General features: G+C 37.0%; 1 protein-coding gene across 3 annotated transcripts; it reads left to right on the top strand.

Moving 5' to 3' along the window:
- Positions 1-30,231: 30,231 nt before the first annotated feature.
- On the top strand, positions 30,232-71,337 carry LOC131079120 (FACT complex subunit SPT16). Of its 3 annotated transcripts, none has more exons than XM_058017001.2 (3): positions 30,232-30,410; positions 67,756-68,072; positions 68,240-71,337. In XM_058017001.2, exon 3 carries the CDS (start codon positions 68,240-68,242, stop codon positions 71,021-71,023), a length of 2,784 nt encoding a protein of 927 aa, XP_057872984.2. In that variant the 5' UTR covers positions 30,232-30,410; positions 67,756-68,072; the 3' UTR covers positions 71,024-71,337. The 3 variants fall into 3 exon arrangements, with proteins under 3 accessions (XP_057872984.2, XP_059069023.1, XP_057872983.2); XM_059213040.1 differs by adding an exon at positions 67,408-67,564 and having other exon boundaries at positions 67,756-71,337; XM_058017000.2 differs by having other exon boundaries at positions 67,756-71,337.
- The last annotated feature ends 752 nt before the right edge of the window (positions 71,338-72,089 follow it).

The raw sequence follows: 72,089 nt of genomic DNA, 5'->3' as shown, positions 1-72,089 counted from the left end.
ATTGGATGTCGACACAAATCACCATAGCAGCAATGTTCATTAATGGGGAGGCTTCCATGCCCAACACTTGTGCAATACAGTAATAGGCGAACTTAAAGTAGGGAGAAAAAAGGTTAACATCAAATGGGGCTTTGTCAGTATCTGCAAACAAAGTTACAACTCCTTCGGTCTTCGGTATGTGTGGTGGGAATCTCCCTTGTTTATACGTTCTCTCCATGTTTAAATACTCATCCACTAGCTTTTTGCCATCAACTTCATCCTCATGCCCCCATTCCAGACCGAAAACTTTCTCAATGTACTCTTTAGTAATCAGTAATAGGGGGTTCCCTTTATAGTCGCAGATGGTTTGTGTTTGTGGGTCATATCTATCTACCAACATTGTTATCAGCTCTACATTCACAAAGATGTTGGGAATGACAAGTCTCCCTAGATTCAGCTTCCAAATATTACACACTGGATCTACTGCAAACCCTCTAACATAGCTGAAAATGAATAATTCATGCCCTCGAACCTCTGTCCAAATGTCCCCTAAGTTTTCATATCTATCTTCCAATCCCTCATCATAGTTCTTAATCTTTCTAGACCGGTGACTTGAGAGAGGGAATTGGTCCATTAGGTCCTGGTCTAAGGGTCGACCTTCCTTTTTTTTGTTGTTTTGGATTTTCTTCTTTGGTTTCAGGAGGGTGAGTCTCTTTGTTCTTCTTTGTTCTAGCTTTCCTAGATGACAAAGCTTCCATCTTTATGTTCAATTCAAAAGAAGACAAGAAATTATGAGAAGCACTTACAGTTTTTACTTCTTTCTGTGAAGAATTTTGTGAACCCTGCTGCACCAGTTCCTTCTTTCCTTGACGAATTTATCCGCTTGAACAATTCTGGTATCTGAGTAGTTTGATTACTTCTGGTACTGCAACGATCATTAAGAAATGTGTTTTGAATTTATGATGATGTGACTTGTTTGGATTCGTGTAATATTTCCTGATGGATTTATTGTGATTTTTTTGTTGATTTCGACCTTTCGATGTATGAGTGTGCTACATTTCCCGAAGGCAACTCTTATTTCGATGAAACATACCCCTTCAATGACTTTCTTTTCATGTTCTTCGACACCCTAGTTTCATCAATGCCCATCTTCAGTATAGACCCAATGCTATTTATTTTGTTTTGATGAAACTTTGTCTTCGCTCAAGTGTTTTCACCTTTTATCGATATGTATTTTCTATCGACAACCATATTTCGATGAGTTTTCATTGAATTCATCGATATTGGATTTTCGATGAAAGGTCATGTTTCCCCATGCACTCTAATGCTTTAATCGATAGCTTATTTTCATCGAAACCACTTTTACTTCGATGAGATCTCATTCCATTTCATCGATCTGTGACTCCGGCCATAGGGCCACACTTCATATCCACTTCGATGAGTCTCGTGCTTTGGTAGATGCTTTTGGGATTTCATCGACATGTCCTTTTCATCGATGAGACCATCTCTATGAGACCGTGCCCATTTTCATTGAACCAGATACTTCGATGGAACTCGGTCTTTCGATAGATACTTTGAGGGCCAAGCTGATGTGCTTGTATCACTTTCTATTTGTTTTGATGGAACATGTTGCTTCGATAAGTTGTTTATCCCATTCATCGAAACCCTTGTTTTATCGACGAGTTCCTTTTGCTAAATTTGGCATGATTCCATCGCAATACATATTTTCGATGAAACTTTGCCTTCGCCAAGAGTTCATTTGATTCTTCTGACATCATCCTTTCATCGAAAAAGTTTTCTTCGACAAGACCATTGTTCTTTTCATCGATGTTGGGTTTTCGATGAAACTTTAGTATCGCTAGGTGCCTTTTTTATTTCCTCGATATCTCTCTTTCACCGAAAGGATTTTTTGGTTACATTTTAATGCCTCTCGAGTTACCCTAATGAGGGTTTTGACAACCTTCCACTAAAATGTGAATATCTCAGCCAATACTTGATTGAATCAGGTGATTCGAAAGCCAAAATGAAGTGGATTCACGCCTCCATCCAACCCAATAGGTTTCAGAACCTAGCACTAAGTCTATGACACAAAATAATGTCTGTAATCAGATTGTTATGCAGAATAATATAAGAAAATGTGTGCAGAAAACTACTTTTACTAACACTGCAGTATTTCTTATAATTGTATGACTATTATAGTGAATTCATAACTTCGGTCTGCTAGATGTCTTTTTTTTCAGCTGTAGAATCATTGCAATTTTTTTGAAATTTTCTTTTTGTAGTTAATTTTAACACACTTAGTATTAAATTAATGGTTGTTTTATTATGCAAATAAGGGTAATCATTACATATGTATTAATATAACGTGTTATTTTTTATTTTTGTAGAAACGTACTGATAAATTCAATGAAGGTGATAAAGTTAGGTTGTTGGATTCATTTGATAATGTTGTTGTTAGCATTGGGAGGATTCACTCCCTATCTATTCTACATAGAGTAAACTTAAAAGGAACAGGTGACGCAAATGTGAATATTTTAACGGTCACAAGTAACATACCTCTTCCTTATGAAGAGAAAATAGATGGAGCCGTCCATCTAAAAGAGAAAGAGGGAACCTTCACAAGGTGGCCATTAAAATATTTGTAGAAAATGATATAGTTGAATATGTTTATCATGTTTCTTATTGTTTGATGGAGTACTTTGAATATTTTGAAAGAGTTGGAAACTCTTAGACAACTTTGACATTTTTTATTATATTTATATATATACCCTTAGACAAATTTGACGTCTTATAACTTGATTTATATATACATATTTGCATTATATTTTTTTATTGCAGATTACCTTGTTTGTCATGATGTTCAATCAATCTTTTAATTTTAACATGTAGCTTATTCGTATATGTAATATTTTTATTTGCTTTTATGATCTAGTTTGAGTTTAATGTTATATTATTTTTGCATTATAAAATGATTAAATATACTACCAATAAATAAAAATGATTAAATATACTACCAATGGATGTAAATATATGACTAAAATAAGGACTAAATATATGACTAAAATAATGACTATGATGACTAAATAAATGACCATTTAACAACAATCAACGATTAAATTAATGACTCAATATATAACTAAATTAATGACTAAATAAATCACTAATATGACTAAATAAATGACCACAGAACAACAATCAATGACTAAATTAATGATTAAATATATGACTAAATTAGGGACTAAATATACGACTAAATTAGTGACTATCATGAATAAATAAATGACTAGATAACAATAATCAATGACTAAATTAATGAGTAAATATATGACTAAATTAGTGACTAAATATATGACTAAATTAGTGACTGTCGTGACTAAATAAATGACCAGATAACAATAATCAATGACTAAATTAGTGATTAAATATGTGACTAAATTAGTGACTAAATATATGACTAAATTAGTGACTAAATAAATGACCAAATCGATGACCACATCGATGACCAAATTGATCAATCAAAACAACCAGTGGTCACGTGACCAAATTGATTTATGACTGGCAATAAACTACCAGTGGTCACGTGATTAAATTTAGTCATTTACCTACAATTTTTGGTAGTTTTTTTAGTCATATATTGTTGTTTTGTACTAGTGAGAACACTATACAAATAATTAAACATGCATACATAGTCGGTTCAATCCAAAATCTAATGCATATGTAGACCAAAAAAAATTATCCACACGCTTCCCAAGTGTCAGCTAAACATCCCCGATCACAAAACAATCACCAAAATTACTTCATCAATTCCGCACAATGATCAACTATCCAAGTCGTCCATACCACACTGTTCAACTCAAAAACTTGTACACTGAATCTTCTAACTTACAAGACAATCACCAATGGAGGCTAAGATTATGGAATAATGTACTCCATACATATAACTATCTTCCTCTAGCTCTGCAACACAAAATATTCAACAAAAATGAAATGCCAACCAAAATACTACACTTTGTCGAATGCTCTGCTCTATCTCGTCGGACTTAACCAGATCTTCATTCTGACTTCCGGTAAGATCAGATCACACATTAAGGATGGAACAACTAACTTGGGTTGCCATCAATGACAACACCGAATGACTTGTGTAGTGTCTCTTTCCAACAGTTTCCCTCTCAATCTCACACCACCCACCCATCACCCAAAGGGTTGGGGTTATCTTTTGAAGAACCATCAAAATTAATTTTAATCCACCCTTCTGGTGGTCTAGACCATTCCACCTTCCTCTCCTTCTCCATTCTAGGAATAACTCAAGCAGACCCATTAACAGGCTGATACTTAATTCCTGGCCACTCTTGTTGAATATGATAATCCTCCTTTATAAAAGGAGTATTCCACTCACATTAAGAGACTAGAACATTAACCACCTCGCATTTTGACCTATCTATCTTTCACACAAATTTTGAATTGATTCACTCTTCTCTCGAAAAATCCTCCTATTTCTTTCTTTTCATATCTCCCATAATGTTGTCGAAGGACAAACTTGCCAAATACTGGAAAAAGTCAATTCCTGCTTTCTTTAAACCATCCTTGAAAAAACTACTTCACAGTCTTTGGGAAAGGACCCTGGCAGTCCAATTTCTATGTCACCCATCTCCAACACTAATTTTTAGCTTCATAATGGAGTAAGATGTGATCTACACTTTTCTCTTGCTAATCAGACATAACGCATTTACAAGGGCCATTAAAACCAATTTTTTAGTCGTTCTCCTATCAAGATTCTCCCTCTGATTGCCAACCAAGCAAAGGGTCCCACTTTTGGAAGACACTCCTTACCCCAACATAGACGACATGGCCAATCATCCATTGCCACTATCGAATCCATAAGCTAGTATCCCAACTTTACTAAATAATTACCATCCTTTTCTCCACACTAGATGACTCTATCATCCTCCCCTGTAAGCAATATTTTCATTTTCTTGAAAATTTTGTTCATTGCTACTTTTTATTCCTTATTTAAACCATATCCATATGTGGATTTCCACCTCCATATTGTTCTCTCCTCTATGATCTCTTTCTACACATAATCAGTGACTCTTTAGCCCCATCTTTCTTTCGTTAGCTTTTTTAGATCCTCCACTCTGCCATCTTCCCCCAACATTTCAAATCCTTCCTATGAGGCCTCCCAAAACTTTGTAGATTGACCATCACCCAATTGCCATGTTAAATGATCAGTAATTATTGGCCTACAAGAAACCATAAACATCCAAATCGTCGATCCCTTTGGTGGATTTTGAGTAGTAAAAATCCTTTCATTTATACTATTGTCCAAATATTTTAACTTCGAGATTTTAACCCATAATTGGTTTGTGTTTGAATACTCCATATTAATTTGGTTCCCATTACTTTATTCATTATTTGTCAATTTCGTAGCCCAGCCCCCCAACCTTCTTTTGTTCACAATTTTTTCCCCGTGCTAGAAGAGGGATTTTATCTTGGTCCCTTTCTCCATTCCAAAAGAATTTTATCATCTTTTCTTTAACTACTTTTATTAATTTTTGAGGAATCTTGAGACACATAATAGAATAAATGGGAATGGTTGAAATCACTATTTTAAGCATTAAAATTCTACCTGCATAAGAAAGCCATTTACCTTTCCACCCATCCATACGTTTTAGGTAGGTGTCCACAAGATCTTTCCATAATTTTTCTTTGCTTTCTCCACCAAAAAGAGGAATCCCAAGATATTTCCCTTGAAGAGATATTGAATTCATTTCAAGAATCTTTGAGATCTCCCTCTACTTTTTAACTATAGTGTGAAAAAAGAAAATTTCAGACTTTCTCCCATTGTTGCACTGTCTTGACAACCTATTGTACCTATCTAATGTTGCCTTCATCACCCATACTTCCTAAAGTGTAGATTCCCCCATAAGGAGAGTATCATCCACAAATTGAAGGTGAGATATCAGGTTCAGCCCCTGAACCACTTCGATACTTTTTCACATTCCATCCATTCTCTTTCTAGAAATAAACCTCTCTAAAATCTTTGCCATAATGATGAACAAGAAAGGAGATAGAGGGTCTCCCTATATTAAACTCTTGGATAACTCAAAAAAACCTTGTTGACTACCATTGGCAAGGACCAAAAACTTTGGGTTCCAAATGCAACTTTTGATCAAACCCACCCATTCTAAACAAAAACCAAACTTCTCCAAAACCTTGAATAGGAAATTCCTATTTACTTCATCATATGCCTTCTTGATGTCAAGATTGACCAACATATGATCAGTTCCTACCAAATGCACTGAATAAATGGACTCATGGGAAATAATAATACCTTCCACTATGAACCTCCCAAGAGAAAAACCACCTTGTTCTTCTGAAATCACTAATTTAAGGGTCCTTTTTAACCTATTGGCAATCACTTTAGAAATGATTTTGTAAATTGTGTTGCACAATGAAATTGGCCTAAAGTCATCAAAGGAGACCACTTCATCCTTTTTCAAAACCAAATTTGTAAAGGTTATATCCATATTTTTCAAGACAAAACACACACTTCTAGATTCTTCCACTACTCTCCATATGTCATTTCCAAAAATCTCCCAGAATTTAAAAAAAAATTGTTGGAAAGCAATCAGGCCTCAAAGCTTTTTCTCTAACCAAAGATAAAAAAGCCATCTTTACCTCTTCCAACTTGCTTGGTTCCATTAGCATTTTGTTTTGGTCATCAGAGATGCAATTCAAAAAAACTTGTCACACCTCGTTCTCAAACTTGTTATCCTCTATACCCCCATTCAACAAATTGGAAAAGAACCTCATAACCTCATTGTTTATGTTCTCATGCTCTCTAAATTCTTGACCTACACCATTTTTTATTAAAAATTTTAGATTGTTAGATCTCCTTGCCTTCATTGAGTTGTGAAGAAACTTTGTGTTGTGATCTCCCTCTTTTAACCAAGTATCCCTAGATTTTTGTCGTCGATAAATCTCCTCCGGCAAGAATCTTAGAGTATTCTTGGTTCAACTTTTTCTCTTCCTCAAAGTCAAACTCCTCCATTCCCTCTTGGATCACCTTTGAATGCACTCTCCAGTTTCTTTTCTAAATAGACTTTCTTAGAAAAAATAATTCTTTTTGATATTGTATTTTTTTGAAAAATATAGATGCCATATTACCATATCTAACTAGTGTCTGGTTCCATCATATTGCAACTTAGCTTGCATCCGTATTTTTTCAAATTTGAAAGGGCACCTAGCGGGTGAAAAGTCTTCATGGATTATCAAACTAACAGGATAATGATCTAAGCCTGTAATCAAAAGAATCTTAGCCTCAAAAACCCATTGCACATCAGCCCAATTGCTCACAACAAAGAAATGATCAAGTTTTTTCTACAATATTCAAAAAACCTTGTCTCGGATTGGTCCAAGTGAAGTCCTCCTACTTTAAATTTGATCTCCATCAACCCATTCTCATTGAAGAAGCCATTAAAATCTTTCTAAGTAGATCCAAGCCAATTAATTCCACCCTTTTTGACTAAAGGAATAAGGGTAGCATTCAAATCCCCACCAAGAATATATATTGCTTCTACATATACCTGTAACATTTCAAAAAGCTTCTTCCATAAGGCTTTTTTACTAGCAGTTCTTGTAGCCCCATAAACATTCAAGAGAGAAAAGACCTTGTTAAGTGGTTTCAAAAACACTCTAAACATCTTGAAATTTTTGTCTTGCTTCACCATTTAAGAAATAACAATTGATTTATTCCACATCATCCCCAAGCTACTTGAGGCACCCTCGGCCTCCACAAAAAAGCATTTCCACATACTCATCTTTCTCTTAAAGGTCTCAATGTCAATCACTTTTATTTTAGTTTCCTACATCATCACTATATCTGGACACATCTAATCAAGACTCATTTTGATCAATCACCTCTTGTCAAGGAAATTGTAGCCCCTGACATTCCATGAAAGGACCTTCATTGGTCCTAGGATGATCTCAATTTGCTTTCACCTTTTGCACTACCTGCCATTTCTAGTCTTAGTTTGATTTTCTTTAGTCCTTTCCTTCTTTTTTTTCCTATTTTAATTTTGTCCACCTTAATTTTTGATTGGCCCAAAGTGCACTTATCCAAAATGCCTTTGTTTGCCTGAAGACCCAATGGATCTTCCTCTTGGTATTCTTCTAAAAAATCAAGGTCATCCACACCTCCATTTAAAGGTGAACCATCATCCCTTTCTTCCTCCAAGGAATATTCCAAGTTTCAGATGGGAGAGATTTGAATATCTTTGAAATGAATGTCACTCGTTTCTACATTATAATCCGAAGAAGCTTCCCCATTGAACCCACAATATCCCCTCCCCCTAAACTAGTGTTGCATCTTTGGAGGGATTCAAACTTTTATTGACTAATATCCATTACAATATGATCCTTTTCTCCTTCAATACCTGGTGAAGCCCCTCAATCCTCTTGCATATTTGAGACACATCCCACAAAGGGGAAATCATTTAGATCTCTCTACTGATTGACAACCCAACTCAGAGCAAAACATTGTTGTACAAAAGGGGAACACATATTTTGGACATTGTGTTGCGTTTCCACCATTTCCTCTTGTTGATCAGGTTGAAAGCACTAGAATATTGAGAGGGGGGGGGGTGTGAATCGCTATTCCTTCTCAATTAAAACAATAAACCTTTTTACCAATTGAAGCTGTCCTCAAAATATAAAAAATACTTGACTGAAGTAAAACCGTTAATGCAAAATAAACAAGAAGAACACAACCACAAGATTAACATCGAAGTTTGTATGTGGAAAAACCACAAAGAGTGTTAACTCTCGGGAAAATATAACTAGTTATAGTTGTGTTTACTGTATGTAAGAAATTAGGAAAACACATCAAAAGCATAAACGTTAGGCAACCACAAACCTAATTGCTAATGAAATCCAATCCTAATACAGTTAATATATAGAAACATGAAGACAAGATTCAGAACAAATCAAATGCAAACCATAACACAATCTTCTCCATGTGATTCCATTGTTATTCTCTTGCCTCCAAATTATGCGGGTTTCACCTACAAGTGCAAAGCATGATTGAAAGAAAGGTTGCAAAATGAAAGTGACAGCATGAGGGTACTTGAATTGTGGTTGAGATTGATTGAAAAGAGAAGTCAATTCATATACAAATTATCTCCAAAATTGATGAGCATTGGAAAAGGGCAACAAATTGGAATTTTAGCATGATTATGACAAAATCATGACAAATTGTATGACCAATTTCATGAAAAGTTTCTATGTGAAAATATGACAAATTGAGAGCAATTTGTGCTCATCAATTATGACATGATTGAGAGAGAAAATAACCACTTGATTTATGACAAATTACCCACGAAAAATAGCTTATTGATTGAATGACAAATTACCCATGAAAATAACTCATTGATTGAATGACAAATTTGAGAGGAAATAGCCTCATTAATTATGACATGATTGAGCACAAAAAGGGGAGAAATTAGTGGGAAAAGTTAGGAGGAAATAATTAAAAGAAATTTAAAATTCAAAAATTACCAAATTAGGTGGAAAATGGGGAATTAGAAAGTAGCAAATAAGAAAATGAAGAAATTAGGTGAAATTAATTAACAAACATTCATTCATTAATTAATTCACAAAGAGGACATAATTAGCCAATTAAATGAAACATTCAATTGCGACAAGAGGGACCTAGAATATATGGAATTAATCCATTTAACCTAAAGAGACAAGTTAGAAGGATTAAATCATTAAATCATTAAGCACTAAAAGAAAGATTGGAAATGAAAAGACAACAATTAGGTCATGACAAAAAAGCAATTGATGTAAGGTTGATTCAATCATGATTAAATGACGGGGACTGATAATTGATAAAGTGTCGATGTCAATTGACAGAGATTGATGATCAATTGATTGATAATTAACAAAAGGACAAAATTGATAGATGACAAAAGACAAAAGATCAATGACTAATCGATCCAAAAATTGACAAAGATTAGATGATTGATTGAGACCGATGACAAAACAATCAAAGATTGATAAAAGATCGAGTAGATAAAAGGTCGAATAACATGATGCCGAGATTGATGAAGATTGATGGCAAATCGATTGCAAATTGACAAGATTGACTGACAACTGACAATTGAAAAGAGGATCCAGAATAATGACAATTGATTAAAGATTGATAAAATGGTAGACTGGATGAAGGTCGCATGAAAAAAGACCAATGAAAAATCAGTCGCAAATTGATGAGGAATTGATAAATTGATGACATAAAATGATCCATAATGACAATGGTTGATCAAAGATTGTTTGAAATTGACAAAGACCAAGGACAAAACCCTGATTTGACAATCGAGAAAGGTTGACAATGCCAAATTGACAAGATCGGATTGACAATGATAAAGATTGAGGACAAAACCCTAATTCGACATCGAGAAGCATTGATGATGCCCAATTGACAAGACCGGATTGACAATGATAAAGATTGAGGACAAAACCCTAATTCGACATCGAGAAGGGTTGATGATGTCCAATTGACAAGACAAAATGATTGATAACGACCAAAGATTGAAAGTCATGATGATATCGACAAGACCTAATTGAAAATGTGACAAACACAATCGAAAGAGAAAGAAATATAGAGGAATGACAAAATATCAACAAATGATAAAAATTAAGTGCACGACATAGAAGAAATGTCAATAGGATGCGAAAACCCTAAAATAAGGTCACGTGGACATGTTAAAGTATGGTGTTACAAGTGTTGACCATTTTTAGATGCCTACATTTTGCCCCTCTTTGAGACAATGTGATTATGAGCGTTGTTTCAAATAATAATAAAGACATATGCCCCAAATGACAATTAGGATATATGTATGACCCCTTGAGGAATTGGTCGAAAAAATCCAAACAAGAGGCCAATTGATCAACAATGACAACAAAAAACCAACGGTTCAAACAGATTGAAAATCAGAGATCAGATACAGAAGATACAAGCATCGCAAGGCATAAAAGACCACAACCAACACAACATGAGGAAGGTGCATGTCCATCTAGACACTTGGAAGAGCTATAAAAGAGGTGGGAAAGGTGAAAATGACTAATTTGCACTCGCGAGCATAGGAAATTTTGTGCTCTGGACAAAGGACCTTGCAGAGAGATGGAAAACATTCTAGTGGTGGATCACCTCGAGGAACATCTATGCAGCTTCAAATGACCAACCGACGCGGGAGCATCGATAAGTGGCTAAAAAACCCATGTTTTTGTTTTGGTCAATTGCACGTAGATCTAGGACATTGCGGAGGGTTTTGGGAACCCGACAATAAAATTGCGCCTATGTGGGCGGGTTCTACGCCTGTGTGGGTGGGTGCTACGCCTGTGTGAGGAAGTTTTGTGCTTGTGTGACCTGCACAAGTGCAGAACTAGCTTACACAAGCGCAACTTTACCTTGCACAAGTGCAAGAGTTTCTAGGTGGCAGTTTCGAGTACTGAAAAGCATGCCAGTGAAGCCAAAATGGGAGATAGGACTTAGGTAGGACTTAGGGGACTTAAAAGGAGTGGAATAGGGCATAAATGCACCAATGTGACACAAAATTGAAATGTAGACATTAGGATGAAACCCTAAAAACTGACAAAATGGTGCCCCATTGTGAAAATAGGTACGACGACTACCATTGATCACACAAGAGAACAAATCTGATTGCTTTGAGTTGCACCACAGATTAAGGACAAGAGACCGAGACATGCTAGAGGCACTAGGGTTATAGTATATCATGTTCATGCCTGAGATTAGGGCAAACACAAACTGTTGACCGCGTTGGCAGAGCAGTGGCACTCAGAGACATTGTCATTTCATCTCCCAACAGGTGAGGCGATAGTCACACTAGAGGATGTATGGCGCATCCTACAGATTTCTATTCAAGGGGAGAGGGTTATCTATGACCCATCGACAATGATGGATGCATTGTGCGGACTATTTGAGTGCGATGTAGATGACATAGAGGTCTCAAGAGTGAGAAATTCATTGGGAGGCGATGGCGGCACAGTTTGATAGACGATACGTGGTGATTGGGGTAGTGATAACATGTTTGTTAGTGCTAGACATACGAGGACACGGATTCCCTATAGGATGGGGCAGAGTGCTTGAGCGGATGTGTATAGAGAGTGTGACATACGCATGGGGGACCTTGCATGCTTGCCATGTTATACTTCCAGCTCCACTATATTGCTTACTAGGGCATTCAAACACTTAGCTAGTGGGGTGACATTACTGCAGGTATGGGCATTTAAGAACATAGCAGTGTTCAGACCGATTGCAGAGAGGTAGGTTATAGCACATAGGCCATACACATACTGGTACAGTGGTGCATTGAGTTGGGCACCATATGGGTACACATTATATTGGCGACTTGAGCTGGATAGACTAAGATAGTTCACATGGAGACCATATAGAGGGTTCCCCAGATGGCCAGAGGATGATGAGCATCTTTCTTACTGCCAACAGGAGAGGTACTTGATAGGACGGTCAGTGAATCGTCAGAGAGTTATAGAGATGTATATGCTCGAGAGGGTGAGACGACAGTTCAAGGAGCAACAGGATGTACTGACAGGGAGCACATACTTTGCTTGATCATCTAGAGAGACTAAAGAGTTGGGAAGGATGATACAGCCCCACATTGCTTACATCGATGTCATGTAGCTATAGCCCAAATAGTGGGATTGGGGGTCAGATGTGGGTGATACAAGGACTACTGATAGTTATGCCATATGGTTTGCACAACATCACCTGATACCATTGACAGATCCAGATATCCCAATTCCTAGGAGACAGGGAGACTTCCCAAAAGAGGAGGATGAGGATGAGGATGATGAGGATTATGAGGTAGAGGAGGAGGAGGAGGAGGAGGAGGAGGAGGAGGATGGTGAGGAGGACAGAAAGGAGGGAGGGAGCCCTATACAGGTAGATCAGGTGGAGGACGATCCATTATAGGACATACCCATTGGGGATGACATAGCCCAGATGGAGGAGATTCTGACACAGAGGGAGACTCTAAGCAATTAGCGGGATTATATTGCATAGCTAGAGAGGCAGATTGCTGAGCTTCGGCTAGAGAGGGATCAATTAGCATCCGAGAGGAGACAGTGGATTGGTGAGAGAGAACAGTGGGCAATTGAGAGAGATGGTTATATAGTAGAGATAGCCAGTATGATAGCTACTTGAGACACATCGATATTCCAGGCTCAGAGATCAGAGGAGGCTTTGCAAAGATACATCAACTCGATTAGAGATGCTAGTGTATGATAAATGGCATAGATGCTAGTCGATTCAGGAGATGAGATATGACATTGGAGAGTGCTATATGAGAGTGTTGTACCACCAGATCAGAGGGCACCATCATATCAGGGATGGTCACGATCGAGAACAAAGATTCGATCACGCTCTGGGAGGACACATAGTAGCATGAGAGTGATTGGGCCAAGGAGGCCTCTACACTAGGACTAGGGATAGGAGGAGCTTCATCCTCGAGACAAGACATAGACGACGAGGACAAAGGGAGCACACAGTGACTTGGGCACACTTTCTCATTATGCTTTAGACATCTTTTTCTCTTATGTAGTTAGCTCTCAGGCCATACTTGGGATAAACAGTCCGATTTTGTACTCACACGCTTCTAATATATATATATATATATATATGATGTGATATGTAGCTATGCATTTGTGCTTATTTCTATACGATGCTATCTATGGATGCTTGATGTAGATGTTATATGATGCAATGAATGAAATATGTGCTTATGTGTTGTTCTATTTCTGATACTTAATAAAATGCAATGAATAATGATGTTATGCAAAATGCTTTTATTTTTTAGTTTTATGATGCAAAATGGTAATGATGTGCATATGCTTTGTTTTTGTCATTTTTGATGAAATGAATGATTATGATGTGCAAATGCGCTAACCAATGAATGAAGGATGCAAATTTTTTTGATGTATCGAAGCACTAGACTGAACTAACTACGAGGATTGACGAAAGAAATGTTAGTAAGAAGAAATTAAACGAAGAAGAGTTAGTGATGAAGAAAATCTTGCTTGCACCAATGCACAAAAAGTAGATGAAAACCTTTAATTTGATATTGCAAAACAGATGTAGCACACCGTGGCAATGAAGGCCAGGGCGATAACGCAATCCCTTTGTGTAAAGCAGACATATTGCAGACAAAGAATGAGTCAAAATACCCTAAGACATAATGTGTGTCAAGGGTCTAGGTATGTGCAACGTTCACAAAGTGAACGTACTTATCACAGACACCAAAGACATACATGCCCCAGAATGCTACGAAAATATTCCACAAACAGAAAACAAAAACCAAAAAACGACCATGAACCATCTTGTCCACTCTAAGTCACTCAGTGACATCATCGAGCAATATAAGAACATGATCAAAGACAAATCAACGAAAGATAAGACTCACCAATTCAAACAAGTCAAACAAACATCCTGGTCTCCATTGCCAAAGTGAGTGTTGTGTTGATAGGACTATCATGTTGTCTGGTTTCAAGAATGCAGTACCTCGTCTAAGATAGGACATAGTATGGTTTTGAGTATACCACACCCTGTATAAGACCCATGATAATGTTGACAAGGACCAATGATAATGTTGATGTTGTTGATTGATAAGACAAGTTTGATCAGTTTGAATGCTTGCTCAGATGAACAGTTCATCTGTTGATACGTGATTTTGTTTAAGTGCAATGTTTATAGTGTTTTCGTTTGAAGTCTACTCAAATGTCTGTCTATGTGCAAAAGGGACAGTTTATTGGTGAAATGAAATGAAAATGATTGTTTTTGGATTTTTTATGTTTTTCAATTTTTAGGGTTTTTGACATTTTTTTTTTTTTGCTTTTTTTCAAGACATTTTATATATTTTTTTAATTTTTTAAAGACTTTATTTGACTTTTTCAAGACTTTTTGCAAATTTTTATGGATTATTTTTGGGATTATTTCAGGAATTTATTTGATTTTTTTAGGGATTTTTCAGGACATTATTTGATTTTTTGGGGATTATTTCATGATATTTTTTTTTATTTTTTTTGCATTATTTTAGGACTTTATTTGATTTTTTTAGGGATTTTTCAGGACAATAAAGGTTATGTACATGTCGCAGCTTCCAAGCTATTCATGATGATAACTTTTTCTTTTGATCATGACATAGGATTTTGCCCCCAATCAATGTCCAATATGTACAAATGACCTAGATATAACACATGTATACAAGGGGAGGCAATGGTCAAAACAAAGACATTGATGCTGACCAATCATAGGCCTAGACTGCAACACTTGGTCAAATTGGAATGAATAGGAGTGAAAAAACTTTATGCTATGTATAAAAGGAATCATGATAGACAGTGGAGCAACGACCTTGATACACGTGGCGCGTGTTTGCCAGGTTTTCACCAGAGGGTGAATGATTTCTCTTTACTATTTTTCTTTTCTTTTTCCATTTTTTTCACTCTCTTTTTTTTTTCACATAAGGCGCCTGTTTACCATATTTTCACCAAGGTGATGGTTTTTTCCTTTTTTCAATTTTTTTTTTGACTTTTTTAATTTTTTTTTGCATTTTTGCATTTTTCAATTTTTTTGATTGCTTTTTTAACTTTTCCAATTATTTTTTTTGCATTTTTTCATAATCATAGAGAAAGACTACTGAAATAACATTATGTATAATACTTCTGGAGGTGCATGCTATTCATAGGTTCTGATAATTATTCACCCTCCGGGGAGGTAAGCTGATATGCACCTCAGCCATATGTTGTAGTGACAATGAAAGGCCCAACCCAATTAGGTTCAAATTTTCCTTTGACCATCTCAGGTGAATTCTTAGGGTTAGATTTCAGGACCAAGTCTCCCACTTTGAAGTGTCACCCTTTGACTTTCTTGTTATAGGTGTGATGGAGACGGTTTTGATATGCTTGCAAATGTGTCAGAGTTGTTTGACATCTTTCATCTAACATCTCAAGCTGATGCAACCTAGAAACTTTGTATGCTTTATCATCTATCAGGTGTTGTAAAGAGCCTCACAATGATGGAATCTCAACCTCCAAAGGTAAAATAGCTTCCGCACCATACACCAAGGAGTAAGTTGTTGCGCCAGTAGGGGTGCAGATTGAGGTATGATAGGCCCATAGAGCTAGATTCAACTGCACATGCCAATCTTGACCAATGTCATTAACAACCTTTTTGAGTATATTGATGATTGTTTTATTGGATGCTTCATCTTGGCCATTACTCTATGGATAATATGGAGTTGAGAAGCGGTGTTGAATGTCAAACTTCTCACAGAGTTCCCTGACATCTTTATTCTTGAATGGACAACCATTGTCTATGACTATGGCAAGAGGGACTCCATACCGATAGATGATATAATTTAAGATGAACTTAGAAATCTGTGTGCCAGTGATATAAGTCATAGGGATAGCCTCGATCCACTTAGTGAAGTGTGGCCATTATGATGATTTTATGTCCATTTGTTGATGTTGGGTGGATCTTCCCAAGGAGATCCAATCCCCACTGCGAAAAGGGGCATGGAGATATGACAAGTTGAAGTTCTTGTGTTGGCGCGCGAATATAGTCTCCATGCAGTTGGAATTTGTAACATTTCTTGGCAAAATCATGAGCCTCTTGTTCCATTGTCGGCCAATAATAACCAACTTGGATCAACTTTTTAGCCAAGCTAAGACCATTGAAATGGCCCCCAAATATACCATCATGAACTTCATGTAAAGTCATTTGTGCTTCATCAGAATCCAAACACCTGAGGAGGGTATGGTCAAAAGAGCAGTGGTAAAGGGTATCACCAATGATGACGTATTTGGCAGCTTGTCGTATGAAGGATTGACGTTGGTTGGAGGAAAGGTTTGGCAGTATAATTTGGGATTTTAGATATTCATAGATATCATGATACCATGGGGAATTAGAACTAATGAGGACACACACCAAATCTGACTATGGGATCTCAAATGAAGGTATCATCAGCTGTTCTATGAGAAACTCACATCTGTCCATATTTTAAGGCATATCCAACATAGAAGCAATGGTCACCATAGCATCAACGGATTTGTTTTGAAGTTGAGGGACTTGATGAAATTTAATTACAACAAACATTGTTTTGAAGTACTCTACCATGTGCTTGTAGGGGAGAAGATTTTCATATTTTTTTTCATAGTCATCATTCACTTGACAGATGACTAGCTGAGAATCTCCATAGACTTGCAGATGCGTAATATGTCAATGAATTGCTATTCTTAGTCCAGTAACTAGGGCTTCATATTCTGCTATGTTATTAGTGCAATCAAAAGTTATTTTGTAGGACTTTGGAATAGCATCACTTTGAGGGGTTACAAACAAGATTCTTGCCCCTGAGCCAAATATTGTGTGAGATCCATCAAAATACAATTGTCATTCATTACTAGATGTAACAATAAACACTGACTCCTTTGGAAAATCAGTCAACATGGGGTGATCATCTAGAATAGGTGCATCTACGAGTTGATCAGGTATAACTTGTCCTTTTATTGCCTTTCTTTCAATATACTCAATATCAAACTCGCTTAAAATCATGACCCACTTTGATAGGCGACCTGTGAGAGCTGCTTTGCTAAGCAAATATTTCAAAGGGTCAATTTTGGCTACCAACAATGTCTTATGATTGAGCATATAATGTCGAAGCTTCTAAGCTGCAAATATGACTGCTTGGCATGCTCGTTCAATGGTAGAGTAATTCAATTCATAGCCTACTATCGTTCGACTAATATAATAAATAGCCTGCTCTTTGCCACGCTCATCTTGTTGTGCCAAAAGGGCTCTAATTTTGTTTCTATTGCATAAATGTACAAAATGAATGGCTTTCCTTCTATAGGAGGTATTAATACAGTTGGGGACAAAAGATAATCTTTGAGAGCTTGAAACGCTTGTTGACACTGCTCAATCCATTTGAACATTACCCCTTTGTGAAGTAGATGTTGGAAGGGGTGACACTTATCTGCTAACTAAGCTATGAACCATCAGATTGATTGCAATTTTCCTTGAAGACTTCTTAGTTGACGAAGATTAGTAGGAGGAGGCATTTCTATTATTGCCTTGACCTTGTTGGGATCCACTTCGATGCCTCTTTGAGAAATAATATATCCTAACAGTTTTCCAGCTGTTACCCCAAAGACACACTTCTTCGGGTTGAGTCTAAGCTTATATTCCTCCATGCGGTCAAAAATTGGGCCCAAAATGGCCAGATGACTGTCCCTTGTTATTGATTTGCATAGCAAGTCATCAACATAATCTTCCATCAGTGTATGCATGAAACCATGAAAGATTGTTGTCATGGCTCTTTGATATGTCACTCCGACATTTTTGAGGCCAAAGGGCATCGCATTCCAGCAGTAAGTTCCCCAGGCACATGTAAATGCAGTCTTATGTTGGTCTTTAGGGGAAATTCAGATCTGGTTATAGCTTGAAAAGCCATCCATTGATGATAACATTTTATACCCTACAATCATGTCCACTATAATGTCTATATTTGGCAAAGGAAAATCATTTTTGATGTATGCTTTGTTTAAGTCCCGAAAGTCAGTGCAAATTCGGATGCCCCCAGTTGCTTTGTTGATTGGTACTAGTTTGTAAATCCATTGTGTAATCAATTGGCCTTATGAAGCCCACATCTAGTAATTTCTTAAGCTCTACTTTGACTAATAGGGCCACGTGCAGATGCATCTTTCAGAGTTTTTGCTTGACATGCTTGACACTTGGCTTCAAGGGAAAATGATGAAGGACTAATTCTAGATCAAGGTCGAGCATGTCTACATAAGATGATGCAAAATTCATTTGATTCTCTAGGAAAAAGTTGACAAAATCTATTTTCTCTTGTTCTGATAAGGAAGCAGCAAAATGAATGACCTCAGGGTTCTCAAGTGTACCCATATTTATTTATTTAGTCATTTCTACTATAAATGTTGATTTATCCTGACTTGATGGGAATACATCCAATCTTCCACCTTTGGGCGCCTCGGAGAGGTTTTCACCCTCAGGTACGTCCTTTATTTTTACTTTTTCTTGGTCAGAGGGTGCCTTGCGATTTTCACCCAAAGACCCATTTTTTTGATTTTTTGTTTTCTATTTCACTTTTGTGACTAGAAGATGGATTCAATTCCCAAAATATGTTGTTGCATCTAGATCAATAGAAAATTTGGCCTTATGATCTCCTTGCGGTATTCCTTCTCTAAGTTCAAGAAATTTTGCTATTGCCTCATTGTTCTGAAAACAATCTAGTCTAAATGGTCCTCATTGGTCCCACTGGATAAGCTGGGGATATACAAGGGGCATGTCATCATCAGTTTCAAGGAGGGTTCAGGTTGAGATAGTGAAGATATGTATGTCAGTGGTATCACTATTTGAATTGCTCATGTCAAATTCAATGCTTGGATCCCAAAATGACTCTATCCAAGCTTTTGAACATGTTTTGGTAAGGGGAGGGATTTCATGTTTATCTTTCATAGGCAAAGAATCAGGGTCAAGGAACATTTTTTCAAGGGCATAGGAGCTAGAGGAATAATAATCCCACTCCCATTCATTGGAATCGGTTTCAGGATGGGTATCCTCAGGCGTTGTTTCATCATTAGAATCACACCCTTTTCCACATGCAGTCACTTTGGTAGATGAAGTTCCAATTCTCAATGGTACAAAGCCTAGGCCCAAAGTTCTATGTCGAATCTTAGGGATAATAGGATCCAATCTCCCTTTCTTATCTGGTCCCAAACTGCTACATCCATCATATCCTTTCTTCTGCAATATAATGAAACCTTTTCCATATTGTTCTACTGGTAGTTTGACAAGTGGAATGTCTGCTTCATCTTTATAAAGCCACCCTGATACATCATCCTCTAAATTCTCCTTGTTTAACTCACCCCACTTTGTGAATATGGTGGGAGGTTGATATTGGATGATCGTCTTGGGTTCCCTTTTCAACAATTGTGTCTTCTCGTGGGATTTAGGAGAGATGGGCAGTTTGCCTATGAGAAATGTTTGGGACATGGAGTATTCACCACAACCTTGATCTTGTATTTTTAGTTTTCCTTTGATTGATTCAAGCAGTATATTGGGATCCACATAGTTAGGTGAAGATGCCTCTCCGTTGATTGGCACCTACTGTTATGGAGTATCTTTTAAGTTGGCACAAAACTAAAAGAGATCAGGATCTCCTGGGATCGTTATTTCAGTTCCATTGTATGAATATTTCAGACATTGATGATATGTAGAAGGAACTACTTTCATAGCATGATTCTAGGGACAACCAAGGATTATGTTATAGGGAAGGTCTAAGTCCAACACTTGCAACATGGTTATTTCCGTTAATGGGCCCACTCTGATAGGCAAGAAAATGACTCCTTTAGACGGGCGTTCTCCATCATAATAAACTTTTATTGTTATCTTCTTTGAAGGATCTATATCCGTTTTAATATAACAGAGGGCACGAATAATCCTCAAAGTGCAAATATTTAGGCTTGCTCCACCATCTATCAAAACTCGTCTAATCTTACAATTGTGGACAAACACTTCAAGGTGCAACGAGTCATTATGATGGGTATTACCATAGGGTATATCTTTGTCTGAAAAGGCCACATGTCGGAAAGTAGCAAGGTGTCCTATCCTAGCTTGAAATTGGTCAACATCAATATCAGTTGGCACTGTACACTCAGTCAAAGCTTTATCCAAGACATCATGATGCACAGGGGACATTTTTAACAACTTGAGGATTGACTTCTGCGCAGGTGTTTTCCCCAAATGATCGAGGAGATTATACTGACTGGTTAAGGCTGGTTTGGGTGGATTAGAAGGAGCACCTTTAAATGCTATCTTGGACCGGTGGGTAGTGATTACACATAAGGAATCTTGTTCTTTTATCCTTATGGTTGACACATAGTCATCTGATGCCCAAAAACAATTAATAACATTGTTAGGACCCAAATTTGCATAATTCAAATTGCCTTTTTGACTTGAATTTGAGGAAGAGGGTTTTCCCTTGTCATGAACAAGCAAAAGAGTCTTGAAAATTGTATGATTAACATTAGAAGTTGCAGTGGATGGATCTACTTCAATCACACCTTGGTCCAACAAGTCTTGGATAATATGTTTCAATTGAAAGCATGACACGGTCTTGTGTCCTTTAGATCGATGGTATTCACAGTATGCATTGTCATTCCACTAATGTGGTTTTACTAATGGCTCCTCTTTGACATTTGGCATTGTGATAAAATTCCCTTGAATAAGTTGTCTCATTACCGATTCAATAGGCTCGCCCAATGGCGTAAATTGGCGAGGAGGCCCATCTCTTGACCTGAAAGGCCTATGTTGTTGGCCTTGCTGCTGCTGATTGTGTTGTTGGTTTTTTTATTGTTGAATGACGTTACTCATTTGATTTGGAATCTTCTGAATAGGTTGAGAAGATGGTGCATTAGGAGCACTCATTCTTTTGATAACAAACTTTGGTTGATTTACATTTACCGTCCTTGCATCAACTACACCATCATTAGTGACATTCTTGTTTCTAGACCAAAATTTGTTCTTGTCACTTGAATTACTTGAATTATTGTTCCCTTTTTGATGAGTTTATTAATTGAACTTGGACCCTATAATTTTAACTCGTACATCATTTTTGGTACGAGGTTATGTATGAACAAATTGACTTGTTGTTCTTCAGGTATGTCGAGAGAACATCGACTAACTAGACTTCACCATCTTTATAAGAATGCCATTATTGATTCACTTGGTTTTTGCTTTGTGTTGCATAAATCTAACATTGTTATCTCATTGTCAATGTTGAATGTGAAATGACAAATAATGTTCTCAACCAGCTCATTCGAAGATTTTATAATTTCTAGCAAATGCGCATACCAATCCATAGCTTGTCCTGTGAGACTACGCAGGAAAAAAGACACATCAAATATGTTTCATCATAAGATACTTTAGTGCATGCTGCATTAAAGGATGGAATGTGATCTTTCGGATTACCTCTTCCCTTATATTTGTCAGAATTTGGAGCCTCAAAATGCCTAGGGAAGGGAGACATGTATAAACTCTTATCAAACGGATTGGGATATAAGTCCTAACTTATGTACAATTTCTTTGTGCTTTTGTTTTCCAATGCCTCGATTTTTTGTCACATCACCTTAAGTTGTTGCATTAACAAGTCTGATTGCAAAGTCTTTGGAGGTTCATTATTCTTCTCTGAATATCCTCTTTACTAATATATAGTACCTCCAAATGGTTGTTGTTGTTCATAAATTACTGTCTTTGGTGTCTCTGGCACATATGTGTTATTATATTGTTCTTATTGTTGAGGAAATATCATGTTTTATTCTGCCACTTGAGATGGAAATTCCCTTTGAACTTGGGGTTGATATTGCACTTTTGGTTGTTGAACTTGCATTTGTGGTTGGTAATGCATATCCATTAGATGTTGCTACAACACATATTGAATTGTTTGCCCCTGTTGTACACATTGATGAATGTATTGTTACTGGTATTGATGCTGCTCATTATGAATTGAAGCTTGTTGACTTTTTTCTTTTTGTTGTTGCCTCGATGTTAATCCAAGTAACTGCAAGAAACTTTATTTATGTGGCTTTGGTTGTTTGAATTTTACATGCAACATGGCATTTGCATTAACTTGTTGTGAAGTTTGTCCGAGTGATTGTTGTTGTTGCAAGTTTGTACTTGTTTGCAATGGCGTAGAAGACATCATCATTTGTTGTTGAGGACAGTGTTGTTGTTGTGCATTGCTTGCTTGCACATTTACTGATGTTCGTTGTATCATTTTAATTGTTGTAACACTTGTTGAGGTTGTACACTACTACTTGTTCTTTGTGTTGCCATGATAGAAGGTCCTGATGACAAACTTTGTGTCACTTATGTATTCATATTTGTCACATGTGTATCACTTGGGTGCTCATAAGCCTTTTGTTGTACCATTGAATTGATTGGCACATCAGTAAAATTTGACATGCTCCTCATAAAGTGCTCTTGTGTTTTTAATTGCAATTCACTTTGAGAGGTTTGAGATGTCTTTGGGTATGTTGCATTTGCCATCGTTTTCATCATTACCATTTGATCTTGGGGAAATGGTGTAGCATTGTATAATGGATTACTTACTTCCTCAAACGTTGAATTTGGTGGAACACTTATCGTCAACAATTTTGAAAGACACTTCTCATATAATGTCATTGGAACCCCTTGCTGTGCATTAATTTCATTTGGATGAGGTTCAAAACTCAACAAGTTTTCAACTTCATGCCGTGGTCATACATTTGTTTGATATTTTGAAGTTGTGAAAACGTCGATCATATCTTTAAACTTGCTAGGAAACAATTTATGTTGCTTACTCAAAAGTTTGCTCATTTTCGTTTCCAACTTTGGGTTTTTGATGAATGTTTCAATATCATCTGAATCATCAAAATCTGACGAAGAACTTAGTGCATCTTTGGGATCAATTTCTTATTGGAGATCTTGATTTGATCCAAATCCTTGTAATAAGTTTTGGTCTTCATGTGCCATTGAAGTTTGAATATCATGTTGTAATATATCTTGCTGCAATATTTGGGGTTGTTTGTCGTGTTGTTGGTTTATTTGAGTAAAATCAAATGGTGCACTTCCTGATGGTGTTTGCGGAACACTAACACATCCTGGTCTCGTTGGCATAAATATGGGCTCATAATATGGTGGTGGTCCCAATTGTATTGTCCCATATTGTGGTGTTACACTGCTTGACGGTCCCACATTTCAATTAGGTGCTTGGTTTTGGTGTTGTTGCATTTGAATGTTTTGCATATTATCCATTGGAAATGACATAGCTTGATATGTTGGTTCGTGCGACTTCTTGGATTTTGATCTTGTTTCAACATGCATGTCACTATACAATGCAATATTTTTGGGATTTTGATATTAGGATTGATGTATGCAACTAATGCAACCTAAACGAATGACAATGCAACCTATGTTTTGGGTTTTTGAAAATGCAACTTTGAGGGATGCAAATGTGACCGTGGACAAGAATGCAACCTAAGTTTTTGTTGTTTTTTAAAGGTTTGGACAAACTCTTGGAATGCAAACCTAAAGATGTGACACTTAGGAAGCTGAAATGAAGTCTAGACCTTAAAAGGACAAGAAGACCAAATGACGACAGGACAAATTACAATGTCGCACCTATACGCTTGGATACTAAGCTAAGGTTTGACAAAATGATAGTGACAAAAGGAAATTTTTGGACAAGGTCAAGTTCCCCTAACAACAACTTAGGGTTTAATCTAGAGATTTGATTTTTCAAGTTTGGGAAAACCTAATTTTGGGCCTCTTATGCAAAAGGACAATGACTATTGTCAAGGACCTAGGGTATGGACCCAAGATAATGATATGAATATGACCTAAGAAGATGAAATGAAATGACCTAAGGGTATGAAATGACTCAAGGCTGTTATGCAATGATATGAGCTTAAGGTATGAATAAAAATATTGACAAAAATTGGAATATGATATGACCTAAAGTTTTGGACTATGCAATGGTATGATCTAATGCAAGAAAGAGGGATGCAAGGAAATAATATGACCTAAGTGAATATCTAGATATGGCATGATAATGCAATGAAGAGCTAGGGGAATGATTTTTAAACCTAAGTGCAAAATGAGGATGTTTGCAATGTAATGGACTAAAATGAAGGAAGATGACAAAATGTCCTAAGACCTAAGTTGGACTATGCAAAACCTAGCCCTAAGTGACATGAATGTTGAAACAAGGGTACACCAAATCTTTTGACAAGCCATGTTGATAATTTTTTTGCAACTTGTTGGATGAATACTTTGAAATTCTTTGGACCAAGTTTGACTTTTCTTGAAGTTTGTTTGGACAAATGTTTGTGTTTGATGATCAAAGTTGATTATGACTACTTTTGGAAAAAATATTTTTGCCAATGTTTGCAAGGTTGATTATGTCCTTTTTTTATGATTCACTTTTAACAAGCACGAAAGACAAGATGTTTGTTTGACTTTGACAAAAGACACTCATGCACATTCAACGACACAATCCTAAGGCTGGCAAGGACAATACTCTTTGAATCCCCTTAACCAAAATACCTCATTCAACCGGATAGTTAGAAGGCTCCCCTCCATGACACTCAGTTCTACGGGCATACCAAGCTTCAAATTCAAGGGGCATCACTTCCCAAGAATTTACTATCTCGAATTGAAGGGCACATGAGGGGTTTCTTCGGCATGTGTGTATCACAATGCCTAAGTCAACAAGTAGAAGGTTTTTGGTCTCTAAGCACAAAGGTTTTTAGTCAGGGCATCCATTCGGGTGGGCATAGATCCGACGAATTTGATTATCACTATGCCATTCCAACACCCGTTGCTTGCAACTTTCATCATAAACATGTTTGATTATAGTGGCTCAGATGAGCTTGGCTTTAGCCCGTTGCCACTTAGGGTCGTTCCCTCTCACCAATGCCTATGCGAAGTGCCAGACAAATCGGGAGACAAACCCACTTATAAGGGTAAAAACACACACAAAACAAAACCAGGCATAACAAACATGGTTTCCATTAACCATTAGGAAATCGAAGTGTGTAGCTACTCTAAAAATCGCATACACTCAGTTTTGATGAAATTCTTTGGTTGCGTCCTACAACAAACACATTAGTAGTTTGTGAATGAGTCTTCGACAAAGGTTTCGTCAACGTGCTGCACAAATCATCAGTAACACATAAAGCCAAAATGCATGAAACAAAAAGCAATGATCATATTCTGCAAATAAAATTGGCAAATTATACCTTAGGTTCTGTCCTTGCACAGGCGCAATTCAGGGCACATAGGTGAAAAACCACCTTGCATAGGCATAGAAGTACCCTGCATAGGCGCATAATCAGGGAACACAAGCACAAAATCAGGACACACAGGCGCATAAGTGCAGTGCACATGCAAAACAAAGAAAATTGATCAATTTGAAGGTCAATTTAGCAAAATTGAAACCCTATAAAGCATGTAAATCCTAATTTTGAACAAATTTGACCTATTTGAGCTAGAAATGAAACAAGATGGTCCAAAATTATTGTTCAATCACAAAGACCCATGACGGATCTAAGTATGAAATAGGCCATGCAATCCATAAACCCTAGTTTGTAATAGTTTATGATACTAAAAAACAAGATGCAAAAGTTACAAATTTCAAACCCTAATGACTAGATGTAAGAATTTGTGGTCCATTAACCATCCTAATTAGGCTATATGAGTTCATTTTATCCCTAATTAGACTAATTTTATTGAAATTGCATCCAAATAAGTGAATTAGGGTTCTTTTTAAAGCCTAAATCGAAAGATGTAGGGTTCTTTTTAGCCAATTGTATGCATAAAACTGAAAATGTGAAGATTGTTGTTCATTGACCAAGGCCTAATTAGGACTATGTGAATTAATTTTAAGCCATGATTTATGACAATATACACCAAATTAAAGATTACAAACTTTCAAAAATATCGATGCAATCAAAATTTTGAATCCTGGAACTCAAAACCCTAATATCTGCACAGGCGCAGTTCTGGGCCACGCAGGCACATAACAACCCAGCACAGGCACAAAAATAGCCCGCACAAGCACAAGAGTAACCTGCACAGGCGCAAAAGTCCCGAAACTGCTAAAAAAGGCTCCTTTTCTCTAAATTGGACCTGCAAAACACTCCAAAAAGGGAAAATACCAAATAGACTTGACTGAAGTAAAATAGTTAATGCAAAATAAACAAGAAGAACACAACCAGAAGGTGAACATCAAAATTTGTACGTGGAAAAACCAAAAAGGGAAAAACCATAGAGAGTGTTAACTCTCAGGAAAATATAACTAGTTATAGTTGTGTTTACAAACAAGTGGCTCATTGCCAGATTACAAAAATGAATCACTACCAGATTGCTCACTGCAGATATAAAAGAAATGACTAACTGCCAGAATGTTCACTACAATTGAAAGGGTTGAACTGAGAAAGTTTGCATCTTCAAATGCATGGGATTAGTTGCAAGATAAGCTTATATTACAAACCTCAGACTTTACAAAAGATTTGGTTAGAGATATATACACTATTGTTTTGTAGCAGGTCCGGTAAAGGACTACTGCACTACTGATTTCCTTCACTGCCTGCAACTCTCACAAACACTGCTTCTTTTGTTGCTAGCTATGTTCCGCACATCACACTCACTCCCTCTTGATCCTCTTGATTAATTCACTTCTCTCTACTTCATTCATCACACACACACACACACACACACACATACTAGAGAGCACGAATACAAAATAGTATGTCGACCAAGCCCGACACATTATCAATAAGCTCATGTCAGCCTCCACAATACTTCTACATAATTCCTTTGCATACTTTCGGTTACCAAAGCATATATTGTGATTATCGGAAAAGGGCAACGGTCATCCAGACCCAAGAGAACGCACCTATCACCACAAGATCACGCTCAACATCTCCAAAATGTAGGCTCCATACGTACCAATGAAACCACAATCACAAAACTTGAAGAGATACTTCTTATAGATACGAAAGTTGCAAACTATTGACACCGAGACATATAACTGATACTGGGGTCAATGAGAACCCAATGGGACCTCAAAAGGTCATCATCCAAAAAGTGTCCATGCTGGATAATGATTCCTAACCAAAAACCACATCAATTGAACCATACATAGATAATCACAATACTTTGCATAACATCCATAACTTCCATAGTGTCCATAATGTCCAAACTGATATTTGGGTCTGCATACACTATCTAGTACAGAACCAGATGACTAGTTTGACATCAATGACAACATTATTCATACAAGTCTAACACCTCCCTTCCATTAGTATTTCCTTCTTGCATCAATATATTCTCCTTAAAAAGCCTAATATCCTTTTGAACATTGTTTGCATCACCTTTAACCCATTCTTTATCACTGGGGTGCAAGATTTTTTCCACAAATTTTACAACTGGTATTTCACTACCCTCCACAATTACTTTAGGAGCCCCTTCCATTTGGGGACGAACAACATCATTAGCCATGACCCAAGTCTCCCTCAAATAAAATAAAATATCAAAAGCTTTCATTTGACCATTGAACCCTCCACCCTCTATCCTCTTAGAATTATCCATCCCCATTTGATTTACAAGTCTCGAACCATCACATAAATCCTATAGTTTTAGATGAAGTCGATCTTGTCCTAATTCTTCCCCTTTTTTATCCACAATGCAATCCTTAGTTGGATGTTTAGAGCTTTTGTACTTTTTACAATTTTTTGTAGCCTCCTTAACCGCAAACTGTTGGACCCATACTCCATTCGACATACAAATTTCAATATTCTTTGGTAAGGACGAATTGGGCCTCCAGTAAATACAGATTCTAGAGTAAATGCTAAAATCCTTTTTTCCAACCATTTCATCTGCACAAATAAATCTCCCAAGCTTATTACCAATTAGTTTTAAAGTTTCTAGGTTCCAATATTCATTTGGAGGATTATATAACCTTATCTAAATGAGTATTTTTTCAATGCTGGCTTTTAGTGGGCCAAAATTTAGTGTCCAGTCATGGATAAAAAAACCCATGCCCCCCATCATTAAAGGACCATTGTTGAGAATCCATACTTTATCATAAGCTTTTTCACATACCACCAAGTAAAAACCATTTGGGAGTGTGTTTAGAGTACCATTTATCCCCCAATGCTCATCATACCATTTATGAGCTTTGCCATATGTAGACTACTCTCTTACTCATTTCATAAAAAAAGCCCTATCCCTTAACATTGCTACAACTTCCTTCCATTCTATGTTTTCTATATGCACAGACAAAGTTCACGACTGGGTTGTTTCAATAGTTACCTTCTTTGACTTCATCTTCTCATTTTGGCCCTTGACCCTCCAAAACTCGTGCTCAATATCTCAAAAGCTTCTCAATTGACTATGTTGTTTCCAAGCAAAGCCTCTATTGTTTGTATTCCATTCCTCTCAATCAAAATTTTTGGATGCTTTTCTGAATGTCTGAAGGACTTTCCAAGAGATCCATCCTCCCAAACCCTGCGTGGAGGTCGCCAAGCTCTGTCCACATGACTTGCTTTTCGACCCTGCACCTGGCCATCTGTACCGCCATTGTTTCTGTGAAACCCTAGCCATTCCCCTCACGTCGCCATTATTTGAGTTTCTAATGTCTTTTGATTTAATTCATAGAATATTTTTTATTTACATAGACAATTATTCTATTTTGTTTCAAAAGTAGTTAAGATTTGTTCTATTTTTATTTACTTATGAGAATTATCTTATTTATAGAAAGTAATTTAGGGAATAAGAAAAGAATCTTGAATAGTCTTTGAATGAGTGATTAAGTTTAATGTCAAATTGTTTATGTGACAAATAATCATCACTAATAAATGTAATTTTTTACATTGTAAAATTTTCTACCCTCCAAAATATTATTGATCTTTCTAAGTTTTTTTAGAATTTTGTGTTCTAAGATGCATAGTTGAAATGGGAGACAAATGTATGGATTAAACATTCATTTCTATTTAGTTATTATTATTATTTTTGTTTAGCCATCTACTTAATAGGTTAGATACATATTTAAAATAAAACATTTTAGTTGAATTTTTGAAAAGATATTTATTTTTTATAATTTATTACATTGTTGACAAATAAGATAATTCTTTAGAAAAATAAAAACAACAAATTTAAAATATATATATTTTTTATCTACTAATTTATTATATTATTGACAAATAAAACAACTCTTGAGAAATAAATAAATAAATAATATGTAGAATAAATTATCTGTTAAACAAATTTAAAATAAAGAATGTTTCCATATCTACTGGTTTATTTACTTATTTATATGTTCTTCCATGAATATATTAATAATATTTAATGTTCCTGCATGCATATAATAATAATATTTAATGTTCCTGCATGTACATAATAATATTTATATTATGGAGAAAATATATTCTGAATAGCAATTTAAATTACCACAAATAGGCTACACAAATTTCAACTTAAATTACTGAGTTTTGTTCGTTTGAAATTTGTACTCCAATACTTTAAAAGTAACGCACGCCTATTCCTCAGAATTATGTACTTAAATAGCTAATTATTATTATTATTTAAAAAAGTTTCATTGCTGGAGATTATTTTAGACCAATCACATATTTGTTAGAGCCGAATTTATCTGGAAATCGAGAGCGAAATATAAGCTACTCCAAAATTTGGTCGAATACAGACATCTGTTTACGTTGTTGGCGAGCTTTTAGATTCTGTGTGCTCGCTTCCTCTCACTCAATACTATGATCAGCGCAAGGTATGCAGGATTTTTAATCATTAATCTTACGTTTATTTTACAGACGAGATCGTTATACTGTGAGGAAATGCCCAAGTTGTAGTATTTAAATTTTCAAGCAAATTTATGCATTTGGATTTTCTGTGAGATTGGACATCTGGGATTTTCTTGTTTGTTTGTATGTTATTAATGGTTTTGTCCTTCTACAACATTTTTCTGAGGCGGGCAAAATCAAATATCATGTGCTGACTGATAATAGCATAGGAATCAATAGAGTCCCTACCCTTAACCAAATTTACCATCGTTCATCAACAGGATCTTGAATAAGCGAGAGTAAAAAAACCCTAAAAAAATCGTTTCCATTGACTGATATATGATGAAACCCTCTGCAAAATTCTCAAATGTTGTTCTTTATGTTTTGGCAAAAAAAATCATTTTCCATTCATATATGGCTGAAATTTGCCCATCATTTAACAATATTCAGTCTTGAATTGGTGGACCTTGTCCTTAACTTATTATTCAGAGCAATTGGAAATTGTGCCCATTCTTATTCACAACCTTTGCTTTTCATTTAATTAATCCATTCTTTCCCGTCAGGATCAGTGGTTTAGTTCACATTTTATTTCGTTGATCCCATCTCAATGGAACAACATAGTAGTGTTGGTTAGTTTGCGTTTTGTTTCTACAAACTCTGCTTTCACTAATAAGCTTTTCATTTCTATTTCCATTGCATTCCTCTGTATGTTTGTTCACTTTGCCATTACCGCCAAGAAAAGCTAACAAGCAAGAGGGAGACAGAAAACTAAGATTGTCGAGTGATAATATTTTCCCCAAGAGAGAGAAATGACCCCCAATCTGCATGAATGAAACATTTGTAACCAGAAATGGAATCGCTACAGTGTTAGTTTGAGTGGAAAAGTCAAGTCTATCTCAACTGGAATAATGATGGCTCTGAGTACTTTGAAGCGACAATCCCTTCTTTGATTAGGTCTAATACCGACACTATATTTGCTAACGCATGTGGGATATAAACAAATTAATACTAAAATAATAAGCCCTGTTGAAGATTATGGATTCATATGTGTAGCCCAATCTTTTGAACCAGATCCACAAGACGTTTGAAAAATTCATCTGTAGGGAAAAGACCGACTAGTCTTTCTGGTGAGCATTCCTTTTCTGATTCCTTTATTTGCTAAAAAATGACTTGGACTTATATATCTCAGCTTTCCATGGGGTTGTGTCCCTGGATCTGGGTGACATTGCCTTTGTTCTGAATGCCTTGGGGCATGGGGGCTTGGAGGAGATGTCCCCTTTAATCAGTACTGTTCAGCTCACTCCTTTTGGTGAATAAAAATAGAAAAAGGGCAACTTTTTAAGGAAAATAATGCTAAAAAGTAAAAAGTAAAAACCCAAAATGGTAAAAGGGGGAGGATTATCATTGCGAATTCAACACCTTGTATTTACCTTTTTCAAACTTCGGCTACTTTTAGTTTGTTTTAAGTTATTTTGAGAGCTGTCCTTTGGTGTCCCCTAATTTCTAGAAAAAAATTGTGGTCTCCAAAATTGAATCATCATGTCCTCACATCCCAGAAACTTGGAGAAACACTGATATTTTTGCAATAATGATGAAATGTGATCCAAATGAAACTTTTAGTGAGGCAGGTTGTTTTTTCTAAAAGAATATATAGCTACCAATTGGTTAAATACTCACTCTTTATTGCATTGGTTATCATCTCCGAATTTTCCTGCCTTTCCAGGACAGTAATGTTAAGGCCTAAGATAACCTGTAATGAAAGCATTAGGCCTCTCAACTCTGCCAGATTATCACAATCAGAGTATGGTTTTGTTGGTGTTGGAAATAAGCTACACCCGGACCGACAATGGACTGGTCCAAGAGGGGCCAGTAGCTCAGTGGTAGAGCATTCCAGCAGCGTATGGAAGGTCCTAGGTTCGAGTCCTAGCTGGTCCATGTCTCAACATGGTATCAGAGCCAGGTCCAGGCTAGGAGCCCCAAGCACACGAGAGGTGTGGCTTAAGGGGGGGTGTTGGTGTTGGAAATAAGCTACACCCGGACCGACGATGGACTGGTCCAAGAGGGGCCAGTAGCTCAGTGGTAGAGCATTCCAGCAGCGCATGGAAGGTCCTAGGTTCGAGTCCTAGCTGGTCCATGTCTCAACAGGTTTCATGCGATTTCTAATTTGTCCATCCCTCCAGCTGGTCTACGGTTTATGTTGGAAAGAGTCCGAGGGGTTCTTTAATTGTTAGAGATACTTCCCCTTAGAAATTCTTGTTTGGTTTTGTGGATCAATGGTAGTGGGAACCTTTTCATATAACTAGACCTTTTTTGATATGTGCATTCCAATCTGAACAGTTGAATGGGTTCAAATTGTTATTTCGATCTTGTTTTCTGTTGGTCAGTGAGGCCCATTTGTAAGAAAGCTACATATTCTACATGCAGGAGCTGAAAGAGCTAAAATAGGAAAACTAGAGTGGGAGATGTTGTGGGAAAGCACTTTTGGCACAGGTCTGATTACTGTGTTTGGTCAAGAGAGTGTCCAAACTATACTGGATTGGGCCTGGACTTGCATGCATACCTCCTTAGGAATGTTCTCTGCTCGATTATGTAATATGCACCCATTTTGAATATTAGATAGCCTTGCTTTCTTTCCAGTTCTTCATGAAAGAGTTCAGTTCTGATATTTAAACAGTTACATATTTGAGATTTGTTTCCAGCATTTACATTGTTATGTCTTACCAAAATTTCAGAGTTTGTTTCTAGCAATTATCAAGTTATTTTAGTTTCAGATGTCTGTCCATTTCAGTTTTTTTTAGAACATGTTTATTGCATTCAGTTTATTTTTGGCACTTACGTCTTCAAATTTAAGCAGTGATTAGTTTAGAAATTAGAATCATAACAGTGGTACTGGAACTGATAACAGTGTCTTAGCTTCTCTGTTTAGTTTGATATCTCTGTTCCATCTAAATGTCAGATTCTGTGAGATTTAGAACAGTTACAAGATGTATTAAGTTGCACTCCTAACATTTGGTGCCCCTGTATTGTGGTTTGTTCATGTTTTTCTAATGGTCTTAATTGTATTCTTTTGTGTGATCAAACTTTTCACTCTTTGGTCCTGGTTTTGTCAAGTGTTTACAATATATGGCTAGATAACTAGATTATATCCTTCCAATGATATTGTATTGTTTGCTTCAAACATTAGGTCCTTTTTAGCTATATGCTTTTCTGAGTTTCTAGGATCAATTACAGTGGGATATGTTTCTGAGACTGCAAAGGGTCTCTTGAATTTTAGGAATGGCAAGGGGACTGAAACTTGATCATATACGTAATACAAGAAAATTATATACAAACACATTTTATGGCTTTTCAACTTAATAATAAATTTGTTCAACATCATTATATATTAAATGTAGAGTTAATGTTTAGATTAATTTGTAGGGCATATACATAATGGTGTGCGAGGAGCAAAGGGAGGATTGCTGCAAGGACTGTAGGGAGAAGTGAAGGGAGGATCATTGAGAGGAATGATGTAATGCCACTAGAGCCAGAAGATGGGCAGCAGATGCAGAGCAGGAGTTTTCAATGGAAGACATCAGGGCAAGAGCTGGACAAATGCTGCAGCATGATGGATGGAGATACAGACATGGTGGAAATTATAACATGGAGCCTTGCAGGAATATTGATTCCCGGCCACAAAGGAAGCGGTGGCAATTGGATCACTGAATGGGAGGATTTGCAGGGCATGGATGAACTCAAGGGTGGGGTTATCATTATCATTGCCGTCTTATGGATCAGGAGAATTGGAACGATTTGGGAAGGAATATGGGTGAAGATTCACGGGATAGACAGTATTTTTGCCATGAAAATGGAGATTCCTTGACCCCCAATCTGATAGTAGAATGATGGGAAAAAAATCTAATTTGCCAAATCGGATACGAGAACGAGAATGGTAAATGGGTATGAATTGCCGGTACGGCATAAATTTTTTTTGGGTTTGCGTATGTTTTCGGTACGTTCTTACAAAAATCAAATATATGTATATATATATACATATATATGCATGTATATATATACATATACATATACATATATATATATTTATACATATATATGTATGTATACATATATATGTATACATATACACACACACACATATATATATATATATATATTTATATATAGCTAAAAAATAGAATTAAGTTTAGAATATCATATACCAATACATATGCTAAACAAAACCATTAAAAAATTCAAATTTTGAAACATAATGTACTAATTCAAATTCAGTTTTCAATATCAAAAAGATCAAACTAGAATCTCATGATAGATAAGTTATGAGTTCACTGATCAGCACTGTAGGTCTTAACAATATCAAAAAGATCAAACTAGAATCACTGAACATTTTGGAAACATTTCAGCATCAAAAAACACGAAACCTAGACGCACCCACAAGAGATTCGTTTCAGAAACTGATTCCAGTACGTTTCATACCTAGAATCGCCTGAAAAATCCCATGATTCAGCTACTTACGAAAAAATTTGGATTTCCCAAAAGGACATCAAAACCATGGTATGGTTGGTGTTGGCGATGGAACTTTGGAAGATGAATGGAGCATGTTCAGGAGCACATCAAGGAAGACAATCAGAGAGGAGGCAAGAGACCAGATTTGGAGCTGCAGGGAAAGTCGGGTAAAAAAGAAGGAAATCAAGGTGGATTCAGTAAGAATAGAGGTAAATCTGCAATCCTAGGCAAATGCACTTATATGTTTATAGAGGATAGCTTTGTAGGGAAAATTGTTGAAAGGTTTTGGAAAAGAGGCTTTTTTATTAAATGGGCTAGGGGATGGCTTGCAATGTAGAAAATGAAAAATTGGTGCACCCGCAATTGGGGTCTGAATGTCCATGTAACATCCTTGCCCGATGGTTTTTTTTTGGACTGCTCAACTGAGGATATCAAATGGAAGATGATGAATCAATGCCTATATGAAGGACTAGATCCCTAACTTCAATCCTTGGAAGTAGGAGATTGAAGCCGTTCTAGTTTGGATCCGGCTCTACAATCTTCCCTCTGAATATTGGGAGGCAAACATACTGAAGGTCATAGGTGAAAAGCTGGGGCAATTCATCATGGCAGACACAAATTTGGAGGATAGAAAGTTTGGGACCTATGCAAGAATCTACATGAAAATGATGCCATTTCACCCGCTAATAGATGAGCTGGAGATTCACACAAATCAAGGGGTTTGGCAGTAGAAAGTGGAACAAGAAGATGGGTTAGTATTGTGTAGCAAATGCAAGACAAAGGGGCACATGGAGAAGGAATGCAAACAACAAGTAATGCAACCAGACAAAGGTGTAAATGTTAGTGTGGGGTATTCGCCTTCTCAAGAAAGAAAGAGGAGGATTTTAACAAGAGAGTGTTCAAAAGGAGGGAACTTGGAAGAAGGGAAGTCACTTCAAGCTGAGCATGATAAAGAGATAGCTAGGTGTGGCCTGGTGGCTGCACAAATTGAGAACAAGATTGTGCCAATAGGTGGACCTATGGGTTGTGGAGGACAAGGGAAGGAAGCTGGCAGGGACATGACAAGGGAGGTTCTTTGTGAAAAAATTAATACCCTGAACGAAGGTGATATGCTAGAACAACATTTAGGTGAAAATGAGGTTGGGGTGGATGGCCTGGAGCAAATTTAGGAATCAAGATGGGATGAAGGCAAAGATAAAGAGCTGGCTGAGTTGTTAGATAGGGGTTCAACCTATTTGATGTCCATGGTGAGACTCAGGAAGGTCAAGATGAAGAGGGAGATCCTAAGGAGGAAGAAAGTGAATATAAAGAGGAGGGAGTTATCCTGGAGGAAAGAATGATAGAACAAACACAATCCAAGATCAAGAAGCCAAATATCAAACGAAAGGGACAAAGAGGAAGGTTATCCAACAAGAAGAAGTTGGAGATAGCTGGCAATGCCAAAGGACAAAAGAAATTGAGAAACGGGAAGGAGATTTTCCTTCTTGAGGAGCAATGAGGCTGATTACTTGGAGTGTTAGGGGCGTAAATGCCCCTAACAAATGGCGTATAGTCAAGCGCCAAATTGACCAAGCTAGAGCATATATGATTTTGATTTAGGAAACAAAATGGAGTTTGGAAGGAGAGAAAAGACTAAGGATGTGGAAGTTGTGGGAGGGGGCCTTGATTAGGGAATTGGTGCCTCAGGGGGCTTGGGCACTCTGTGGAACCCTCTCAGACTCAAAGGTGAGGTGGTAGAGTCAAAGCAGCATTGGTAATTGCTCAAAATGATCTATCTGCCGGAGAATGTGAGGTTTTTCATCTTTAATGTCTGTGGTCCCATATCTACAACCAACAAAAGGGAATTTTGGTGACAACTTTCTGACAAACTACATGCCTTGGCTGGGAGGAGAGTGATGTCTGCTGGGGACTTCAATGCCACTTTGAGCAACTCAGAGAAGTGGGGTGGAATGGCACAAATAAATCAAGTGCAGCTAGAGTTTTAGTAGTTTGTGGAGATGAACCAATTAAGGGATGTTTGACCTAAGAATGACACTTTCACTTGGACCAATTGGAGGAAGGGCTTCACCACTATAATTGAGTGTCTGGATAGGTTTTTGACATTAGGGGATTGGGAAAAGCTAAAAATGGTCTCAGAGGTTCTTATCCTTCCTTAGACCGGTTTTCATCACTTTTTTGTTCAACTTCGTCTATTCCTTGACTATGCCTCGATAAAGTGTTCCTTCAAGTTTAAAAATATGTGGTTAAGAGATCCAGGGTGAAAGGAGCATGTTGTGATCTGGTGGAATAAGGTTAGATTCCGAAACAGTTTCAATCTCTATATCTTGTCAAAGAAACTTTATCACATAAAGAACAAATTGAAGGAATGGAATAAAGAGGATTTCAAGGATATATTTGCTGAGAAGTAGAGAATTGAAAACGACTTGAAGAAATTAAATGATAAAGTGATCAAAGATGGTATGAGCGCAGATGACTTTTGTCAAGAGAAAGACCTAACGAAAGAACTAATGGAAGTTATGGTTGGAGAGGAAATATTTTGGCAGCAAAAGTCCAGAGAAATCTGGCTGAAGGAAGGGGACAAGAAAACCAAATTTTTCCATAGAAACCACTGTGGCCAATAGAAGCAAAAATCAGAATCTATGAAATTAAGAAGGGAGATGGTGGGAGGATCCTTATCAAGGAGGAGATCAATAAGGAAGCTGTGGGTTTTTTGAGACCTTATTGAACAAAGAAGAGGACATAAATCGAGCGAAAAGGATAAGATCCTGAGCAACATCTCCAGAATCATTAGGCCTGATCAAAATGCAAAGTCATTTAAAGTTGTTATAGAGCAAGAGGTGAAGAAGGCTACCTTTCAACTCAATCCGGATAGAGCCCTTGGGCCCAATGACTTTTGCGCGGGCTTCTTTCAAAAGTTCCGGGATATAGTTGGGAAGGATGTGGTTAAAGCAGTGGAAGAATCCAAGAGGAAAATGACGATGCTGGGTGACCTAAATCATACCTTTCTAGCTTTAATATCTAAGAAGAAGGAAGCTCAAACAATGGCTAACTACAGATTGATTGCTTTATGCAACACGGTATACAAGATAATCACTAAATTGATGGCAAACAAGTTAAAAATAGTGCTATAGGACATCATCTCGCTCGAGCAGAGTGATTTCTCACCTAGAATATCCATTGTGGAAGGCATCATTACTGCCCATGAGGCCATCCACACTGCCCGAAAGACCAAATCTGTGAGTATGATAGTTAAGCTAGACATCCTAAAAGCTTATGATATGTTAGACAATTTTTTTAGTTGATTTATTGAGAAGGATTGGATTCGACGCATTCACAGTCCCAAATTTTTTTTTGATAGTGAATGGGTCCCCGTAGGATATTTTGCTTCTAAAATGGGCACGGGGCAAGGGAATCCTCTATCCCCTTTCCTCTTCATAATAATGGTAGAGGCCCATAGGCGTAGGAGAAATATAAGAGACAATGCACAATAGAAAGGCATTGGTGTGGCTCTTGGGACCCCTGCAATTACCCATCAACTATTCGTAGATGATACCATGCTTTTTGGGTGTGCTTGCAGGAGAGAAGTGAGAACGATGAGTGCATTGTTGGACTCCTACTATGTGGCCTTTGGGTAGAGGATCAATTGGAAAAGGTTTGAGGTCTTCCTCAAGGCTCAACCAAATTTGCAGATTGACATTACTAGGATTTTGGAAATGAGAGTAGCTTGTTGGGTACGGTTGCCGTTGCACCAAAAGGTCGACCTGTCAATGCTCGCTACAACCACCATATACATAGAATCCACGGGAGGCGGTTAAGCCATGTCGCAAACCCACCACTTGTGCTGCACAAAGACCAAGGGCACACACCTTGCAACGATCTGCTCCTCAGCACAAGCAGGGTTTGAACCTGCGACCCAGTTCTGATACCATTTGTTGGGTACGGCTGCCGTTGCACCAAAAGGTCGACCTGTCAATGCCCGCTACAACCACTAGATAGATAGAATCCACGGGAGGCGGTTAAGCCATGTTGCAAACCCACCACTTGTGCTACACAAAGACCAAGGGCTCACACCTTGCAACATAGTTGACTTCTCAGGGAGATTTTTAGAAATGCTATTGGGAGCCCTTGTTTAACAGTTGCAGACTAAGGCTTGAATTGTAGAAAGGGAAATGGCTCACATCTGTCGGGAGATTAATGATGCTGAAATTTATACTATCCACCATTCCTATCTATTCAATGCCCTGTATGAGTATTCCAAAAGTGGTGGATGAGCTATTGGCACAAATTATGAGGATTTTCTTTTGGAGTGAGACAGGTGACTGAAACAAATTTCCCCTCATTGCGTGGGCCAACGTATGTTCTCCTAAAGAAGCTGGTGGATTGGGAGTTAGGTAGATGAGAATTATGAATTTTTCAATGGGCACTAAACTAGTACGGGCCATCCTTACAAAAGGAAACCAGAAGCGGATTTCGATCCTTAGGCGAAAGCATTTGGATTCGGATGACCTGATTAGAATCATCATTGTGAGAGACCCCTCGCTGTAGTGTGGAATTTCATATTGGAATGCAGAGATATCATTTCAAAGCATGTTACGTGGGATGTTAGAAATGGGAGAATGGCTTCCTTTTGGACTCGTGGGGTGGGCATCTACCCTTTGCTAGTCACCAAGATTTGGTAGAGATTAGAGAGTCTACTTGCAATGCTTGGGGACACAAACTAAGAAGGATACTTGAGCAGAGTAACATTGCCTTTTCAGATGAAGACAATGACATTAGGTGGTGTGGGTCAAAATTAGGGAGCTATAAGGTCAAGTTAGGATATAGAATAAAGGAGGCTATAGTGAATAAGTTGAATTGGCCCTTGGACCTTTTTTGGAACAAGAAAATCCTTCCAAAGTTTGGTGTCTTTACTTGGATGGCCTTTCAAAAGAAAATTTTAATGGAGGATTGGCTCAAAAAACTTAGTATATTGGGGCTGGGTAGATGTGTCATGTGCAAAGAAGATGTAGAAACTGCAGACCATCTTCTTCTCACATGTCCCTATGCGGATCACTACTGGAAATTCTTCATGAATAAACTCAATTGGGCATGCCCATTAGCACAAGATATCAAGGATCGGTTTCAGATGTGGCCAAGTTTGAGGAAGAAGGCTTTATTTGGTTGCATTTGGAACATTATTCCCTCGTGCATGATCTAGGAAATTTGGAAAGAACGGAATGAGAGAATTTTTCGAGACAAGGAAATAGGTAAGGAGAACTTGGTTGGAAAAGTAGAACTTATGATTGTACAATTGTGCAATGCGGTGGCCAACAACAAAAATATTTTCAAGAACTCCTTCACGAATTGGGACAACAACCTTCTAAAGACCTTCAAAGGCTTAAGAGTTCCCCCTGTTAATGGGGTCAAGAAGGTTGATACAAAAGCTAACAAATTAGCCAACTTGGCCATGCTCACCCCCTGATTTGGAGTAGATGTGGTGTTGTGAGGTAGGGGTTTTGATGACGTAGGTGGATGAGGAGTGTAGATGTGACTGGCCTCTGTGGACATAATGCCCATATCGACTGTTTTCGAGGTAGGACAGTATCTCTCTGGATTCAATATCTCTTGCCTTGGCAACTTTGATGGACACGCAACAATTTCATGCGTGTTGTGAGGTCTTCTAGGCATATTGGATTGATGTATGATCGTGTTTGGCTAGGATGACAATAGTATGATTTGGAAACTTGAGCTAAAAGGATGCCAATATTTATGTTTTGGGTGTTTGGGGTATGATTTATTTGCATGGGATCCATTCAGGATTAATCTGCCATCATTTCTAAGGACAACTAACAATCAATGTATTCCATTTTTCAGTCAAATGGATCCACGACTTGCCATCCCCAACATTCCGATATTTGCTTTGCTTGATGGTTATGGTGATAGGTGGGTGTGTGTAATGGATACCCCTGTTCAGTTGGTCTGCAAAAAGTGACAGATGGCTTCTTCGGGAGGTTTTTGAGAAGAGAATTAAAGGTGTGATCAGGTCGAACCACGACCTGGTATATCATGTAGTTAAAATGGTGTTGGGGGATGAATTTCTCATGACCAACCACCAATATTGAGTTGACATTGATATTTCCTCCATGTTTTTGGCCTCCTTGCTCAATGCGGGGGAATCAAAGGAGATGGCCAACTCGATTTGCTAGGGGGTGATTAAGAAGAAATTTTTGGGTGGAATTGGTGATGCTCTGGAGAATGTGGTGATGGGAGGAATCCCTCTTCCGTGGGACTACTATGTGCTGCGACGACATGGCCGAGATGTGGAAAAGAACACACATGTTTCCACAGTGATTCCGATCTCTCTCTCTTGCAGGAGACTTGCAGTGGAGAGGAGCATCTGATTTTTGAAACAATTGTTGGACCTAGAGCCGGAGGAGGTTGAGGGATGGTTCCACAAATACTTGCGAGACAAGGGTTGATTGAGCGCGACGAGGATAGGGGTGGTGGCGAGAAGGTGTCTATTGAGCCTGAGCCTGAGAACGTGGGTACTCTTGAAGATTTGTAGACGCTGGAGATGCATGTAGAATGTGGTCCTGCTTTCTTGGTGTGAGCGAAGTTTGCAATTAATTTTGAGATGTGTTCAGAGTCTGCTTCCTGCCCAATTGTATCTTTTTGTTAAATATAGTTGTGTATTAGGTGTGTTAATGGTATGGGGTTGTTACACGACTTGGTTGATGACATATGCAAGGCTGTATATCCTGGTTTGTCTCTGATGTTTGGGACATTTTGATAGGTAGCTAAGTTGGGTTATAGTAGGAAAAGGAAAAATCATACTTGTAATGTATTTATATTTTAATATAATTGGGTGGAGACCCTTAGCTGTTTTTGAATGATCAAAAGAAAATAGAATTTGTTCAACTTTATTCAAAGGTTGAAATTGAGATACCAATAAAAACTGTACGTGACAATGAACATCATTAAAAATCCTAAAGTTTTGAACAATGAACAACCAACATTAACCCTTGAAAATTAGAATCCAAAATTGAGTAAAACATGGAAATATGAATATGAAGTTCCAATTATGGTTTGCCAATTGCTATATTAAATGATCAAGGAAAATAAGTATTTGAAAATGATGCCCTTTTGATTTTATGAAATTATACAAATATGATTTTAATTTTTTTTCCTCTTTGAACAACATTTGATGTAAGGGATGTTAGGATGTCCTAGGTTTGGTCCTGGTAAATTGGGGACGCTCCTTAATGTTTGGGGATATTTGAATGAACTTAAGTACAAACCTTCCCCTGACTCCCCAACCACTCTCTCTCTCTCTCACACACACACATGAAATATCCCAGGGATGCAATATAAATCCCCAAATGTCACCAAGACTTGAGGAAAATTCAAAACAAAGGGGGTTTATTTGTGGAACTCTGGTTTTGAAACAATTTTTTTCCTACATGTACAGTAAAGGAAATTGGATCTTTCTTCGAGGACATGGAGAGATTGGAAAAGCTTTCTTGGTGCATTGAGTGGGAAATCTCTCCATCCATGAGCACATTTTCTTTATGCTACAACCAAGTTATGCTTTGGGATGTATATGCGTTGTCTGCAATGTTGGTAGTCATTTTGATTCATGGTGGTGAGCTTGTTGATTTTCGTAATCAATTTATTCTCAGATGTTAAATCTTTTCCTTTTTACTTTGAAAATGCTATTTCTAATTCGAGCTCCATTGGAGGTGAGGTATGAGATCTTACTTTCCTTTCTCTTGAAGTTTCCTCATGTTAGACACCTGCATTTAACACTTACACAAGGGCTCTATTCCTTTTGGGGTTTGAAACTAGGTTTTATGTGTGGTTACATATTAACTCAATTGCTAGAAATTTGTTAAACATGATTCAAAATTCTAAAGGTTGAAATTGATTTACCAAAAAATCTTTATTTGACATTGAATGCCATTAAAAAGCCTAAAGTTTTGAACGATGAACAACCCACACTGACCCTTGAAAATTGAAATCTAAAATTGAGTAAAACACCAAAATATGATATTGCAATTATTGTTTGCCAATTGTTATGTTAAATGATCAATGGAATTTTTAAATAGGTATTTGAAAATGATGCCCTTTTGTTTTTATAAAATCATACAAATATGATTTTTGTTTTTTTTTCTCTTTGAACAATAGTTGATGTGAGGGATGTTAGGATGTCCTAGGCTTGGCCTTGGTAGATTGGGGACACTCGTTAATGTTTGGGGATATTTGAATGAACCTAAGTACAAACCTTCCCTAGACCCCCCCAACCACACACACTCTCTCTCTCTCTCTCACACACACACACACACAACAAATATCCCAGTGATGCAAAGTAAATCCCCAAATGTCATTAGGACCTGAAAATAATTTAGAAAACAGTGGGTTTACGTATGGAACTTTGGTTTTGAAACAAGTTTTTTCCTACATGTATAGTAAATGATATTGGATCTTTCTTTGAGGACATGGAGAGATTGGAAAAGCTTTCTTGGTGTATCGAGTGGGGAATCTCTCCATTTGTTAACACATTAACTTTATGCTATAGCCAAGTTATGCTTTGGGATACATAGATGTTGTCTGCGACTTTGCAGTGTTGGTAGTCATTTTGATTTAAGTGGTGAAATTCCTTCCTTCAGTAGAAAAATCCTTGGAAAAAGTAAAAAATTGACTAAGTTTTGGAAATTCTTTCCTTCAGGACAGAATTCTAGGAAAGTGAAAAATTGACTTAGAGTTGGAAATTCCTTCCTTCAAGACTGGAAAATGTGAAATTTGGCTAAGGATTGAAGAAATTCCTTCCTTTGGGGTAAAGTAGAATCAGGGTCAAGATTGGGTACCAAAATGAGTTTAAGGAGGAATTTTTCCTCCACATCAAAAATTCCTTCACCATGGAGAAAATGTGCCCTAGAAAAGGAAGAATGGTAAGCACTAAAACTAGGTGAAGGAGGAATTCTTCCTCCAAGGCAAAGTTCCTGCATCATGTGAAATTAGCGCTCAAGACTAAAGAGGGGGTGCTAGAATGGAGTGATGGAGGAATTTCCTCCCAACGTACTTTTCCCCCACAACATGGATTCAGCGCCCAGGACTAGATGGTGAGCATTCCTCCTGAGCATCAAAATTCCGCCCATGCATGGAAGTTGGGTGCCAAAGTAAGGTGGTGAAGTCCTAAGGCAAAGAATTCCTGCAAGGCATGAAATTCACGCCCAAGTTGGAGATAGGGCACCATAATGAAGTAAGGGAGGAGTTCTTCCTCCAAGGCTAATATTGAAGAGGAAATTCATAACAAGGAAGAAAATAAAAATTCCTCCACAAGGTAGAAATAATGCCCAAGGATGAAATTAAGAATGGAATTCCAGACAAGGTAGAAATTACGACCAGAATGAAGAAATTCCAAAGCACATGAAAAATTGGCCAAGTGAGGATTTTTTCTCTCCTAGAATTCCAAACGTACAGGAATCCTTCAGAAGTGGAAAAGATTGTTAAAATTCTTCCAAGGTAGGAAAATCTTCCAAAATGTCTTTTGTGAGCTCGAAATGGAAAGATTCTTGTAAAGGATGAGTTGGTGACATGCAAAGAGAATATTCTGTATTAATGAAGCACAACCTAGAAAATTATAAAGGTCTCCATGATGACGGGGTCCATTTGCATTTCGAGAATCTATTGAATGCATGGCGGCATGATGGCGCATTTGCTGTTGGTGGGCGTTTGACCAAGTGGCGGCTGATTCAATGCATGGTAGCCATCATACTTAATGAAATAATGAAGCATCTTTTGCATGTTGGGTGAACTTTGCATGTTGGCACATTTATTGCTAGTGGACATCTTGACCGAATAGTGGCATACTTAATGCATGGCGGCTACCATATTCCTAGGAGTGATGGTGCATTCAATGCACATCGGGAGAATTTGGAGGTGATGGTGCATTTATTGCACAATGGGCGGTTCTAGCTTGATAGAATATTTATGACATATTGGGCGAATTTGATGGAAAGTGGTGCATTTAATGCACAATGGACGCCATTTTTGGCAGGAATGTAATTAATTATTAGTGGACATGATGGGTCATTAATGTTTATTCCCACTTTGTTGCATCATGTGTGTGGAATCTTTTGGGTCAAACCCTAATTAGGGTTTGCATGTAATCAAGGCTGTGTTGATGTGTATTTTGTACACTATCAAACACAGAATAAAATACCCAAGGGTACCTTATCCTCTCTTGAATAAAGCCTCTGATTGCTGAAGATATCGCGAAAAAGGATCAATCAGGATGACTCCAAGGTTCTTGTATGTAGGGTCTCTACGTGTGGATAAGCTCTCTGTGGTATGATGTGATTTGCTGGAATCACAAGGGGACTTACATTTGATGATTGAACGTCTGATCTGCTTTGAATATTGCTGGAACACAGGATCTTACTAGCTTTGACTTGAAAAAAGGAAAAAAGATGAGGGCGAGGAAAGGATCTAATCCTAACACTAAGAATGTAAGAGCAATGAATGATCTTTGATGAAATTCTAACTAAGTCTTGTTTTGACATCCCAGGACCATCTCCACAAGGTTAGTGCGATCTTCGAAGGAAAGCTTTATGATGTTCAAATCATCACTGCAGGCATAGACACCATCAGGTTGATGCATATCGATGAAGAAGCGACAATTGAAGTTAAGCTTAAGCTGAATGATTCCAGTTGACTACGCAAGGCAAGTCTGCAATCAACAAATTGCTAGTAGTATGGATATACGAATTTCACCATCAATCAAGCACATTTCTTCCACTCATCTAATAACATGAAATCAAATATGAGAAGTATAAAGACCATGCAAATTGTCGAATCGACCCATAAATTTCACCATTTCTTCAATGAAGTTACAAGTTTTTTACAACAACATCTTGGCAACAATCTTTGCCTTCTCTCTCTACTCTACTCTAATTGCTATTCTAATCACCTTCTAACTACTCTCTATTCACTAACTCTATTCTATTACCTCTTTTACAAATGAAATGCCAGGGCTTATATAGTGCCCACAATACAATTCGATGGCTAAGATCAATTTGAGATCAATGGCCAAGATTCAATAATGAAAACCCTAATTAGGGTTTGTTACAACCATTACATAACATTTAATGCTCGACCAATGAAATAATTGTATTGCTTGGACACGTGTCCTCTTTGGAAAAATCGACCAATGGATAGCCGGGGTAGGTACATCGGATTTTGTGCCACCTTCCATGAGTTAGGTACATTGAATCTGGACATGCTGAGGTGGACCACACTGACTGGAGAAGTGATGACTAGGATGCCACCTCGTCTGACACTTGTAACTTGGTAAATATTCAACTTGATGTTGTTGAGAAGCTAGCTTTAATTAATTCATCTGGAACTATCTGCTTCTTCAACGAACCCTTGTTCTAACTTCTTGTGTCCTTGATGTGCAAGATGATTGATGTACCTCGCCTTGGAATACTGGATTGGAGAAGTCGCCCTTGATGACGTTAGTCCAAAGAAGGCCGTCCTTGTCGATGCTAGGCTGGAGGAGGTCGCCCTTGTCCTTGCTTGATCGTCCTTGATGAGAACCTGCCGACTTGTAGATCCTCCGGGCTTTGGAGTCGCCATCTTGATACCTACACAACATTTCAAAATTAGTAATATATCTTGAAATCTAAAAATTAAACTTTAAAAGGAAGATTCAAGATTTTAATTAGGAAACTTCATGATAAATCTTGAGTTATCATTTCCTAATTAACTACGCAATTTTCAAAACTTGAAGTTCAAAATTCAAAATTTCAATATTGGGACTAGGATGATCTCGCCATACCTCCTCTTGAGAATTAACTCTAAGAAAAGATGCAAAAATAAGGTGAATTTGCTAGGCAAAATGTAGATCAAGACTCCCTTTAGCAAAATGCGCCTCCTTTAGTCTTCACAAGCATCAACTCCACCACCTTTAGTCTTCAACACTTGAGGAAAATTCGCTCCAAATAGGCCAGCTTTCACACTTCTTCTTTGCCCTCCAAATCGCACTTTGAAATAATGAGTGAATGATTTTGATAATGAAAAAACACACCCCAAATATATAGAGCACTCACCGTTTCATTTCCCATAGGCCGACTTGACAAAATAAGCCAAAAAATAAAATATAAAAAACACTAAGAAGAAGGCCGACTTGATAAATAAAGACAAAATAATGCCTTGTGCGCTCAACTTTTAATTTTTTATTTCACAAAAATTAATTTTAAATGCCTTTATAATAGAAATTCGATTTTTTGAGGCCCAAAATTAATTTATTAAATGCCAATTTAATTAATTTCTTCAAATATTTCGAAGTTGATGATTTTGGCATTTCATGCGATTTGGAGGATATTAATGCCCAAGTAGAAAATAGTGAATGCCAATAACTTCGCTCTGGTCCCTTGGAGAGGGACAGGAGCGCCTTTTCACTTTTGTCCTCAATCCTTCATTTTTTAATTGCCGATTCACGTTGTGGGGCTAGCAATGATCCCTTCCGTCCCTTCAGTGCATGTTCAACTCGTTTTTTGCAAGGCAAAATTGATGTTCTAGAGATTTTCGCCCTGGTCCTTCAGTGAGGGACAGGAGCGCCTTTTGCATTTGGCCTAGGATCATCAAGTTTTTGGAGTCAAACCTTTGTTCATCATGATTTAGAAGAGCTTTCCAATCTTGCTCAACTTTGCCTTAGCATAATCTCGGAGGGAAATTGTTGATTTTATAAAAAATCGCCCTGGTCCTTTAGTGAGGGACAGGAGCGCCTTTTGCATCCATTGCGCAAATTCTTGATCATATCAACCTCAAGGCATTTTAAACATCATTTCAAATTCGCGCCTTGGCTTAGATTTGTCCAAACTTGGCGAGAAGGACTGGATATTAGGTTTTTCGCCCTGGTCCCTTGGAGAGGGACAGGAGCGATTTTGCAAATCCAAGCTTATCCGTCCTTTGTTAGCCTTCGAAATTATATTCAATGGATAAATCATGTTTTCCTTGGTCTCTTCAAATCATAAAATTGTCTTGATCCTGCAAGAACAGTGCAAATTTGAAATTCAAGCTCCGGTCCTTCAGTGAGGGACAGGAGCGAATTTTGTCTTCTAGGCCAAAATGCTTCACTTTTCACCATGAAATGTCTTGGCTAAGGAAGATATCATCTTGTTACACACCATGAATAAGAGTTCAAGTCTAAGAAAGGTCTAAAAATGTGTATATAAAGAAAATCGCTCTGGTCCCTTGGTGAGGGACAGGAGCGCTTTTACCTTTGTAGACAAAAACTCCATCATTTCATTGTCTTTGATCAAGTCTGGATGCTCTATCATGCCCATTTCGTCCTTCACCATGCCTTTGATGTTTCAATCTGACCAAACAAGGCCAGGAATGACTCAAATAAGCCCCTTTCGCCCTGGTCCCTTGGTGAGGGACAGGAGTGCTTTGCCTTGGTCCCTTGGAGAGGGACAGGAGCGAAATTCGCTCTGGATCCTCAGTGAAGGACAGGAGCGCTTTTTGACTTTTTGAACTCTCTACGAGGATAATTTTTATGGAATATAACATTTAAGTATAAGAACTTTCTTATACTTTAAGTTATATTCCATATATACTTTCAGGATGTTTGAGAGTGGTTTCAGACCTCCAGGAGTTATATTGCAAAATCTAGTTTTTTGAGGTTTTTCAGTTTCCAGACTTAGTCAAATTTCAGGATCAGGACATTCAGACTTAGCCAAATTTTCAAGATCAGGACTTCACTCTAGCAGGACCTGCTATCCTATTGATCTCCCCGATAGCACTCAAAAATGCAAAAGCCAACTGACAAAACCCTAAAAGACCTAGAAAAAACAAACCCTAAAAAGCAAAAAGCAAGGGTCCCCATTTGCAATGGGGCGATGTGTGAAATGGTCACAACAGGCTGGAGGCCTATATAAGGGGGTGACACCTTCATTTGTAAAGGAAAGAGATTTGTATGAAATTGTTGCAATAAGTTATTGAGATAATAACAATGAAACATTGTTCTCTGATGGTGTCCACTCAAGTTATTTTTCAAAACTTGCATGGTTTCACCTTCCTCACTTAGAGTAGAAGTAGAGTAGTGCTTTGATTTCAATGGAGAATGTAACGGTGTTTGATGAATTTCCATGGTTCATACTTTTTGCATCTTGTTGATTATAAGTTGCAGTGTAAAGCTAGCCTGAGCCACTAAATTTGTGCTAAGTTCGATTGTGGATAGTTGTTTGGATTGCACTGTTTTGGGTATTCAAATGCACTTTCTCGATTTGAAAATCCTTCAACATTCTTGGAAGATTGCACCAGTTCTGGTGGAGTTGTAGTTAATCTTGGCGAAGTAGAATTTGGTTTATTTGGAATTCTTTCACTAGAGCAATATCTATTGATATCACTGCCCTTAGGAGTAGATTTAGATCCTTCTAACCCTTTTCCCCTTTAATTTCAGTTCATTCCAATTCAGTTGCTTCGAAGCAGAAGCATCACATAATTGTTATATCCGATGATGAAGTTCCAGCCACAACAAAGAAGTGAAAGAACGATCCCAATGCAAGTCCTCTTGGATTACCAATATATCACATCAAGCCAACTGAGTCACATCCATTGCATAATTGGAACCTTGGAGTCAATTGTTTGAACTTATTGCAATCTTAGCATACAATTGAACTTTGATCAAGAGAGAGTAAAGTGACCGTTGGAAAACTTTATTTTGTGTTGGTGTGGTCACAAAATGCACGTCAATTGGTACAACACATTAGAAAAATCAGACTTTATTTAAGGGATTTTTTTTTTCTCCTTAGCTGGGCACTTTTATGAGTTTAGTTTAGGTGTAGATTTGAGCACTCTTTGTAGCACTCAAAGCTGCTGATATTCAATGCAGGTTTAGGTTATATTTAGGTACTGATATTGGTTTGTTTTAGATTCTGCTTTTGGGTTATATTGAGATGTTTATATTGTCTTTATTTCGGGCAGACATTTTTAGAAAGTACCGTTTTGTGATAAAGTGAAATAAAAAAATAAGGTATTTATTCTGATTTGAATTGCCAAGTTGATGGATTATTTATCACCTTGAGGCATCCATCTATAGTACTCAGAATTTTTTTCATAAAAATATTTTTTTTAGCTATTATTGAGATCTTCTAGGTCCATAAATGGAATACATTGCTGCTTGTGAGAGTGAGTTGCATGAAGATGTAAGTTCCTTACATTAGTGATTGGAGTATCTTGGAACTTAAAAGGTTGTGTTGATGTGTTTTTTATGTACATGCGAACACAAAATAAAATACCCAAAAGTATCTTATCCTCTCTTGAATATAGTTACTCTAATGCTGAAGATTGGCTTAAGGATCACTTGAGACAACTCCAAGGTTCATAAATGTCAGGTCTTGACGTGTGAATAAGCACAGTTGGTTGATGTGATTGTTGGTATCACAAAGGGACTTATGTTGAATTGTTGAATGCTTGAATCGTTGGAACTTGATCATTTGATGTTGCAATCTTGTGATGCTCTTTTGATCCTAAACTAATTTGAGTTAAAAAACGGGCAAAAGATGAGGGGTTGAGAGAGTTGTTGACGTGTATTTTGTACACTATCAAACATAGAATAAAATACCCAAGGTTACCTTATCCTCTCTTGAGTAAAGCCTCTGAATGCTGAAGATATCGCGAAAAGGATCAATCAGGGTGACTTCAAGGTTCTTCGTTGTAGGATCTCTACGTGTGGATAAGCTCTCTGTGGTATGATGTGATTTGCTGGAATCACAAGGGGACTTGCACTTGATGACTGAACGTCTGATTTGTTGGAATCACAAGTCTTACTAACTTTGATTTGAAAAAAGAAAAAAAAGATGAGGACGAGGAAAGGATCTAATCCTAATACTAAGAATGTAGGAGCAATGAATGATCTTTGATGAAATTCTAACTAAGTCTTGTTTTGACATCCCAGGACCATCTCCACAAGGTTAGTGCGATCTTCGAAGGAAAGCTTTATGATGTTCAAATCATCACTGCAGGCATAGACACCATCAGGCTGATGCATATCAATGAAGAAGCAACAATTGAAGTTAAGCTTAAGCTGAATGATTCCAGTTGACTACACAAGGCAAGTCTGCAATCAACAAACTGCTAGTAGTATGGATATACGAATTTCACCATCAATCAAGCACATTCTTCCACTCATCTAATAACATGAAATCAAATATGAGAAGTATAGAGACCATGCAAATTGTCGAATCGACCCATAAATTTCACCATTTCTTCAATGAAGTTTTACAAGTCTTTTACAACAACACCTTGGCAACAATCTTTGCCTTCTCTCTCTACTCTACTCTAATTACTAGACTAATTCGCTATTCTAACTACTCACTCCCTACCTTCTAACTCCTTTCTAGCTGCCTTTACAAAATGAAGAGCCGGGGCTTATATAGTGTCCTTAATACAAATCAATGGCTAAGATCAATCTGAGATCAATGGCCAAGATTCAATAATGAAAACCCTAATTAGGGTTTGTTACAACCATTACATAACATTTAATGCTTGACCAATGATAAAATTGTATTTTTAGGACACATGTCTTCTCTGGAAAATTCGACCAATGGATAGCTGGGGTAGGTACATAGAAGTTTGTGCCACCTTCCATGAGTTAGGTACATTGAATCTGGACACGTTGAGGTGGACCATACTGACTGGAGAAGTGATGACTGGGATGCCACCTCGTTTGACACTTGGTTGATGCTAATTTGATGTCGTTGAGAAGCTAGCTTTAATTAACTCTACTGGAACTATTTGCTCCTTCAACGAACCCTTGCTCTGACTTCTTTTGTCTTTGATGTGCAGGGTGATTGATGTATCTCGCCTTGGAATGCTGGATTGGAAGAGGTCGCCTTTGATGATGTTAGTCCGAAGAAGGCCGTCTTTGTCAATGCTAGACTGGAGGAGGTCTCCCTTGTCCTTGCTTGATCTTCTTTGGTGAGAGCCGGGCGACTAGTAGATCCTCCGGGCTTTGGAGTCGCCATCTTGATACCTACACAACATTCCAAAATTAGTAATATATCTTGAAGTCTAGAAATTAAACTTAAAAGGAAGATTTAAGATTTTAATTAGGAAACTTCATGATAAATCTTGAGTTATCATTTCCTAATTAACTATGCAATACTTAGATTTTCCAAAACAAATGCCCAAAAATCAAACTTTGAACAAGGATGCTAGGATAGTTTCGCCATACCTCCTCTTGAGTATTAAACTCTAAGAAATGATGCAAAAATAGATGAATTTCGCTAGGCAAAATGTAGATCAAAGTTCTCTCTTGGATAAAATGTGCCTCCTTTAGCCTTCAAAAGAATCAACTCCACTTCCCTCTAGTCTCCAACACTTGAAATAAATTCGCTCCAAGCAAACCAGATTTCGCACCTCCAATTAGCTCTCCAAATTCGCTCTTAAGGCAATGATTGAATGATTTGAATTGTGGAAAAACACCTCCAATATATAAAGCGCTCACCCCTTTGCTCCCTCTAGGCCGACTTGGCAAAAAAAGAGGTTAAAAATAAATAAATTTCCAAAAAAGGGGGGCCGACTTGGCAAATAAGTGAAAATAAGGCCTTGTGCGCTCTATATTTAATTTTAATTTAATAAAAATTAATTTTAAATGCCTCCAAGATAGAAGTTCGATTTTTTTAAGGCTTAAAATTAATTTATTAAATGCCAAAATTTAATGTCAATTTAATCTTAATTTTCCACATGCCTTCAAATTAGCAATTTTAGCGGCCTAATGCAATTTGGAGAATATTAATTTTTTGAAAACAAGGCTTAATGAGATTTCATGAGGATTTCGCCCTGGACCCTCAGAGAGGGTCAGGAGCGATTTTCCATTTTAGGCTTATAATCCACCTAAATTTGATTGTTGAACCCTCATCGTTATTTCCAAGATCAATTTCCTTGCACAATTGAGTAAATTCATCGAAAATCTTGAGGGCAAAAATTTTTTTTGGAGGAATTTTGCCCTGGACCCTCAGCAAGGGTCAGGAGCGATTTTCCCAATTTTGCTCAAAATTAGCATTTTTCAACGTTCTAAATCTTTTCCAGACATTCCAACTAGGCCTTCTCACTGACTTGCAAACTTAGCTCCATCAAATTTTGGAGAAAAGGTGTGATTTTGGGGTTTTTCGCCCTGGACCCTTAGCAAGGGTCAAGAGCGATTTTTGCTATCTTGACCAAAATGCATCACTTTTCATCTTGAAGCTTTTTTTGCTAAGGAGAATTTCATCTTGTTTCATGCTATGAATAAAAATTCATGTCCAAGAAAAGTCCAAAAAATGTGTATATAAAGAATTTCGCTCTGGATCCTCAGCAAGGGTCAGGAGCGATTTTGTTGATTGTTGATTTCAACAAAATCCTTCATTATTTCAAGCTAAAACTTTTTCAGGAGGCAAAAGGAAGTTGCCCTTGTTTCACTCATGTCCAAAACTTGATTGTTTTCCATGCAAGATGAGAGCTATTCAAAATTTCGCCCTGGGCCCTCAGCAAGGGTCAGGAGCGATTTTGCCTTTATTGCCCAAAATTCATCAATTTGCAAGCGTCCAAACCTTTGAATGATGTTCGACCTTCCTTCCAGGAGACCCTGCACATAAAAAATTAGCCAAAATTAGTGACAAATAGGCTCAAATAAAATTTTCGCTTTGGACCCTCAGCAAGGGTCAGGAGCGAATTTCACAATCTAGGCTAAACTGCTCAATCTTCAAGTTTCAAATCACTTCACAAGGCAAGGTAAGATCGTTTTGAAGGCCAGGAAAAAGGTTTCAAGTTCAATCAAGGTGGCAAACGAAGTTTATAATGAATTTCGCTCTAGACCCTCAGCAAGGGTCAGGAGCGAGATTCGCTTTGGACCTCCTGAGAGGGTCAGGAGCGAAATTCGCTTTGGACCCTCAGGAAGGGTCAGGAGCGAAATTTGACCTTTTGAACTCTCCGTCAGGATAATTTTATGGAATATAACATTTAAGTATAAGTTTATACTTTAAGTTATATTCCATATATACTTTCAGGATGTTTGAGAGTGGTTTCAGACCTCCAGGAGTTATATTGCAAAATCTAGTTTTTGGAGGTTTTTCAGTTTCCAGACTTAGACAAATTTCAGGATCAGGACATCACAGACTTCATCACTCACCAACTTGACTTAACTCGAGCAGAACCTGCTATCCAGGTGATCCCCTTGGTGACACTCAAAATGCAAAGGCCAACTGACAAAACCCTAAAAGACCTAGAAAACAAACCCTAGAAAGCAAAAAAGTAGGGGTCCCCATTTGCAATGGGGCGATGTGTGAAAACGTCACAACAAGAGTCTATCCTAATCTTAAGGATACAAGAAGATAGGTGAATGATTATGTGGAATCCTACTGGGCGAGGTCTCACCATCAACTTGAACAATTTGACACAAGCTCAGGGCAATCTTCTAAGGACATTTCAAAGATGTTCAAATCATTACCATCAAACATTGCTCACCATTCAAGTTAATGCATAAACAATGGACGCATAACAGCTTGAGGTTAGGTTCATATCATTCTAGTTGACCACACAAGGTGCACTTACAATCAGCAAGAGGCTAGTGGTATGGACTAAACGGATTCCACACAAATGCATTCAAGAAATCCCTCCATTCAATCTAACAACAAGAAAGCAAATTTAGAAGTAAAGATCATGCAAGCTGTTGAAGCAACAAATCAAATTCACCATAACTTCAATGAAATCAATTGTTCTTTACAACAAGGCTTGATAACAATCTTTGCCTTCTCCTAGTCTAACTTCTATTCTGATTCACTATGCACTATTCTATTCCTCAAAAACTATCTATTCTTCAATTCACTATTAACCTTTACAAAATGAGGAGCTTGAGCTTTATATTGAGAGCTCATTACAATGAACGGTCAGGATCAAATCTCCATCAACGACCAAGATTTTACAATGAAAACCCTAATTAGGGTTTGTTACAACAAACTCAATTTGGCCAATGAAATAATTACAACACTTTAGCATAACCAATAGATAATAGGGGTAGGTGCCTCGAAGTTTGTGTCATCATGGACGAGTCAGGTACATTGCATCTAGACATGCTGATGTAGAACTCCTTCGATTGGTGGAGAAAGTGACTATCACAACTAGGACGCCACTTCAACTTGTGCTTGTAGGCTTGATAGATCATCATGAAGGAACATTTCTTGATACTCAACATTAACTAGCTTCAGTGGTGATGATGATGATCTTCTAACTTTGATCAACTCTTCTGAAACTATCTTCTTGAATGCTTCGATCATGGAGGTGCAAGGTATAGATCTTGGTTTTGAAGTATTGATGTGCCTTAGAATGAACTCTTGATGTCATCATTGCTTTCTCTTCTTTGGAATTCCTTTTCTGTGACTCCCTGGTGCTGTGAGAGTTGAGATTCTTCTTGGGCATTCTATGCTTGTAAATGAAGTTTTCTTCCTTGCATGGTGATGTAAATCTTACAATCTTTCTCCTTTTGCTTTGCAATCACCATCCTCTCTCATCTGCAAAACAAAACAAACATGATATCAAATACATAATATATAACCCTGATAGTTCTTCTAACTTGATATATCCCTTGATTTTATGTGTTTTGCAGGTTTGATAAGAGGATTTAGAGAGAATTCGCCTTCATGAAGGAGCACTCGAAGTTGTTTTTCGCTCCTTGAGAGGAGCACTTGAAGTTTGCTCCAACACTGATGCTCATGAAGTTACCCTTAAACTTGCTTCACATGAAGTGATCTTTGAACTTTCACCTTTCATCTTCTCAACATCAAATCAGTTCAAATTAGTGGTCTTGTAATCAATCTTGCAAATTCGCCTTTAATTAGGAACAAACGGAGTAGAGTTCACTCCATAACTTTTACACTTGAAATTTGCTCTTGAAGGTCAGAACATGAAGTTTGCTCCCCTTTGTCCATTGATGAAGTGCGCTCTTGTATGCTAGAAGATGAAGTTCGCTCCCCTCCCCGAATTCATGAAGTTCGCTTCTGTCTCTCAATTTGTGAGGTTCGCTCTAATGGGCTTGAACATGAAGTTTGCTTGCAACTGAAAATTAGATCGACTCAAGGTAAATACTCTTATGTCATCTCTTGGGCAAATGAAGGACATTCATCTCATTTAGGAGTACATGAAGTTCGCTCCACTCCTTTCAAACATGAAGTTCGCTCATGTACCTTGATTCTTGAAGTTTGCTCATGTATGCTGATCTGTGAAGTTCGCTCATGTACCTTGATTCTTGAAGTTCGCTCATGTATGCTGATTTGTGAAGTTCGCTCATGTACCTTGATTCTTGAAGTTCACTCATGTTGACTTGAAGGTGAAGTGAAAACCAAAATGAACTCTTCCTTCATTACTTCATTGTTTTATCAATTCAATCCTTAGGTTTCTCAAGCTTCATTCACAATACCATGTCAAACTTTCCCTATGAAGGCCTAAAATGCAAACTTCGTCCCTATCAAGGAGCTCATGAAGTAAACTTTGCCCCAAAGAAGAGGTGATTTCAAATCAAAACCATGCTTACTATCTTCATTTAAATGCTCTAATTCACATTCAAATAAGGCTTTTTAAGGGAATTCGCTCCAAGGATGATGATCATGAAGTACACTCTTGAGGGTATGCACATGAAGTGAAGGTTCTAACTCACTCATTTCACACCCCACACAAGGCTATCCACCTAACTCCTGTCCTTTTGACCACCTATACCCCTCTAATGCAAAGGCTAATAGCTAAGGATTCTAACACTATCCTAGAAAGCAGGAAAAAAGTGGGGTTCCCCATTTGCAATGGGGCGATGTGTGAATACCTCACAACAGGTTGTAGATATGATGCCTTAGTGGCTTCAGTTTTTGGATTATTGTTCTACACTTGTGAAAGGTTGCTGATCTGATTTATTTCATCTAAGCTACTGATCTTGGTATAGGTTCAAGTTTGGGTTCATGGGTTCAGTCAATTTTTTTTCAGTTGGTAACACATAAAAATCAGAAATATATACCACCTAGCATCATATCATAAACAAAACCAACTTAAAAGTAAAAAATATGACAATGTCAATCAGTCAAACTCTATATCATGATATATATTGAAATAAAAAATAATATTGTCAAGTGTCAACAATCAGACATTATTGTTTAGGGTTCAATATCATACATGTCTTGAAAAAATCACCATGGCCATCCACTTTAGATGATGTAGGTACTGGTATTTTTGAAGAACCACAAATAGTGCCACTGACACTGGCATTGACACTGGCATTGACACTAGCACTACCACCCTCATGCTCACTAGTTGGCTCGTCATTGACATAAAGTGTAGCAAGGTGGGAAGTGGTAACATCTAAGTCAGTATCTGGCTTGATATCCCACTTTTCTTGTGTCTCCTTCTTTGTAGCTGCTTTGTTTGTGTGGAAGGAGGCACAAGTTGGAATGCACATACATTAAGTCCTCTACCTATTTTTAGTGCAATTAGTTGCACTTTTTTTAGTGGGTGAGTGAGTATGTGCTCCGATTCTTCCTAGGTGTAGATGAACTAGCAACCTATTAAGATAAAATTAGAGAATTAGAGATAAAATTAAAAAAATTAAAAATTAAACTTAAAAGATAAAAAGTTTTTTTTTCAAAATTTTTATTTATTTTTGTAAAACCTACTTGTGATAAGATTTTGATCACAAGAGGTTGTAGGTGTGAATAATTGGCCATGGAAGTACCACTAACTATGAGCGTCAACCTCAAACTTGTCACAAAGAGCATCATTACTAAAGTCATCATAGTGGAGAAAATCCACAAACTGGATCCTAATTGTATCCCATATTAATGAGGAGTCTACTAAGTGTTGCCTTGTACCTTTGGTTGACTTCAAGACCTATATATGTGCAATCCTTATAGACACAATAAGGCTCTTACCATTATAATATTTGTGACTCAATGCGAAGGCAAGAAGATGTTGTGGGGGTGTTATTTTGCTCCATCTCTCTTCAATAAATTGTGTATCTTTTTGAAGAAAACTTCTATGGGATCTTGCTTGTTTGTATTTATAATGTTTTTAGCTTCTCGATCATTCAGTTGATGCCATCATATATCTCTTTGAAACAAGGCCTATCTATGTCTATATAATGAATCCTACTCAATATGAGTCTAGTGAAACTAGGAAGATATTCAACACAATCCCACTGAGTGTCACCTTGGATCACCTCTTAATGTTTATTGCACTTGTAGTGTTAAACCTCCATAAGGACCAAAGTTTGCTAATGACCATGTTATAGAATGCCTCTTGAACCTTCAGGAGGTGTCTAAGAGAATTGTGTTGAAGGCACATGATTATCAAAAACATATTTGATAGAAAAGAAAAGAAAAATATAAAAATAAAGATTCTTAATTTTTTAAAGAAGAAAATATAAACTTAATTAAATATAAAAATAAATCTTATTGTTTTACCTACCTTAAATGGCTCCAATTTTGAGAAGGATTTGAATATGACTTGTAACATATGGAGGTTGGTGATGAATGTTTGGATCTTTTTAGCTTCGACATACACCTATTTGATCCAATCAATTTTGGTGCCAATTTTTTGTAGCATAGCGTCGAGGGAGTGAATCGCGCAAGGTGTCCAAAAGATGTGTAACATTCCTTAAACAATAACCAATTGTTATATAGTTTGATGGCAAGCAACAAAAACCAACCTCTTTTGCAAAACATAACTCTACAATCTCTTTTGTAGCAAATGAACTCTTGCATGTGCATACAAGTAGAAAATCAATCATTTAAAATTCTTCACCAATCAATCTTCAACTCTATTTGTTTGATGGCAAGCAAAGAATGAAAGTTTACAAAAAATGAATGAATTTTGTATTTTGCATTCACAATGAGGTTATCTATTTTGTTTTTATCTTTAAATGCCTTGGAATGAGGTTTTTAGGGTTAGGGATGCGTTCAAGTCAAAGTCAAATGTTTTAAAGAATAAAAAAGCCAAAAAAACCATAAAAAATATCAAATTGGTCCTGATTCACCATGGGTTCCTCAAATTTCCTCCAAATTAATTTGGGTTCGTTTGGGTTTGTCCAAAATGAACCCATAAGTTGAAATAACGTGGGAATCCCCTACAGCAATTGGTAACATAGGTTTTCAGTTGATTAATTCTATTTTAACATGTTTTAGTGGCTGCAAGCATGACAAGTCTTAGTTTGAGAGTGTGATTGTCTACAAGATGTTTCAAATTTTACTCCTTGGAAAGCAAACTATAAATGTTGTTGGAAGAAGTTGATCTTTGAGTCTCTATGAAAACCATGTTGACAACTCTAGCTTTTCCTATTCAGTTAGCTAAACATGACAAGAAGATGGCCAAGGCAAATGTATCATCTTGGATTTTTTGAAGGATCATTTGATTCCTCAAATATCTGAAAAGAGATCAACAAAGGAGATATACGATACATTGACCAATCTTTATTAGAGTGTGAACATCTCCTATAAGATATTGAAGAACAAACTCAATGCCTTTTGCATGAGTGAGACAAACACATTAGCCATTTTCCTAATGAAGATCACAAAATTTTGTGATCAGCTTGCAGCGATTGGGGTTAATTTGGGGGATGAAGAGTTGGTACTCATAGTTTAAATGGGTTCTCTCCATCTCGGGAATTGTATATTTGGGGTGTTTGTGCATTTGAGAAGCTTCCCACCTTTGAGAAGCTTTGGGATGATTTTATCCAAGAGGTAATTAGATTTAGAGTTAATTTGATTAGCTTGGGAGGTAGTCAGAACCAAGCCCTCATTGTGAAGTGAAAGGAAGCAACAATGCAAAATACATTTCCTATGTTAATGTTTGGGAGGAGTGTTATCTGCAAAAAACAATTAATCTTTGTTTCAAGAACAAATACACAATAAATTTTTTTACCATAATACACAAGTTTACATTGGAAAAACTGAGAGTAAAAATCCTTGCTCCAAAGCGTGAATCGATTGTATTATCAGCAATGAAGGTTACAATACAATATTGGGAACATGCCCTTATAGGAGTATAACTAACATGTAAAATTGGACGAATTCTAGTAGCATAATAGTACTTGCAATTAATCATATTACTTATATGACACTCCATCTTCAAGCACCAATAAATAGGAAAATATCAAACTAAAAACTAAGAGTGGTTTTCTAAAACCACAAGCCAAAACAACTACTGCAAAGTGGTGTCATATTTGGCCCAAATTCTAACGTCCAAGTTGGTCGTGGTCTCCAATGTAAAAAATAGAAGATTTTCTTACAATTACGATTCCTTGTCATAGTGACTCCTCAAGTTGGGTACTCCACTTTGGCATATTCAAACCCATTCAAAGATGCCTTATGATTCAACATGGGTCTAGGAGCATTTGGATGGCATTTGTAGTCACATTTGGGAAATATTGGAAATCTAATTTTTCAAGATTTTCTACATTTTGATAATTTGCATTTTTGGCTCTCAGATGGTTTGGGAGGTGTGTCTCCTTTGACTAAATCCTTCTTGCAGCTCTTATTAGGTCTTTTAGAGTTCTTTACAATGCTTCCAAAATCTTTGATTTTTGATGAAAATGCTAGGAGTTATGACCCCACCAAGTTGGGGTACCAAAATTAAATGTTTTAATAGTTTTTAATTAATTAATAAATTAGAACATTAGGAAGCAAGTTAGAGACATCTTTCTTAACAAGAAGATGAAGGGAAGTGGCAAGAAAGGACTTGGGAAGGGTCAAAAATGAAAGGATGAGATACAAATTCTTCTCAACAAGGGAAGAAAGGTTTGACACATATTGAGTGTTTCAATTCGAAAGTTTATGAATGGGCTTTCATCTAGGCTTGATATTATCTTCTCCATGGTTTCATGTTTACCCACTAATAATATTTTTGGTGTAGGGTAGTATTTGGATAGCAAGGCATTTAGGCATAGGACCTTCAATAAGAAAGCTTTTAGTAGACTTTTTTATTTATATTGCTAATCTCTTACAAATATTTTGCTCATAGGAGCATCAACATGAGACAATGAGACTAAATTTAGCTCCTTTCAAGTAACTACACTTAAAACCACCTCCACACTAAAATCCAACTATGGAAGACCAAGAGTCACAATTTAGAATTCTACATTAGATGTCCATAATAAGAATTTAATGTTTTAACCAAGGCCAATCCCTTGGACACTTCTAGTATAATTTATGAGCAAAAAGTTTGTATATAGGTAGAATTTGGTGATGGTGCTACATATCTTGTTATTGAGACATAACTATGTCTTTACATATGCTTTCTTGTGATATTCTTAACTTACATGATGTTCAAAGAATTTGCTTTCAATTTTATTAACCATGATAGATTTGAAATGTGGCTGAATTTGATGATCACGTTATTATCAGAAGTTACCAAAAAGATCTTGGTCAAGTATTGGCTAGAGGTTTTCATGAATGAGATCTTGACAAGCTAGTTGCTGATCCAATCAAAGAAGGAACCTTGATACATGACAATGGCGAATTGTGTGAGCTTTGGCAAAAGAGATTTGGTCTCTTGCTTTATGGAGCTTTATCTCTTTTGAAGGATATGATGCATGGATCACATAATTTTAAGGTAGAGAATATTGATTAATGCAAGGGATGCACACTTGGCAAACGACAAATTTTCCAATTTGTGAGCACAAATGAAAAATAATTCTGGATCTGGTTCATTTATATGTTTTTGGATCTATGTCAGTAGCTTCATTGGCTGGAAATATTGACTATGCTTCTTACATTGATGATTTTTCAAGAAAAATCTAGAATTATTTCATGAAGACCAAAGTTGAGGCCTTCGGAAAATTTCAAGAGTTAAAAGCTCCTGTGAAAAATCTAGTAGATAAAAGGATGTGTTGAGGTTAGACAATGGAGGTGAGTATATCTCTAAGGACTTTGATGCTTTTATAAAGATGCATGGATCTAGAGGGAGTTGTTTGTGCCTTACAACACTTTGTAGAATGGGGTTGTGAAGATGAAGAATAGGTCTGCTATAGAGATTACTAAGTCCATCATTCATGACTTTGGATTTGCCCATGTTTCTTTGGGTTGAAGCATGTAGTTGTTTAGTATACGCATTAAATAGATATCCTCACAAGATGTTAAATAGATATTCTCTCATTTTTGGTCTCTCTTATGCTTTCATTCAAGCTTCTTGATTTTGGGTGGCTATCTCCATAGCTAAATCTTACATGGTATTAGAACATTTAATACCAACTCTTACATGGTATTAGACCATGTGAGATTGTTTTTTGTTATCGTATTTGGAGTTCAAGGTTGCTGATTTTGTATTTTCTTGAAAAATTGAGTATGCTTTTTCTTACATTGAATAATATCATTGAGAATTAGAAAAACTTGATAGAAATACTAAATTCTAGGGGTTCCTCTTTGTGTCTTTGTATTGTAGGTGCATTTTGGAGCTTGATGCAACAATTTTTGAGTTCACATTGAATCTAGAGCATTCAACAAACTTAGTTTTGCCTTTTAGTTGCATCCAAACTAGATATAGGAGGTCAGGTTTGTTAAGGTTTTCATGTGGGAGTTGCCTAGGATATTCTATAGGTAGCTAATACTATGGAGCATGTTGGGTCAAATTTGCCTTGCCATTGTGTCTAAACTATGGATCAACTATCAAAATGTCTAAATTAGATATCTTGGCTGTAGCCCATAGAGGATTTGTTTTTACCTGTGGAATATTTCCTTGAAATCTTGAAGATTCCTTGCTCGTGCATGTATTCTTTTTTTGGGGGGGTTAAAATTTTTATTATTAGTGCTTCTATTTTTTTATATTTAAACAATATTGGGGTGCCATATGGCAAACCATAGATTTGCATTATTTTTGTAGATTTTTTTGAATCCAAAAAGAAAAAAGAAAATCTTTTTATTGTAAAGTGCTTTAAGTGATGGGCAACTATTGTTTATAGTGCACAACCTTTCATAGATGCTGTAATGTCCCCTCTTGGGGATTCACCTTGATTTAGTCCTGAAACAACATTTCTAACTTAAAGTGAGAATTGTAATATATTTATGAATATAATATCATTAATTCTGAAGACATTTTACTATAATATTTCACTCATAACGCTAAGAATAGTTTTAGAAGGAAGAATCTTGATAAATTTCCTGGATTTTACAATGGAGGATATATTATGACTGATAGAGTTAATGATGTCTGCAGATCTGAAAGTGTTGTTCATTGATACCAATATATCAATCAGATATCCACTTAATGAGTATGCAACTTTTACTTGTGGCTGATCTGATATTATAGGCAGTCCCAGATATCCTCTTTATAACATATGCAAATTATATGCTGCTGATTCGACCCCAAACTGATCGCTTGTCTGATATATTAACTTTATAATGGTGATGACCCAATGATAGGTAGGCTGTACTGTCACAGTTTCTTATATAATTCTTGTCACTTGTGCGATTTATATGCTGCCATTCCTGATACTATCCAAGTATTCATGTGATCTGGTTTACTGACTCTGCTCACGTAGAGCCATCCAAACTGGGCAATAAAATCCAGATAAACTCCACTGTGATTGCTGAAATGGAAAGGAGTGCCTTCATATATCATGAGTTGCATCCCAAAAGTCATGTCTTAAATCGCACACTTCATTACTATTTTAGTTATTGATTAGATTTTCCTAATCGTTACATTCATAATCAAACTGATCCTTAATGCTACTTGCAGCCTCCATATGTAATCGATTAGTTATTTCATGGCTACTGATTAATCTTCTTATTATCTTCACAACACTTGTTTGCCATCGATGTCTGATTGGTCGTATCTTTTCATAAAGATACCTATTTGTCTTAGTTGATGTTGTAACAGTTAGCATCCTTGGATTACTATAACTAATCACTGATTTGATCCATGTTGGCTATCTTGGTATTTTGCTTATCAATGCTTCATGTTTGCAATCATGGATGTCAGGGAGAATACTTTTCCGATCATTGAACTGTGTATTGTTTAATTATTACTTTTGATTGTCAGTACTTTGATTCGATCCTTATAAGTGGCTACATATTAGACTTAAGATATTTGATCGTCACTTTATGCTTAGGTCTTGAATGGGGACATGCCAGATGCCGTGGACCCCTATAGGTCCATAGATGCCTCTAAAGGTGGCAAACTCCCCTCATATTAAAAACCCTTGTGGTATTTGGCTAGTGACCCTCCTTAAATGCCAATGGGTCCCCTCATAAAATCCACTCCCACCCGTCTAACAAACCATACATGTTGTCAAGGCATATTTAATAGCCATCTGCCAAATTTGGTAGCAATTTAATTTAATGATCTAAACAAACTCAACGACCCTCTATCTACCAAATTTGGTAGTGACTCCAAGTTTGGCAGTAACTTGGCTATTTCTCTAATATGGGGCCATCTTTATATTTATTTGGTTGTTTGCTAAATTTGTGGGCAATTTTAAAAATATTTCTAATCTAGTAGTTTTTCCAAATTTGGAGGTGCTTCGCTAAATCTAACAATATCACTAACTTGGATTGTGGAAGAGGTTGCACCATTGGAGTTTTGCCTTTTCCTCTTGCTTTTAAGAGGGCAGTATCTTGGGTATATGACCTCCTTTTTAGTACTATTTTTTTGATCTAGGCAATTTTTTTGTGTACTTTACAATGGTGTAGGTATTTTTTAATTTTAATGCATGAATTTTTCAAAATTTAAAGTTTGTCAAAGGTGTTGTTGCACAATTCCTATTTTGGGACCTTCTAGGGCCTTGTTTGAGCTCCTTTGTAGGTGTTATCTTTTGATATGCTTTTGAACTTAATGCAATGGTGCTATTATTTCATTCTCATTTTGTTCCTAACATGTATTTTCAATTTTGAGCCTCATTTTGGTAAGTATAAAGCATTGAGATTAAGGACATTGAAATTTGCAAGTGGCAAGTGCAAAATTTAAATTGTGTTCGAGGGATTGTTGATTGAGTAAATTTGGGAGGGTCTTTTGTGGTCATACTTGCTTTTATCTTGATGTTGTTTTTTATATGGCCTTTATGTTTTCTTTCTATTTTGACTCAATTCATAAGCTTTTTAAAATGAACAATTTTAAACATATTCACTAGGAGATGGGAACTTTATTTATACAAGAGAAATGGATAGGTAATGATATGGCATTTTCAAAAAAGATGGAGATAGGTATATGGATATTATACAATATTAATTAATTAATTAATTTAAGTTGAGAACAAAATAATCATCGAAGGATGTGCAACTTTAAAGAATATTAAATACCAAAAAGCATGAAAATAAAATAATTAACATTTAGAATATTGAATAAATGCCAACAAAGGCAAGGATTAATTATATTGATAATTTCTTTTGATGGAGGATTTTTCATCCACAAAGTCTTTTTAGCTATCCAATACAGGAGCATGCCTTATGCTGAACCTCTTTGACTAAGAGCCAAAGATTGAGGGGTATCCATTCCGCCAAATTCGTTGGGACCATGATCTTGGCCTCATCCCATTTTGATGTCAGAGCCTTGCACCCATCAAGACTTGATCCATGGTGGGATCATTAAGAACCTTTCAACTTCACCAGCAGGCCAAGGGCCCATTGACTTTATATTGATATTTGATAATCATCATCATTATATAAATTAATTTAAACTATAATCATGTGGAGATTGCAGAAAAAGATTGTGAGGGGCATGCCATTATTTAATAAATATCGTCAGGTTTCCTTGGAGATGATTATGTTCTCAATCAATTGATAAAACCCAAATGAATGTACACAGCTTAAGCCTCATTATTGTTTTTCTTTGTACTATTGCCCCCTTGGATTTTGATAAAGTAAATTTCTGCTGCTAAAAAGCTTGTAAGTTTTATGAAAATTAAAAATTACGAGTCTTATGTATTTGTTTAATTCTTTTAGCTTTTTTCAGCCACATATTTGATAAACTTCTAATGAAAATACCCTAATGTTCAAGGGATGCTACTAGGAGACATTAGAAATGCAAAGAAAATTTATCTAATGTCTCGAGATGCCCCAATAAATGACTCCAAGATGGGGATTTGTTTTTAGTACAGGAGATGAGTGCCAAGGGTCAAAGGCACAAGTCTCTTGATAACTATGGTTTTAAATGATATAAGTAATGGTGTTTCTTTATATCAGTGTATTCTTAGGGGGTTTTGTTCGATCTATATATGTAGTCCTTTCCCAACTACCACATGCCATCCAACTATTACAAAAGCAAGAGAAGGGCAAAACTGCATTAGCAACCCCTACTAAGGTGTAGGCAGAGCAACTATAAGCACCATGGTAAGCTACCTTCCAGCATATCAAAAACCATAATCCAAGCACAATATAAACATATCAACGAACAAATTTATTACCACCAGACCGTATACACCTCCTATATGACCAAAGTTTGAGCACTCATATACTTTGTTGTAGAAACTTAAACTTGATTCTAGAATTAATTAGATGTTTGCTTCAACCGTATTCACTTCCATCTTGGACATGCAATGAAATTTGAGACCATGAATTATGGAATCTCTTTGAACAGCTCAAGTCAGTAGACCCTGTTCTAGATATGGCATTAGATGCCCACTAGTTATTTCCAAGCATTCTAGAACATCTAGATATATACACATCTCCTTCATGTCTGCCTCAACCTGTGTAACCAACATTCCACTTTTGTGCCATCTGTATTTTTCATTTCTTATCCCAATCCAGTTATGCTAAAATCAGTCATGAAGCTCCACATTATAAACAATCTCTTACAATTTTTCTCTAAAATCCACCATGATTGTGGCACACGACCAGAGCAGACCATAATCAGCCAAACCCTCCTGCTTCAATATAGTCTGCAATTGAAAATATTTTGCAGTCTCCCATCTGATACCAGACTCTGCCTCAAAGGATCATTTGATTTGGAACCACTTGCCATAGCAGCACTTTTACCAGCACCAAAGATACACAAATCCTAGACTTTTTATCTGGCACCATTTGATCACACCCAATAACACAGATGTCAATATGTGATACATTGTGTTATATTGAAGTAAACAAAGAGACCTCCGAACATAAATGCACAACATGTGAAGATTACACCATGCACAGCCGCCAACAGCCACCACCACACATAATCCACAAAACAATCCACAAAACAATCCACATTCCTTTGTAGTTATTTCCTATATTTGATTTTAGTATCACTTAAGACTAGCCAATCATACTTGTCTCTACTTTCTAAGAGATAGAAATTAGATTGCTTTGCAGCAATGTTGGCTAAAAGTTTGACTGCCCTATTTTGCTCCTGGTACGTTGGGAAATTTTACAGGATATTAATTTCTCTTTCCATATCAGAATTTTTTCCAGTAATGATTTAAGCTGCCAATTTGGACATGAGTTTTTGATGACCACATTTATAACTATTTGCCAACTCTTCCTAATTCTACGTTTCTATATTCTGTTCTCACAGAGGCTTGGGTCCCTAACAGAAGTGCTGGCCACTCCACAAAGTTCTTAGTTTCATTACTCAAATATTGAAAATCTCCTCAAAGAAATTTCTCATTTGCGTTTCTTACTACAAAACTTGCCCCTGTATCATCTGGATTGCTTTTTGCAGCACCATCGAAGTTGAGTTTTATTCTTGTCAATGTTTTTAACCACTTACGGAGTTTAAATTTTGTTGTTTGGCATTCATATTTTTATTCTCTGTAGTGTTGCTGCTGCCTTGGATATTACTGTTACAATAGTTGTTTTTTACTTTAAGATGCAGTTTTGTGGTTCAGGAATCATCAATACCCCAATAAAATTTTCAATGCAGGTGATTCATTCATGGTCAGATCATATGTTGTTCTATTTAATCTACGAGGCTGGGGCAGGCCTGTGATGACAGATTGGTTGTAATGGCAGAGATCAGCATTGGAGATGTGAAGGAAACAGCTACTGATATAAGTCCTGATGAATATGAAATCATTGTAAGTACTTTCAGTAAAAGGTTAGAGGCATTTTATTCAAGTTGGAGAGGTCGCAAGCAAGAGTCCTGGGGAGGTGCAGAAGCGATTGCAGTGGCCACTCCTCCCACATCTGAAGACTTGCTCTACTTGAAATCATCTGCTCTACAAATATGGCTTCTTGGATGTGAGTTTCCAGAGACAATCATGATCTTTTTAGAAACACAGATCCATGTTTTGTGTTATCAGAAAAAACCATCTTTGATTGAATCTATAAAAAAGATCTCAACAGAGTTTTTGGGTGTTGATATTTTCTTACATGCAATATTAAAAGATGACGATGGAAGTTCTCAGATGCAGGACATATTCCAATCAATTAGGAGTCAATGCTCTATGTTTCCCCCAGTCATTGGCTGGATTGCAAAAGAGGACCCAGAAGGACCACTTTTGATAAGGTGGGGAGAAGCATTAAAAGATACAGGATTTCAGCTTGTTGATGTAAGTGTCAGTTTTTCAGAGCTATTTGCTCAGAAGGATGAGACAGAGATAACAAATGTAAAAAAGGCATCATTTTTGTCTGCTTCAGTTCTCAAGAATTATGTTGTGCCCAAACTTGAGGAGATTATAGAAGGGGAAAAGAAGGTAACTCATTACACTCTTATGGAGGATACAGAAAATGCCATTCTTGATCCTGGCAAAGCAAATTTGAAAATTGAACCAGAAAATGTGGACATTTGCTATCCTCCTATTTTTCAGAGTGGGGGAGTATTTGACTTGAAGCCTGATGCAGAATCCAATGATGATGACCTTTATTATGATGCCAAAGGAGTCATCATCTGTTCTATTGGGGCACGTTACAATAGTTACTGCTCAAATGTTGCGAGGACATATCTAATTAATGCTGATAAGTTGCAGGGGAAAGCTTACAAGGTGTTACTAAGAGCTCATGAAGCAGCAATTATGTCCCTACGGCCAGGAAACACTGCAGCTGCTTCTTATAAGGCAGCAGTTGAAGTTGTTCAGAGAGATGGTCCCGAATTCCTTCCTCACATGACCAAGAGTGTAGGAACTGGGATTGGCATTGAGTTAAGGGAAATCAGATTGAATTTAAATGCAAGAAATGAAAGAGTTCTGAATGTTGGGATGGTCTTCAATGTCAGTCTTGGGTTTCACAACCTACGGATAGAATCGGATAATCCCAAAACACGGTTCTTCTCTCTGTTGCTTTCTGACACAGTTATTATTAGGGATGAAGGGCCAGAAATTGCAACTGCTATGTGCTCTAAATCTGTTTCGGATGTTCTCTACTCCTTTAATGATGATGAAGAAGAATCTGAAATGAAACCAAACCCCAAAGTTGATGCAAATGGGACGGAATCTATTATTTCAAACCTAAAGGTGATTCCAAGTTCTGATAAACAGGAGGCTACCAAAGAGGAGGTACAAAGACAACATCAGGCTGAAGTATCTCGACAAAAGAGTGATGAGAATGCAAGAATGTTCACTGCAGGGAGTTCTGATTCAAGTGATTGCCAGGGTTCTCTTAAATCTGCATGTGACTTGGAAGCCTATAAAAATGTAGATGACATTCCTTCATCAAAGGAATTGATGATTCAGGTTGATCACAAGAATGAGGCTGTTTTGTTACCAATAAATGGCTTAATGGTACCGTTTCACATTGCCACAATAAAGAGTGCTTCAAGTCAACAAGATGGCGATATTTCTTATATACGCATCCTTCTCAATGCACCAGTCAGTGGGTTTAATGCTAATAATGTTTTGCCTCATAAATTTCAAGGCTATGTCTATTTGAAAGAATTATCTTTCCGCTCAAAAGATACAAGGCATGTTAACCAGGTAGTCCAGCTAATTAAAAATTTGAGGCATAAAGTAGTTCCAAGAGAATCTGAGAAAGCTGAAAGAGCCACCCTGATAACTCAAGAGAAGATGCCAATTTCAAAAACGAAGTCTATCATCTTATCAGATTTATGCATTCGACCTTCATTTGGTGGCAGAGAAAGAAAAATTATTGGAACATTAGAAGGTCACTCAAATGGTTTTTGTTACTCAACCATGAGGCAAGAAGAGAGACTAGAGGTTTCATATAGGAACATCAAGCATGCATTATTTCAGCCAGCAGAAAAGGAGATGATTACCTTGATACATCTCCATCTTCATAAACATATTAGAGTAGGGAGCAAGAATACGAAGGATGTCCAATTTTATGTTATAGTGATGGATGCTGGTGCTACATTAGGCACTGGCAGGAAATCAATCAATGATTCTGATGATCTGGAGGCAGAACAGCAAGGGAGGAATAGGAAAAGCAAAGTAAATGCAGAGTTTAATACATTCATTAAGAGAATATCAGAGTTGTGGGAACAACCTCACTTGAAAGCTTTTAATTTAAATTTTGATATACCACATAAAGAGTTTGGGTTCCATGGTGTTCCCTTCAAGGACTCTGTTTTTATTGTTCCTACAGACAACTGCTTGGTAGAGTTGATAGAATTTCCATTCTTAGTAATTACTCTCAGTAATATTGAAATTGTGAACTTAGAGAGGGTAGGTATTGGGAAAAATAATTTTGATATGACCATTATTTTCAAAGATTTCAAGCAGGAAGCTTTCCGTATTGATGCCATTCCCTCTGCATCACTTGATTGTATCAAGGATTGGCTGAATTCTAAGAACATAAAGTACTATGAAAGTAAAATGAATTTGCACTGGCGACCAATATTAAAGACCATTTTGGAGGACCCCAAGGAGTTTATTCAAGATGGTGGTTGGGAGTTTTTGAACCTTCAGATTAGTGATTCAGATTTGGATAATTCGGAGTGTGAAGAAGGATGCTATCCATCAGAATTGGAGGAGTCAGAATTGAACAAGGAGGACTCTGACAATGCATCTGTTGTAGGGTTTGATGATGATAAGAAAGAGAACGAATTAACAGAAGTTGAAGGCAAAAGATGGGATGAAGTAGTAGCTGAAAAAGGAAGCGTAGACAGAGAACATGGGAATGAGTCAGGCAATGAAGACACAAGACGGAGCCACAAAGAAAAATCTTCCACTAAGGCTCAACTCCCTAATATCAAATATTCAAAAGGAACATCTGCAAAGAAACAAAAAATAAGATAAGCCCAACTGCACATTTGTCATATTCAGATTTTGACACATTTAACCTTTTTCCTCTTAATGAAGGTCTGTATACTAGCATCAAGCATTTCTAAAAGAACTGCATCACTTCTGCCTGATAATACATAAATTAGCATATGAAAATTTACTCTCAATTGTACACATCTTTGCTGATACGGGGTCTTCCATTTTGAGTCCATTTTCAGGAATTCTTGAACTCCTTTAGGAAAATGCTTGTCTAAAGGATGCAGTTTATATATCCTTTGTAAATACTGATCTAGCATCTATTGTTTATTCATTATTGCTTATTTCTTTCATCTATTCGTTTATTTTTAGTGGCCAATGTCATTATGTAATGTCTTTTAGGGAGCAGTTCAATTTTTTATTCAGAATATTCTTATGCTAAATCGTCTCAAGTTTTTAAATGATTTTGAGAGAAATTTGATTGAATTTCAGCAATAAGGAACCTTTTTTTAAGCTAGCAGTGATAATAGTAACATTTGGATGAATACCCGTGTTTCTTCAAATTGACAGTAAGAAAGAAATTTGACTTGGACTAGAAATGTCAGAACACGACAATACTTTGTCTTACTCGTTATGTGTGGTTATGAAAGTTAATGAATAATCAGGTTAACAATAAAGAAAATGGAGTCAAGTTTTCTTGAGCATTGTAATACCGTGAACTACTTACTGGATCTCATATTTATTTGTACTGTTCTTTATTATCTATAAACTGCTGGCCCTTTAAAAAACTTGTTGCTAATGGAAGACATTGTTGTTTTTATTCAATTGAAAAAATAAAAATGTGTGTAGTTGCAATTCTTATACATCCAAAATTTTTCTATGAAAATGTTTGTATTTGGGCCCTTCTGCATTTTTCCCCCTTTAGGCAGGTAAACAGTAGGTACAAGCGGCAGGTTTGAACCTTTGTCTCTCTTCAGCAGTATCCCCAACTTTTCCACTTAAATGCCAATGAACACCCGTGAGTTTATGTCAAGATTTATCCAAGGCTTGATTCAGGCAATCATCTTGCCACCTGAAGAAATTGGTATATATGTTTTATGGGCAA

This window comes from Cryptomeria japonica, chromosome 10, assembly GCF_030272615.1.
Source record: "Cryptomeria japonica chromosome 10, Sugi_1.0, whole genome shotgun sequence".
In the NCBI taxonomy this organism is placed as follows: Eukaryota; Viridiplantae; Streptophyta; class Pinopsida; order Cupressales; family Cupressaceae; genus Cryptomeria; species Cryptomeria japonica.
This window is presented reverse-complemented; position numbering and strand designations above follow the sequence as displayed.

What these genes read in the sequence shown, in the direction of transcription:
- LOC131079120 (XM_058017000.2), top strand. Translation starts at nt 67,838, where the DNA reads ATGGCAGAGATCAGCATTGGAGATGTGAAGGAAACAGCTACTGATATA.